Source organism: Ips typographus, linkage group LG12 (genome assembly GCF_016097725.1).
Source record: "Ips typographus isolate SLU linkage group LG12, UJ_Ityp_2.0, whole genome shotgun sequence".
Lineage (NCBI taxonomy): Eukaryota > Metazoa > Arthropoda > Insecta > Coleoptera > Curculionidae > Ips > Ips typographus.
In genome coordinates, this window is record NC_138433.1 from 4,114,901 (window position 1) to 4,186,989 (window position 72,089).

A 72,089-nucleotide genomic window follows, 5' to 3' on the forward strand; every position below is an offset into this window, starting at 1 on the left:
TTTGGATAGTGAGTCATTCATTGCTTTTCTTAAGTGATTAATCTCTCGCCGTGGAAAACCCCAGAGCATGTATTCGGATAACGGAACTACATTTTGGGTGCCAATAATGAATTTAGCACTTTTTGAAAATCAAATTCTCCTAAATTTCAAAATTATTTGGCTAATGAGGTTGTCAGTTGGCATTTTATTCCTCCTCGTGTCCCTAATTTTGGTGATCTGTGGGAGGCGGGGGTTAAAAGCTTCAAATTTCATTTCAAGCATGTTATTAGAACTAATACATTTAGACTATGAAAATTGTATGACAATAGTGACACAAATTGAGGCTATTTTAAATTCGAGACCGATCAGTCCGCTATCATCTGATCCCGAAGATATGCAGCCATTAATTCCTGGGAATTTTTTGGTTGGACGACCACTAACGTCGATACCTGAACCTGATTACTGTGGCATAAGGAACAATCGGATGAGCCAGTATATCGGATATGCAAAATTTTAAGATTATTAGTTGTGGGTTTGACTTTTCCACCAGTTAAATTAATAGAGTTCACTTGAAGAAGGAACATACATAAACAAAAACAAAACTACACTACTATGAACCAGGTATTATCATTTTTGATATCCGACGTTTCATTTTCTAGTTACCATCATCAACTTTAATTTTTATTATGGGCGCCATATTAAATTTTGGCATATTCTAATAGAGCCTAGTTTTCTGATTACGATGATGTACCATAAGTTATGGGGTCCAGTTTTGATCATTAAAGTTAGGGTTAGTAGATGTTTGAAAACCTTTCTGAAAATGTCTGGCAAATGCGTTAGCTTTGTCTTGGTCTGTGTATTGTTCGGTGCCATTTTCGATTATTGTCCCTAGCGGATTTGTTTTCTAGTACCGTGATAGTTTTTTAATTTTCTGCCAGTATGTTTTTCTACTCCTTCGGAAACATTCGGGTTGGTTTTTTATTCGATTATAATGAAATCTTGGGGCTAATGTAGGCACATTGTAAAATTAGGATTGTACAGGGTATCGCAGACAAATGTGGCATGGTAAAGTGGTCTGTTTTTTAAGAGGTACACTCTATATTTTATTTAATTCTTGGATAGAAGTATTGATTATAAAAAAGGGTTGTTAAATGAATGACATAATGTAGCATGCCCGGTTTTCGACAAAATTGCGACTAAAAATAAATGAAAATTTTTACATTCGAAAATGTATGGCAATAAACTAAATAAATGAATAGTTAATATCTTTACTTTTCATGAACTATGTAAAAATGCTTATTGTAATTTTGTTTGCGTCAAAAAACTTTTGGATATGTTTCATCTAGGTAGTTTTAAGAAAAATTGTAGGGGAAATCTACTTTAAATAAAGAGTCTAAGGGAATTATAAAAAAAAAACGCCCTAGACATTAATTCGTAGATGATTGATCTTAATAGGTGTCATTATTGATGAAACCATAGCCCTGTCGGATATTAAATAATAAAAATTGCAAATAAGTTATCAAGTCTATTTCCAAGGTTTTGACTAACATTTCTTTATTGATACCCTTTAAAATCTACCTTTAAAGCCAAAAATTAAGGGTTTTAGTCAAGTTTCATGATTGTTGTCACTGATTTTTACATTTCCACATAAAAAAGTAGTTTTTCAGCGTTGTAATTGCCTTCAAAATGTTGAAAATGGCTCAGAAATCTGTAATTGGTCTATCATCTATTAATGTTCCAGATTTCGGCTATCATTTTCTTGTTGGTAGTTAGTATAGTTTAAAATGTATCTTAAAAGCCAAAAATTAAGCCTTTTAGTCGAGTTTCATGATTGTTGTTTTTGATTTTTACATTTCCAGGTAAAAATGGTTTTGAAGCTTTGAAATTGCCTATAAAATGTTGATAATTGGCTCAAAGGCTTCTATGTTTTTGAAATAAAATTTATATATTGTATTATAGCCAACTTTTACAATTACCACATTCAAAAAAAGATACCGGAAAGTACAGGTGTGAGTTGTGTGGGCATTTAGCCTCCATAAAATGTTAAGTTATATGTATGTACTGGCAAAAGTTCACCTAGCAAGTTTTATATTGCATACCTAACCCTTTAATTAGGAATACCCAATGTTTATACTTAAGTCATGTAGTGCAAGTAAGTCAAGCAACTATTTTTATACAAAATTGTTAGAAATAAAATGCTCGAGTTCAGTTCTATATTATTAAGCTCGCTTTGTAACTCGTCTGAAATAAATCTGGTTTTTAAAAACCATTATATTTGGTTGTAAATATAACTAGCAAAAATAAATGCAATGTTTTATTGCTCTATTTTACCCTGGTATACTTTGCTAAACCGAAATGACACCTGGTTTTAGTATTGAAAGCAGATAAGGTTTCTAGTCTAACCAAAAGCGACTTTTATGACTTTCTATCCTAATAAATTGTTAGGCGCCCTTTGAAGACATCCCAGACAATGTTTTGTCTTGCAGAACTTGGACTGCATATACAAGGTGGCCAAATGAAATAATATCGCTTCAGTCAAAAATGTTATGTGATAAACTCAAAATCATGAAATGAAAAGTCAACATGGGCAGCATTTGCGTAAATTGCAGCACTGTTCGTAGTTTATGATTGAATTGTTTAATTGGTTGAAAAAGCTGCTTTTGCTATGCTTTCTCTTGACTTTGATTTTTAAATCCGTAGGTGCGGAGGATACAAAAATAAATTATGTATATAATGTACGACAAATAAGACTACCATTTTAAACTAAACTGTCTCCTTTAATCCCCCGTTTCCAACTGACCGACCCACAAGTGCTATAAATAACTGATAAACCTAAAACTAATAAATTCCATTGGATTCGGACCCTAACATATTTATGTACATATACTACAATGTAAAACGTCAGCTAAACTGTGAAGTTTGACTTCTACTACATTTCAACTCCCAAAAACCAAAATTATCTGCTATTCAATCGATGACCGTATATCACAGCATATAAATTTATCCAAGTTGTATTTTTGTCAAAGCGGTTCAGAGCCTTCAATACGCTTTTTAAACTGATGCTAAAAAACCTTTTAAATGCTCTTGAAGTCGTCTAAAAAGATTTCAAAAGCTTCCAAAACAGTTTAGAAGCTCCAAAACAGCATCTAGAAGCTTCCAAATGCTCCTGAAGCAGCATAGCATCAAAATATTTCAAAACCGTCTAAAAATAAAAATAAAATAATTAAATTAATAAATTAATAAATTAAATTAAAAAATTGAATTAATTAACTATTTAAATTACTAGACACATAGTGTCTGAGTTCACTTCCATATTATTAAGCTCATTTTGTAACTTGGCCGAAATAAAATTGTGTTTTTTAAAAACCATTATTTTGTTTGCCACTTAAGCATTTTTAGGAGCATATAAAAATGTTATTACACGCCAGCCGGCAAAGACATTTTTCGGACAATTTTGCCCCAATTACCTGTCAAAACGCTAATTTACAACCCTGTCTAGTCTAGTCTATTAAGTTTGTACATATCAAAAATACTGTTTTTTTTGCATTTTTACTTTAAGTTAGGTTATTCAGAAGAATGATGGTAGGGTTTTTTTAATTAATTTCCTTAAGGGTGAAATTTGCTTAAAATGTTTTCCTTTTCTAATGGATTTTTAAGTTCATTCACAAATAATTTTTTATTTTTGTACTAGGTTTGATTGTAATTTAGAAACCCTCTCACCCCCCTTCTGAAAGAAGGTTAGGGAGAGTGTGAGGAGCTCAGTAAATTCCTTGGACATTTTTTTTTATTTATTAATTTCTTTAACGGTGAAATTTGCTTCAAAAGTAAAACCATCTCACCTCTCAATAAAAAACTTTCGAGCGTAAGTCATAAAACTTGATCTAACCAAGGTATCAACGTATGGTATTTCATCATTTAATAACAGACTTAAAATACGGGATGTACGGATAAATATTAAATTATGTGTTTGAAATTAACTATTTGACATTAGCAACGTCTGACGCCGTTTCAGTGAACGCAAAAAATGCCACAGGTTTGTTAATTTAAACAATTTTCTATTTTCAATAATAAAAAAGTTGGCATTGGTGCGCACTTAATTTAGAACACCCTGTATACAGGGTGATTCAGGTTTTAATACACAAATTTTAACCACGTATTCTACGTCCAAAAATAATCCCAGTTTGTTCTATAAACTATATCCCGGAAATGCGTCTTTTAGGAACTACAGGGTGTTGAAGTTTTATAAAAAAAACACAAAGTTAATTTTTTTTTCAAAACTCTTATACATATTTTAATAAAACTTTGTGGTTTTCATAAACAAAAAAAGCCGATTATTCGCCAATTAAAAAATTGTTTTATCTTCACCAGTGGCGCGTGTATTAATAAGTCACCTGATAATTTTTAAGAAAAAAAAGTACGGCACTGCTTGTTATAAAAATATCATTGATTTTTCCATTTTCCGTTGAATGTTTAATTTTGAAGGAAAAAGGTTTCTTAATATTTTTTTTTCCGACCCACCGATTTCGAGTAATCGAAATTCGAACTTATCGAGGCAATAAACTAATTGTAAGCAACAAAGAACTAAACATTTGATAAAAAATTATAATAATTGATCAAAATGGTGTCCTTTGACTTCAATGCATTTTCTGCAACGTTGGACTAAAGTATTAACTGCTCGTAAAATTGGCAACCTTTTTTTTTTTGTTAAAAAACTTCAACACCCTCTCTTTCCCAAAAGTCGCATTTTCTGGATATAGTTTATAGAGCAAACTGGAATTATTTTGGGACGTAGAATACGTGGTTAAAATTCGTGTAATAAAACCTGAATCACCCTGTATATAACTCACGCATTTCCAAAATCACACCTCACCACCTCCACCAACCCCCCACCAAGAGTGGGCCAATGCAGAAGTTTCAGTTTCAGTCAGTCAACGGTCGGAGTCGGACGCTACGTTATTTTCGGGTGACTGTATTTTTTTTGTTTTTTCTCTTTGGAAAAATTAATATGGATTGCACTCAGAGTAAATATTTGAACGCTCGGTATAATCCGTACAACAGACCGGTGTACAGTGTGAACTATCCACCACAACCCACACCCTCACCCAGTCCCAAACAGTCCGAGAAGTGTGGTTTGGTGTACAAGAGTGCTTCCCTCCTCATCGAGCACAACAATTTGGGTGACCCCCAGTATTATTATGAAACACCCATGAATGAGGAGGAGGTGAGTCAGAGTGAGATACTGGATTTGGATAGTCAGAAAATGGTCAGTCAAACGTGGGAGAAGGAAAAGGAGGGACATACCGTGCAGGGGATGATTAGTTTGGGGAATAATCAACCAACAGGTTACCAAGGGGAGTTTGTGGTTGAGGGTGGTTCTAGCGAGGGTGTTTCAGAGTGTTTTAGTGGTTATGAGGCTCCACCACTAGCTCCTGCTCCCACCAAGAGTACCAACTGGAAGAGTAACGAAGCACGCAGACCGAAAACCTACAATTGCACCGCGTGCAACAAGTGGTTCACCAGTTCCGGACATTTAAAGAGACACTACAACACCACGTTGCACAAGAAAGCGGTTAAATCTAGTGGGCTGCCTGATCCAGCTATCATGCCCATCAGCGCCCATCACCATCCAGCTAGGAATTCCTCGGCTAGTAAGGATAATAGTCAGGAGGATTCGAGGAGCAGCGACAGCGTGGTGGATGTGGTGCCTATCTTGGCGGAGCAGTACCCAAACGAGTTGGCCTCCCACGTTACGCAGGATACGTTTACCCCCAGCAGTACTACGGGTGATTTTGATGTGAGCCAGCCTTTGCCCAGTTTTGCGCAGGTTCTGGCGGAACTACATGGGTATGCGAACGTGGCTGGTATGGGACAGTACTACTGTCCTCTTCAGGAATACCCTCATCCTGTAATATTGGAGAATTACACCACCAATTTGACAACTGAATTTGGAGGACTAACCACCTTAGGAATTAATGAGGTGGAGGTGTTGTTGACCAATTTGGAGGAGGAACAAAAGGAGAATCCTCCCCCTCGTCCTTCGGAGGAGCGGAAAATCAAATGTTACGACTGTGATAAGGTGTTCAATCGTCCCTGTTATCTCACTCAACACAACAACACCTTCCATAGTGGTGATAAACCGTTCAAGTGTTCACGGTGCGGTAAACGGTTTCCTGATGATGAAACCTACAAACGACATACGAAAAAACACGCGGGCGAGAAACCGCACAAGTGCGATATGTGCCCAAAAACGTTTAATTACAAAGCGGATTTGAGAAGGCACTTGTGCTGTCACACGGGCAGGAAACCGTACGCGTGCGAGATATGCGGCAAAGGCTTTATCAGGAAGGATCACATGATCAAGCACGTGGACACGCATACCAGGAAGAGGGAGAAAATGGCCGCCATCCGTAGCTAAAGCGCCCGCGCGCACTGTTGTTTCTTGAGCCACTCGATATATATAAATTTTTTAAAATAAAATATATATAAATAAAGTTTTAGATTTTACATTCACTTTTTCGATTAATTTTAATTTATTTATGTAAAAGGTTATGTTTCGTAAACAAAGAAGATTAAATGAGTCGACTTGTAACTTAAGCTTCCCTAAGTTTGATAAAACACTCCGGCTTGTTCGCTAATCGGAGTAATGTGGTATGGCTGATGAGCACGCGTCGTCGTGTGGGCGATTATGGACCACATTATCGTTATCAACCAGAGAAGTCGAATGACACCTGTTTTCATCTGAAATAAATGGTTTCAATAAGTCTTTGTGATAAGAGACTATTTTATTTTAACAGACACGGAATTATTGGCATTGACTTTCATTATTTTATATGGACCTTTGTAATTCGGGGATAATTTTTTACTCATTCCTGGTTTTGAAGATTTATCAAGTACATACACTTCGTCTCCTACGGAAAAGTCAAAATTGTTTATTTTTTTATCGTAATTAGTCTTGGACTTTTCTTTAGATTTTTCAATGTTCTCTGGGGCAATTTGATATGATCTATTTAATTTCAATTGCAGCTGTTTATGATATGAATCATACGTGTAAAGGAACTCGGGATTTTGCGTGACTTTATTGGGAATTAGAGCTTTGTGTCCGAACACCAACTCGTAAGGTGTAAATTGAGTAGTTGTATGGATAAGTGTGTTGTACGAGAACATAGCTGTGTGGACAAATAAATCCCAATTGTCTTGAGTTTGATTAACAAAATGTTTTAGATAATCTTTTAAGGTAGAATGTGAACGTTCTAACGCTCCATTACTTTGAGGTCTATAAAGAGAGGTAGTTATATGTTTTATTTTGAAGAGCTTATTTACTTCTTTTAGTAGATTAGATGTAAAATCAGTACCATTATCGGTAACAATAGATTTGGCATTCCAAAAATTAGCATAAATTCACAAAATTTATCAGCTATGGTTTGAGCTTCATGGTTAGGTATAGCATACGCATAAGAAAATTTAGATAGATCATCCTGTAAGGTTAAAATAAACCGATTTCCAAACTCAGTAAGTGGCAATGGACCTACAATGTCTAAAAATAACTTTTCAAAGGGTTGTTTTGAGGTAGAAGTAATTTGCATAGGAGCTTTAATTGGATGGCGATTGACTTTATTTTCTTGGCATTTTTGACAAGTTTTGATAAAATTTCTTATATCTTTTATCATACTTTGCCATTTAAAACTTTCTTTTATTCTTTTATAAGTTTTACTAAAACCTGGATGACCCGAAATTGATGTACTATGATTTTCTTTAATTATCTTACTTATTTCCTCTTTAGTGTGTGGTTTAATTTTTTCAGAATCTTCTATAATGAATTTAAGAGCATTTTCGAAAAGATAGAATATCATTTCATTAATTATATCTTTTTTTTAATGAGGGATTATAATGTTGCGGATTTTTTAAATACAGAGGTGTATTAGTAGTTTTAAATGCAACATTTGTTTTAAAACTTTGAAGAGCATAAAAAATATCTTTGGAAGAAGGTTTATCAAAATAATTTAGATGTGTTATTAAAATGTATGTAGTAGAATTATTATTTTTTAATGTTATAATGTCATACAATTTTATATTGTCAACATTAATTTTATTTAGATCGTATATTTGATTTAGAGTCTCGTAGAAAGAGTTAGATTCATCGAAATCTTTTGAAAAAAAAAGTATATTTGGAAAATGTTCGAAAATATTTTCTTTTAATATAGGATACTCAATTAAATCTTGATTTTCATAGTGAAATTTAATAAAATTGTCAAATGTCTTTTTACATTTATCAATATGTAATACAGGGTTTCTCGATAGTGCGTCTGCAACTGAATTGAGACGACCTGGTTTATAAGTAATTTGATAGTCATATTCCTCGAGCTTTAGTCTCCAGCGGACTAACCGTGATGAAGGATCTTTACAATTAAATAACCATATAAGAGGACGACAATCTGTAACAATTTTAAATTTTCTTCCATAAAGAGATGGTCGAAAATGTTTGACAGACCAAACTATTGACAATAGTTCTTTTTCTGTAGCAGAGTAGGACTGTTCAGCTTTATTTAAGGTACGACTTGCATATGCCACCGGTAAATCTTTATTATTCACTTCTTGTGATAAAACTGATCCTATAGCGTAATCTGAAGCATCTGTTGTAAGAATAAATTCTTTACTAAAATCTGGAAATTGCAAAAGTAAATCGGTGGTTAAAATATGTTCAAACTGATCAAATGATTTTTGTTGTTCTGGACCCCAACTAAAATTTGAGTCTTTTTTTTAATAACAAAGTCATGGGTTTTGCAATAGCTGCAAAATTAGGAATAAAACGTCTATAGTATCCCGTTAGACCTAAAAATTGTTTTATATTTTTTGATGATTTTGGAATTGGGAAATTAATAATACTTTCAATTTTTGCAGAATCCGGCTCAACTCCATTTTGTGACAATTTTTGACCCAAGTAAACTATTTCTTTTTTCATAAATTCGCATTTATCAGGCTGCAATTTAAGATTGTTATTTGATAATCTTTGGAACACTATATTTAATTTTTCTTCATGGTCAGATATGTTTGAGCCTACGATTACTAAATCATCTAAATAGACAAAACATTGATTTCCTTGTAAACCAGTTAAAATATTATTCATTAATCTCTGAAATATAGCTGGTCCACATTTTAGACCAAAAGGCATTCTAAGGAATTCATAGTGGGCATTTGGTGTACAAAAACCGTTTTTGGGATATCGTCTTTATCCATTTTTATTTGGTGGAAACCAGAACTCAAATCTAATGAAGTGAAATATTGAGAATGTCCTAACTGATTTAAAAAACAGTTTAAATTTTCGCATTTTTGTTCGTGTTTTACGACGAAAGGGCTCAAGTTAGAGATTCGAAAAAAATACAGGAAACTAGTCCGTGATAGGTACTACAACTTTTATTATCACGATTTTTCAATCAAATCAACCGTACAGGCGCAAAAAAATCAAAACTGTTTTCCCATGTTAATCTCCTATGTCCAGGGTGCTCTTGGACACCTGGTATGTAATTTAATGGCGACCCGCTCACCTAGGCGGCGCGAAGCAAAGAGGCGCGTCAGTTGATGCGCGGATGGTCGTGAGAGCAAGTAGGAGCCGTTTCTCCCGACGCTTCGCATAAGTGGGCGGGTAACAGGCGAAGAAAAGATTCAAATTTTAATTACTCCGTGTCTGAAGGTCAGTTTTATGTAATATTTGGCAGAAGTACATTGTGTTTAGCCGTGCTACACCAAAATAGTATATGTAAGTATGCATGTTATTAAATAAAAATAATAATGCAGGATAATTATTTATTTATTCTGAATATACACTTTGAATATACGTTATGTATTTAGATTACTACATAGATAAACCGGACAAAGCAACATAACCTAAACTTTATATATATGTGTGCATGTTTGTTTTGATTATATGTATTATTAAAATCTAACAAAAAAAATTTGTCAGTATTTAAATGAACTATTTTTTAGAGAGTACGAGAAATGAACGAAGAAGAACATATTATGTTCAAAGTTATCCTTTTTTATATGACTTGGAAAATGCAAAGTACAGCAACCAGCTTATCCGGGAAAATGCGTGGGAAGAAATAGGAATTAAAATGAAATGCAAGGGTAAGATAATTTGTGCTATACAAAATATCCCATTACATAGCAATATTTTTATTACTTCAACTGATAATGTTTCAATAATAATATTGGGGTTAACTTTGTTTACCATTTAATTATCCCTATTTTGACTTGTCAACCCCTGGCGAACAATTGCTAGCTGCCAGTCTACTGAACCAAACTGACTGTTGAAATAATTTTTAAATGTTTCTCTCACTAAAAATGCGGTCCCTGAAAATGAACCACCTACATGAGTTATGTCGGTTATGGCACTGTTTCCTGAAAGTTCCTCTTCACACGTTTCTGCAAACAAAACTTCCGAATCGCTTCTTAAAATATTATGAAAGCAACAAGTTGCCAAGACTACTGTATCAAGATGTTCAGGTGTTATCTCTAATCTTCTTTGGTAAATTCGAAATTTTTTAGGGAGAATGCCAAAACCATTTTCGCTAACGTTTCTGGCCCTGCTTAGTCTATAATTATAGACCTTTTTGTTTTCATTGCCACGTAGTTGTTCACCAGGATACGGTCTCATTAAATGTTTGTTTAGAGGAAAAGCCTCGTCTCCGACTAGGACGACTAGGTGTGGCATGAGTATTGCAGTTCCCGGCAACGGTTTGTTAGCAGGAAAATCGTGATCATCTTTTTCATCAAAAATTTTTCCCAAATGAACAGCGCGACAAAATACCTCCATCGCTGTTTTTTCCATAAGCGCCGACATCAATAAGCGTAAGTTTATAGTTAGCATCAAATACGGCAAGAAGAACAATACAGCATGTTTTTTTATAATTAAAAAACAGCGATTAGCTTTTTTTGGTTTTTGAAAGACCACATACTTTCCATCGATTGCGCCAATACAATTTGGAAAATTCCATTTCTGGCTAAATTCTTCATGTTTTTGCTCCCACATCTTTCTATCTGGCTCTGGCATTACGATTGGCTGAAGAACGTTCCAAATTGCCTCTAAACAATTCTTCGCACAGTGGTTTCTCCAAGACGATAACTGAAAGCTATAGTTCCAAAATTGTCACCCGTCGCTAAAAATCTGGAAAAAAAAGAAATTAATAGTAATAATTTCTTTCAGGTAGTGACTGCAAGAATAAGTAGAAATCACTTCGTGATTGCTATAGAAAAGCGTTAAAAGTGAGACTTACAAAGTCTGGGCAGTCAGCAATGAATAAAAAACCCTGGAAATTCGAAAAACAAATGGAGTTCTTAAAACCGTATGTGGAATATGGGAGAGACGGCAGAAGCAATGTTCGTTCACCACAATCCCCTGGCAGTGTTGTCAGTGACGATGAAGGAAACAATACTGAGATACCGCAAGCCTCTTCCAGGGAGTCAACCCCAGTTGAGACACCACTAGCTTCCCCTATAACACCAACCGCTACCGAATCCTCGACAGGAACCAAAAAAAGAAAAGCTTCAACCGCTCAACGACCCGCTTTGGCAGCATTTGAGGAGTATATGAACTATAAGAAATCCAAAGACAACAAGACATCTGATCACTTAACTAAATATTTCGCAAGCGTTGAGGAAACTGTGCGAACTTTCCGAATAGACCTGCAAATTAAAATAAAATCTGAATTTTCGTCAATTTTACACAAAGCCGAATATGAAGCTATATCATATTCTAATAAATTAAAAGACTCGCAACCGTTTACTTCGAATACTTCGATTCACCACACTACAAACTTCAATAATCAAATGGCAGTAGCAGGTAACAGAGTTCAACAATCTCCTAACCTGTGTTCATCCGAAGCATCCTCTTTACGCTTCCAAAATCTGGGAACACACCAATCGACTTTGCAGACATTGGGACATGGAAGTCCTGGGACATGGAATTCACAACAAAGTTTTTTGGAAACATCGAGAGATGGAACACATAATATATCTGTGCAACAATTATCATATCATACTCTGGAAGAGGGAGTTCAGTACAATTACTTACTTCATTCACAATGACGCAGACAGGAAATGCTACAAAACATGTCCGAATGTTCTGAAGAAGACGGGTCTCGGTCAACTACGTGAACGGTTTTGGAATGGAATATGTATGAATGTATATTTGAATCACTTATAACATAAACATAAAAATAACTCACTAGGAACAAAAATCTGTTTGTTTTATTAACCCTTTCCTAAATATTTATACAGTGCGGCTCCTTAATGAAGCCCCCCCTTTATTTCTTAAGCCGCTCAACATATAAATTTAAAACTTTTTATACTTCAATGACAATATAAATACTACTTGTTGACCTAAGTTGCATACTACTTACATTAAAGATGGCGGCTGGACGTCATTTTGAAAAAAAAAACAAATAACGAAGGCAGCTGTGTGATACATCATTTGAAAGCTCTTATTTAATAGAGTATTGTCTGAAAATTTCAGATCATTTGTGGCAACAATAAAAAAATGGCGGCGTGTCAAAGTTGCAATATTTGAAAATTTGTTAAAAGTGTAAAAACCAACATTTCTTACCTTTTTATTGCAAAAGATATTGGAAGTGCTCTTCATTTACTTCTAAACAATAAAGTAACCTATTTGAAAATTCTTCACGGACATTCTGAAAAGAATTTCTTAATATGCTACAAATTTGACACGCCACAAATGATTTGAGACAATTGAGACAATACTACTCTATTCAATAAGAGCTTTCAAATGATGTATCACACAGCCCCCTTTGTTATTTGATTTTTCTTTCCAAAATGGCGTCCAGCCGCCATTTAATGTAAGAAGTATGAAATTTACGTCAACAAGTAGTACTTATATTGTCATTGAAGTATGCCAAATTTTAAATCTATATGTTGAACGGTTTAAGAAATAAAGGGGAGCCTCATGAAAGAGCCGCATTATATAGAGAGATAGAGCGTACTTAGTATCTGCACTAATAATGTATAATAACACTAATAATAATAATAGGTTATTTATATTATTTAAATTACTTATTTATCATTGCGTTTTTGTCAAAAACTGATAACTAAAAAGATACACATATGCTCATCTAAATATAAACGTGCAAAAATATTCTAAAGTATCTTACCTTAAACAAACAGCAAGTCTCTCTTCAATAGACACCGCCCTTCGAAATCTAGTGTTGTTATGTTCTATTGAATTCTTTAATAAACTAAGAAGCTCAAAGAACTTTTCCTCAGACATACGAAAATATTTAAAAAATCTCTTTTTATCTTGTCTCAGGTCCGAAAACAAATGATGAAATTCACCATAAGTCAGTCTTTTTTGATTAATATTATTAACCCAGCATTTTTTTGGGTTAATTCTTCTTGTTCCATACTGCCAATCAAGCTCAGTACCGCAAGGTCTTCTTCTGACGATGAACTGCTCATGTTTTCAAGTCTACACTGAACAATGTACTACGACGTGTTCGATTTCGAGACGCGACGCGCCGCTTCGCCCAAGTGGGCGGACACCGGCTAAATGACTCTTCGCTTCCGTTCGCGACGCTTCGTCTAAGTGGGCGAGCACCTTTAATGTTCGACGCAAATCGCGAAGCGTCATTCTAGAACGTGGTTTGCGAATATAAAAGAAGCGGTGTCGACGGCGGGAGTAGTGAATTTGGGAACGCGGTAAAGTTTAAATAGTGGAATAATTGTGTTTAGTAGCTGAATTAATTATTGTACGGAGTGTTTTGAAGTGTAAATAAATTTATTAATTGTTGAGTTAAATTGACTTTGTGTAAACCCACGGGAAAATCGTAACACTATATTGTATCCTTTAGTAGGTAACACAGACTCTTACATAAAAAACTCTCCTCATTTTCTTGAAAAACTCAAACATATCGACATTAATCCAAATCATATTCTGGTAAGTTTTGATGTTGTAAGTTTATTCACGAACGTCCCAGTTGACAAAACTCTTTCAATTGTTAGATCTAAATTGCAAAATGATTCAAGTTTTGGAGAACGTACAAGCTTAAGCGTAAACACTATTTTAGAACTTTTAACAATTTGTGTTAAAACAACATTCTTCCAATATGGAGATGATTATTACCAACAAAATTCTGGAATGGCAATGGGTTTTCCATTGTCTCCAATATTAAGTAATATTTTTATGGAACAGTTCGAAGAAAATAACATTAATAATTTTAATTATAAACCAACAATCTGGTGGTGATATATTGATGATGTTTTCTCAATATATCCATTCGGTAATGATCATCTCAAACAATTTCTAACTCACATAAACTCAATAGAACCCACAATCAAATTTACAACAGAAACTGAACAAAATAACGAACTTCCATTCTTAGACATTGTTGAATCCTTCTTCCCTTGGGTAAAACTACCCAGTTTTTAAATAAAACCCCGTTGGTTATTTCGGTTTGGTTTTATTAGTGGACTGTATGAACTGACAAAACAAAAATGCGAAAAGAACGGAGAGCGCAACGACCAATTCGGATTACTACTACTTTCCGACTGATCGATTTTTCCAGGGTTTTAAGAAACGCATGAGTGCGACGCAGAGACCCTGATATGACGGAGAAAAAATATCGTCTAGCCGTGGCATCGATCGTTGACCGGTTCGGTCCTCAAAAAAATGCATTACTTTACATCCACCCCCTCTTGAAATCTCCGTCTTTCAAAAATTCAAAACTCATAATCTACTTAAACATAATAATTAATATCCTAAAGTTATAACTACAGGGTATCTAAAGGTAATACACATAACCTTGAAATACCTCCTTTATAAGTACCACTGCTGGTCCTAATAGTAACTACTACTCTACATCTATGATCACGGCCCGGATGCACGTCAACAACGCGACCCAATTGCCACTTCAATGGAGGCAAATTCTCGTCCTTCACTATTACCATATCAACCACTTTAACAGACGCCTTTTCACCACGCCATTTGGTTCTCTGTTGGAGTTGGGAAAGATATTCCTTAGTCCACCTCTTCCAGAAGCTCTGAATTAGCTGCGTTAACAAGTGATACCGCTGAAGCCGTGAAATCCTTTGATTATTAAGATCTTCTTGAGGTAGAGACCGTAGGGACGTTCCGATCAAAAAATGTCCAGGGGTTAATATTTCAAGATCATCAGGTGACTCGGACAAAGGTGTAATCGGGCGTGAATTCAGACAAGATTCCACTTGAGTTATTACCGTGTATAGTTCCTCAAAGGTAAGATGCTGGTCCCCCACAACCCTTTTTAAATGATATTTGACCATTCTTACCCCTGATTCCCAAAGCCCGCCAAAATGTGGTGAGCGAGGTGGTATGAAATGCCATTTAATACCACACTGTGAAAAGTATTCAGAGAAAAGGTGTTGGTTTTTCTTATTTTTTAAGAAATTGTACATATCTTGAAGTTCCTTGTCAGCAAAAGATTTTACCACTGATTCAATTAGCTTTGAAAGCAACAAAGCTCCGCATAGTTCCAACCTGGGCAGGCTGACCGTTTTCAAGGGAGCCACCTTTGATTTTGAACAAACCAAATTGCTTTTACAATTTCCTTCTAGGTCATAAGACCTAACGTAAACGCACGCCCCATAAGCCTTCAAGGATGCGTCACAAAATCCATGCAATTGAATCTCCTCACGATTTTCACATAGCACATACCTAGGAATTTTCAACAAACTTAATTTCTGTAGTTCGTCCTCCAGTCGATACCACTGACCCGCTATACCTTCCGGAACCTCATCGTCCCATCCTAGTTTCTTCGTCCAAAGATCTTGAAGAAGTATCTTTGACCCGATTATAATAGGAGCGATAAGTCCTAATGGGTCGAAGACTCGACACACTAATGATAAAATTTGACGTTTACTCATACATCTATTCATTTCAGCTTCTCCACTATAGCCGAATTGCAAAACGTCTGCCCGGGAATTCCAAAGTATTCCCAAAGTTTTAGTTGAACTGTCACCGCTAGAAATATAATGCTCAATCTCTTCAGCTTCCTTATCTCCTTCAATGACTGTTGGAACATTCGACCCCCATTTTCTTAAAACAAATCCCAACTCATTTAATAAGCGACTAATTTCAACCTTTAATTCCTTGGCCCTCCTTTCATCCTCCGCACCAGTCAAAAGGTCGTCCATGTAGAAATCCTTCAATATTATCTCGTGACTTCCCTCGACTACCTCCTCCTGCAACACTGCCGCCTGTTGAAGACCCTTTACCTCTAAATAACTAGAACACGACATTCCGTACGTCACTGTATTTAAACAGTAATGTTCTATAGGCTGGTCCTTATCAAAACGCCATAATATACGCTGAAAATCCCTATCCTTCTCTGCCACCCAAATCTGCCGGAACATCTTTTCTACGTCTGCTGTTATCACCACCTTGTGCATTCGAAACCTTAAAAGTATAGCAAAAATGTCATCTTGCAACCTAGGCCCAACCAATAAATTATTATTTAGCGAAACTCCATTGGAGGAACGCGAACTAGCATCAAACAACCCTCAATTTGGTGGTGAGCGACGTTGTCTTCAGAACTGCATGATGGGGTAAATAATATATGTTCGGCCCTACAATATCAAAATTTCCTTCAAGCTTTGTCATATGCCCTAACCCGATGTATTCCTGAATAAACTTATGATACAATTCCTTATACGGTGTATCCCTTTCCATTCTCCTCTCTACAGAATGAAACCTTTTCAACGCATTATCTACTGAATTACCTAATCCAACTGCATTCTGACGGAATGGTAACCTGACCACTAATTTTTCATCCGTGTGCCTAGCAGTTGTTTTCGTGAAGAAGCTTTCACACTCTTCTTCCTCCTTTGACCTTGGCTGATCCCTACTTATTTCTTCCATAACCCAAAATTTTTCCAGTTGGTCTTGCACGGCTTGTTTCGAAACGAGATGACATGAGCTCGAATTACCAGAATCACCATTTTTATAATCAAAATTAAGAGGCCCTGCTACAATATATCCTAACTTTGTTTCCTGCATTATTAGACCATTTTCACGTAACTTAAATTTGTTGGTTCCTAAAATGTCCCAAAATACGGGAGCTCCTAAAAGAAGGTCTATTTTTCCAGGACAATTGAAATTAGTGTATGCCAACTGAAATCCCTGGGGTAAGTCTATATTAACTAATTGAACCTTGGTCAGTGGAATGTCATTGGAAATTTTGTCGATCACTAAAAGTCCTATGTCTGCACTATACTCTGACACCTTTGAAATAATCCTACCCTTTGTCATCTGTGAAATATTTGTAGCCCCTGTTCCTATACCCAAAATAGAAATATTTGTTCTTCTCATAGTGAGCCCTAATTTATTCCTAAATTCCTTGGTAATAAACGATGATTGCGATCCACCATCTAACAAAGCCCTACCTTCATGAAAATGTCCCTCTGCATCCTTTATTTTAACTAAAGCCGTTGACAGTAGAACTTCCTGATATTTTGCTTTACTATTAACTGTTTGAATACCTTCACTATTTCTACTATGCCCATTAAAGCTAAAACTCCGATTGTTATTGTCCTCATTTTTCCTACCTCCTTGACTTGCCTCTACTTCTCTTGAATTTTCCTGCCTTTCTACATGCAATAGCCTATGATGTTTACCTTTGCAGTACGAGCAACCTGAAAATGTGCAAGCTTGTACTCTATGCCCGGTCCGCAGGCAGTTCCAGCACAGCGTGTTGTTATTTACAACTAATCTTTTATCTTGTAATGACATGTCTTGAAATTGTTTACATCTCTGAATATAATGCTCAGACGATTTGCAAACCACGCAGCGAAAATTCTGAAAGGCGCCATAACTATTTAATGTGTCTCCTTTTAACCTTGGTGCTCTCTCATTAATTTTTCCGAATTTATTTTCCGAGTTTTGCACAACCTTATTGGTAGTTTCTATAATTGAACATTTATTTGTCAGAAATTTTAAAAATACATTTATTGTTGGAAAATCGTCCGCGGAAAAATCTGTAGCATTCTGCTTTTGCCATTCTTTTCTAGTCAATGGATCAAGTTTTCTTTCAAAAATATAGATCAGCAAAACATCCCAACTATCCACTCCTAACCCTAGCGTTTTCAAAGCCCTCAAATCTCTTTTGATTTCGTCAACGAATTTACGAAGCTCCGGAGCTGATTCTCTCGCCATTGGTGGAAAGTTATACATTGAATCTAGATGGCTTAAAGCTATTATCTTTTTGTTTTCATACCGCTCCTTTAATAAACTCCAGGCTTCCTGATAATTCGTGGACGAAACCTCTAAAGAATGAATCACATCGGCCGCGTTACCTTTCAGTACACTTTTCAAATAATAAAACTTTTCAACATCCGACAAATTTGTATTACTATCTACAACCGCATGGAATGTATCATGAAATTCAAGCCACTGCCTGTAGGAACCATTAAACAACGGAATTTCCATAGGCGGAAGCTTAACTTCCGTTTTTACCCTTACATTGCTTGATTGAGTGCTGGAGGATGATGTAGCTGCATTATTAATCGGCATTAAACTATTTAGTTTTCCAACAACTTCGAAAAATAGTTTAGTAAAAGCATTTCTTTCTTCATCTTGTTCTTCACCATTTTCCAACTCCTCAATAGCATACTGAACACTTTCAAATTCATCCCAATATTCATTGACTCTTGATAGCCGCGCTGCAAGTTCGTTAACCTTTGATTCATCAAAACTATTGATAAAAGTATTTTGTCTTGTAATATTTCCCTTAATAATGCCCCGTTTACGCTTTAAACTAGTTAAATCCGACATTGTAACTACAATTAATAATCAAATGTACCCTTTTTTTGTATTGTATAAGTGAACCTTAAACGTATTACCCCAACTCAAGTGAAACCTTTTACATTTAATACCTTGATGACCTTTGTAAACCTAATAATGTCCCACAAAATGAATTGTTAATCGTACTTACCCTACGGCTTGTACTCTACCTCAATACGCACACTTTTTCTCCTTCCTTCTATCAGCTTCCATAGAGGCCCTGCCTTGAATCCTTATCGTAGTAGCACCTATTCGCCTTCCTGTGTCTTTTCGCTTCTGCCCTAACGGTGTTACTTCCCAATAAAGTCACCGCTAATCCAAAGTCTGGATAAATTGATTAGAACTTCTAATCATCCGGCTCGAAGGACCAAAATGTTGAATCCTTCTTCCCTTGGGTAAAACTACCCAGTTTTTAAATAAAACCCCGTTGGTTAATTTGGTTTAGTTTTATTAGTGGACTGTATAAACTGACAAAACAAAAATGCGAAAAAAACGGAGAGCGGAACGACCAATTCGGCTTACTACTACTTTCCGACTGCCCGATTTTTCCAGGGTTTTAAGAAACGCATGAGTGCGACGCAGACACCCTGATATGACGGAGAAAAAATATCGTCTAGCCGTGGCATCGATCGTTGACCGGTTCGGTCCTCAAAAAAATGCATTACTTTACAGTCAGTCTGCTAGAAATCTGTACAATTTATTGTACATCGTAATGAGACGATCCTATAAACGGAATTAAGGTAAACGATTAAAGCAACTAATACGCAAATTTCCAGGATAACGTATAACCGGTTGCTGTCAGGAATAGGAATCTCCGTTGCCTGAAAATGTTGACAAGTTTAGCTACTTCATATGGACCTTTTTATATCCGAGTTTAAAGAAGGTTAGTATCGATTTGCTTCAAAGACCCAATTTTCAAAACTTAATAAACGTATGTATAAGGTTTAGCATACACACAATCATTTCAGCCTGCTACTAATTTCGTATTCAACGAGTATTTTTGGTTTGTTTGTTAAGAAAAATTTATGCAGCGCCCTAACATCGATCACAGCAAATAGTATTGCGGTGTGGCACTAAAACAAATATCTCTCAACATGTACAGACCTTTCTGTATCAGAAACTTCTCAACTGAGAAGGGAAAAATCAGAAACAACTACTTTGAGACTACCTACTACGTTGGTAGGAGCTAATACTCCTACCAACATTGAATTACACTGTTTTTCCTGTTGAATTCTTGAGTATTTAAATTACTCCTTTATAATAGATACCAATATTTTTTCATTGGCAATTCAATAATTATTTTATTTAATTACGAATCGTGAGCTGGACATCTTCGTATAGATGCACCAAAAATAGTTCAACTGCATGTAAGTCGAAACTTTAGTACTCATAAAACTCATTACAATGGGTCGGTTAAAGAAACAAACTCTATGTGCCACTTACATAAGAAGGTATTACGCTCAGTTAGCGTTTTTCACCTTAATTATTTAACGTAATAAAATTTAGCTGAAATAAATTAAAAGTAAAGTCACATTATCATGATGTGTGGGTCTTATCGTCTCATTCGAGTAGTATGTGTGTTGAATGTGTTAAATATCACTTCAGAAATACTTTATTACAAATGTATCATTTATCATTCGTATTAAAAAAAAAACTTGGGTCACTTTTAAAATCAGTTGTCATTTTTTCCATAGTAAAATCAAATTTAATTATGCTTAGCCAATACAATATTCCGACTTGTTATTCCATGTAGGTAAATTATCATGTGCATTTAAACAAAATAAATATTATAACATTAAAATGTATCAATCAGCAGTTTCTTTATCGACACTTTCGCGGCGATGCGACGAGACGAGTGCAATAAAGCAAGTCTGTCACACCGGCACGCGGCATCAAATAGAACTAATTAGTCTGCTTTACTTTATTTTCCACTAATGTCGCGATTTTTGTAAGCAACCAAATAATAACCTTCGATTTTTAATGTACTGTTTGTTTTGAACGGTGGAAACATATCGAAATCCTCTTTTAATTTCTTCACTGTGCTTTTTTTTAAAAAAGCGGAGACTTACACATAGTAAGTAAAAAATGATTTGTCGACAATTAGAAGTTTCATTTACCGCATCGGCACATTTTTTGTCGTTATCGGGAATGCTTGACTTCGACATCGAAATACCACAATCCGTTGTTTTACAGTGTGGATTTAACTTTTAACTTCCGATTTAGAAGACATGTAAAAATTAATTTAATAGCATGCTACAGTATGTAAAATTCAATTTTTTTTTCCAAACTATTTGATTTTTTAGCTTAACTTTTATACAAACTTCTACTAAATAGAAATGCTAAAAGCACACATTTTGCTTTGAATATTGTAATCCACAAAATTCGTATACTGGGAATGTTACATTTTTTAATTTGACTTGGTCAGCTGTGTCTCTACTTTGGTGTGAAGTTTTAGAGTTGATTTAAACATCGCAACTTTTCTTCGATAATCAATATTATCGATTTCATTTATGTTACTTCTCTGTAAATTAGGATGTAACATTTTCGATTGAATAGGAAAATCGGACTGAAACTTACCATTTTTTGATCCGCCTTTTTCTGAAATGCAAAACATTGAATCCTTTGTTATATTTGTATTGATTGATTCATTAACGTCGAATTTACCTATAACAGAATGCTTTAAAATACCAATGTGGACCATGTGGTCTCCTAAAATACCTGCCCAAACATTAAGTTTTTCTGGATATTGGGTATGGGTTTCCCTAAACCAATGTGTATTCGTGTCTGACCAATACCTACAGTTATGCCTGTTCACTTTTCCATTCAAAAAAAACATACACTCATCACAGAAGCAAATATTGTACAACAAGTTTACGTTGTTTGTCAGATTAGTAGACATAATTTCACAAAATTGTAGTCTTCTATCATAGTCATCTTCGTTTAATTCCTGAACCAATTTTACCTTGTATGGATGAAAATTGTGTTTTTTTTAAATTCTCCATACACTGCTTGTCGAAACATCCGATGCATGGGAAATTTGATTTAAAGACTGATTATTATCCATTGCAACGTGTCCCAAAACAGCAACTTCAATTGGTTCATTAATAATTTGTCTTTCAGGTTAATGTTTTTTGTTTGTCACTGAACCAGTTTCCATGAATTTTTGCATCGTCTTTAAGACATACTGATGACCAATTAATTTATCTGGATGGATTGCATTGAAAGCGCGCGCGGCAGCTCGTGCACAGTCGTTATGTTTGAATTAAAAACGTACAATTTCTATTCTTTCGGCAGTCGTGTAAACCATATTGACAATGTTCCTTCAAAACGAACTTACAAGTTGACCGACTGGCAAAAACATGGAATGGAAAACAAGTATTCGGTAGTGTTATCAGCAGTTTGACCAAAATAACAAAAAAATGTTTTTATTTTTATCTTTTATAATAACAATGGCCATTTTTCTTAATTATTCTCATATGCTATCATGTATATCATATGGTCTCAATTCAAAGCAAATGTACAAATAAAATAGTGCAATTAATTCCTTATTAAATACCCTTTCCAACGATGCACAGAGGGGCAAGATTCTAAATTTGTGGCAGAAATGTTTATTACCAGAATTCTAATAAATTAAAGGTTTGGCATTAAAAATAATATTTAATTTATTAAATTTGACATAATTATAACATAAAACTGGGTAAAACTCTATGATTATTATAATTTTTTCTGCATCATTAAAATATTCAGAAAAAAAACAAATGTGAGTTTGTTTCCTGGACTTGATTTTAAAGAAAATACCTATATTTTTATTGAGTATCTTGATTCAGAGAGTTTTTTTTCTTAAATTCGGCATTAGTTAGAATTTCTTTTATTGGTCAAATAAATTTCTACTCAAAAAATATATTTATTCTAATCGATTTTGAGAAATAATATAATAATAGTTTATTTTTTATTTTGCTTGTTTTAGAGGTACACATACATAACAATACATGATCACATCCTTAAATTGTGAAATTACCTCTGCTGCTGAAATAACCTCGGCCTCGGCCTCGCCTCGCCTCGTTTCTTCAAGTAAAATGATTAACAGAGGAAAATAGGAAAATTTTTAGGTAACTAAATTATATAAAAACAACTAAAAAATAAAATAATTTAATTAACAAAAGTCGAACAGCAAAAAGTAGAGAAATAATGTGAACATTTCATAAACAATATGTTGACATTTTTATGTATCACAAAGTCCTATTCAAAACAAAACTTAACACAGTTCCACATCAGAAGCACTGCCCTCATCACTAGAGTTCATTTGATCAGTTTCCGATTCATCTTCTTCTGGGGAAAGTAAGTCCAGAACTTCCTTCTCAAATGACTTGCTTTTCTTCTTGGGTAATTTTCGTATACTAGAAATTGCCGGATCCGATGTTACCAAAAGTCTTTTAAACACATCTTCAAGTGTTTGCTGCCTAGAGCATTTACGAGCATAACCTTCCCTGTATTGCTTGATGCTTTTATTTAGCGCCTCTTGGGCTTCCTCGGATAAATGTCCGATAGGGAGGCAAAACGACTTAATAATATCTGGTCCATGTACAAGAATTTTGTGGAGAGTTGCGGGCATGTTGTACCATGGGTATCTTTCGACTAATAATCTAGCTGTTTGCAGGCTAAATATTTTAAACCTATCTATATTTATTTTAAAGCCAGATGAAATGGTCTGCAGAATAATTTTTAGTCTTGTGATATCTGCATCAATACGAGTAATTTCAGAGGATATAAATACATTTTCAAAAAATCGCCTGGCAGTATTTCCATCGTTTGAGCTACCGAATCCAGGTTTTGGGCGATCAACAATCAAACCCATTCGCGTTTTAAACTGCTCCTGAATTTTTCTTTTGGTTTCAGCAACTACCTTCTTATGGTCCACACCTCTTGCTTGCCATTTTTTAATTGGCATTTTATAGGACAAATGTAGCAAATACTCAAAAAACCGAATCCAGGCATGCAAACTAGAAAGACCGAATGACAAAGTTGATGGCTTAATTTCTCTTTTCAGAACTAGATCAATGTTGTTAAAAGATGTTGATGTTGCTCTACAAATATAACATTTTTGTGTAGACGTTGTCGACGATGCCGCATTGCAAATTTTTCCGTCAATCATGGTAAATAATAAACTATGAGATATATTGAGAAGCTTTCCTCCTAAGTTTATATTTGTAGCCTGAAGCTCTTTTATCTGATTTTCTATATATGTTTTTTCTCTAACGATGATGACAGGAGTTTCGTGGATAAATTGTATCCTAATTGGCCGGCAAAATCGTGGTGAGCTGGTTCTTGGGTTCTGCCAAATAACTATATGTTTTTCAGGGGTTTCATATATTAATCGAAGAGGTACAAAGGATGTTATAAATATAGAGGCATCATCAAACTCTTCATCGTAGTTATATTTTTGTTTATATTGGCTTTGACCAGAAGTTCCGTCACATCCCCACTTAGAAATCAATGTTAATCGAATGTCGTCATTTTCAGTAACTGAAGTGCCTGTAGCTTTACCTCGGCCACTTTGCCGTTTATTTGCATATGCTCTTTTGACGGATAACAACGTTTTTTAGCCTCCTGAATTTTCTTGTAAGACGGAAATTTCTTTTTATCTGCTTCTCTAATAATATTGTATTGATGTCTAGTCAATTTAGCTTCTATTAATACGGATAAAGCTTTATCTTCAGACAGATACAGTGATTCCCCTTCTCGTCTTTTGAATGCTTGTCTATATTTCGACGCTCGAGTAGGTGTACTAAACTTTACTTCTTTTACTATGGCTGCAGCGTCGACACTTCCCTCAGCTCTAAGGCTCATTTGAGCGGCATATGTCAGTTCAGCTGAACTCATTGTAGAACCAATTAATTTAGTTTTGTTTCTTTTGGTTCTCTCGCTACTGTGTAAAAAATCGTTTGTAGGTCTTCCAATTCTTGGCTTGCATTTGTTGGAGGATTGTAAGAACATAGGAAATGTTATAGTACCTTCCAGCCATTTTGAATTTTCAGTAATAAATCGATCCTTTTTATACTGAGCAGCTTTTATCTTTGCCATAAATTCTGACATGAAACGAGAAGTCTTTTGCTTTATTACCTTAAGTAATGTCTGAGGACAACTGGTAATATTTTTCGCATATAAGATTACGCGTTGAGTCCTGTCATCAATATTTAACAATATTTTTTTGTCGGGTAAGACATTAATACGTCAAAAAGTTTTCTTTTAGATAATTGGATAGGGTCAACTGACCAGTAAATGAACGATTAAGGCTACTTCTTCTTTTACATTTATTGAAAATTATGAATAAGGTTGAAATGTACTTACATTTTTTTACATATTAATTTGTTTGTTTATTCTCCTAAGTATTATGGAAACAGTACTATATGGAGGATAACTGGTTTTAATATTATTTAGTATTTGTGTAACAATGTCACAATTCCTAGTAAATGAACAGATCAACCTAATCATTGAACAACAAAACTCCAATAAATGAACATTTTATTTTATTACACAAAAATACAATTTTTTTAAAAACATATATTTACTTAGAAGCTAGTAATACTTTATAAAAAACTTCACATTTCCACAGAAAATAAACCATTTGAAATATGTTTTGGTTCAGGAATTTTTTTTAACACTTGTTTACTCTGGTACCAGATTTTATCAGGTACTTTTGGCCATTGCCATTTGTTTGTAATTTTTTTTCCATTACGCTTATTTTATACTCATCTTCAGTTATACTCATCACTTTTCCAGGGTATACTTTGTTTCCATATCTAACCGCCACATAGTCATTGATAATAAATATTTTGGTTGCAGCCGACTTCTGCTTCTTAGATTTCCGATTAATATCGCCATTGTCGCTATTTTGAAGTCCTTGATTCAATTGTCCTATTATTCCTTGTTCGCCCAAAGTTGTTGTTTCACACTTATTTATTTCAGAAAGTTGTCTTGTTTCTCTTCTTTTTTTTGTTTGCAGCGTTGTAGACTCATTTTTTGAAATGTTTTCCATTTTACGTTTTCGACTATTTTTTGCGTTTTTAATATTACCACTTTTTTCTTTTTGGTTTTTCTTTTCCTCTCTTTCAACTTTCCTCTTTTTTACTTCTTCACATTTTAAATTTTTCTTCATTTCTTGTTCCTTATGATACTGGGCCCATTTATCGGAAGTTATGGCAAATGGCATTATCACACGACTGTTAACTTTGTTCTTTGGTTTGTTTTCTTGTTGTGGCCAATATAGATGTTCATTCCAGAGGTTATTAAGTACAGTTTCTTGAGCATTTCCTATAACATTATTTGAAATTATATTAACCTTACATTTAGTATCACATTTTGTGTCAGTCTTATCAAATGCCTCTTCAGGTACAGTGCGAACATTATCGATTGTATCAAATATCTTATTCTGAACATCATCTAGAAATTCCCTGCAGACATTAGTACTATCACAGTTTTGAGTATTTACATCATTGTTGACTTTTAGTTTTTTATTAACAGCATCTAGATCAGGCTCGATTGAGGCTCTGTTGGGGTTAAGTCCTATGACATCCGTGCAGATGTTTTAAAGTAGAACATCTTCTTCTATAGTACCATAAGTATTATTTAGAGGGCTTATTGGAACTGGTGTATATACAATTCCATTTATTTCTAAAGGTAGGTCATTTATAAATGACTCATTTAAAGGATCTTTGTATAAGTTGGGTAAATATGTATCTCGATTCGATTCATCAGTGATGGGGGCTTGTTCTTGTCCTGCCTTTTGTTTACAAAGTCTCCAAAATAAGTATATGTCTTCTTGTTCACAATCATTAAGTCTATTTTCATACTCGTTAATTTTATCTTTCTCTAAAAACTCTTCCAACACTTTAAGGCAAGAGTCATAATCTTGATTTGTAGCTTTATTTTCAAGCCCAAAGATTTCTTTGCGCCTTGTAGATATACACTTGGTGTAATCTACCGCATCCGGGTTGAGTGGAAACAAACCACAAATCTTAAATCCATTTGTAATTGTGGTGACCTTACAAGCATTATCAAATGCTTTTTTAAAAAGCAAACTAAAATTATGACGTGTAATATGCGTATTTGAACTCTGTTTGTGTTCTCGACACACTTTTTTCCATTCTGCCTTAAGGGGTCGAAAAATACTGACGTCGCAGGATTGCAAGATATGAGTTGAGTTAGGGTATAAACAATAGAGAATTATTCCCTTCTCTATACAGAACTCGTGCAGCTCCATGTTGTAGTGAGACTTATGTTCGTCTATGAATAAAATAACCGGAAAAAACAATTCTCACTCTTAACAGCCAAGGAAAAATACATATATAAATATACATTTGCAATATACTCGAAAAATGTTGCTGAGGTCATCCATCCCGAGTCGGATCTGCCAATAGCCCATTCTGCTGGAACGGACAACGACAGCTCTTTTGGTATTCTTTTATATGGAAAGACGATCATTGGCGGAACGGCAACGCCTGCTACACTATAATTACATAGCACGGTTATAGATTCCTTTTCGTTCCCAGATGCTATTTCGTAAAGGTTTTTAAAACTGCTCCTCGGGCCCAAAACTAATCCTGATTTCATACATGTTCGCATGCCAGTCTCATCTGCATTATATATTCTGTTTGGATCGGTCATCATGTCCATTATATTTTTATCGTCAATAAACTTTTTTAGCTCGGAAAACCATTGGCTAATTGCAGTTTCTGTTACTGAAGCCCGGCTCTTAGAAATTATTTCCGTGTTTCGCTTTGATATTTCAGGATGCCGTTGTAAAAATAGTTTCAACCATTTATCTCCTGGTCTGTCATCAAGAAATGGGTTTGGTCTAGACGCAATCTTTAAAACCTTTTGAACTGAGTCTTTTACTTCATTCGGGTGCATAGGAAATCCTAACTTGGCTTTATCCAAAATCCATTTCTTGATTCGTTCTTCCTCCGAATAAGTTAAAATTGGCGAAGGGCCCATTTTTCGTGCGTTAGGAACTTTACCAGTTATTTTGTTATGAAGTGTTGATTTCGGGATTAAATACTTTGAAGACGCTTTGTTTAAGGTGATGCTTCCAGAGTTAATTTCAGCAAGTGCATTGGCTAAGTCTTCCTCAGAGTATTTAAAACGTAAATATTTGGCTGCCATCTGAAAAGATGTGAGTGAAATTAGTAATCAAATATTAAATAGGTTCCCACTTTTCATTATTGAAGCGAAAAACCAACACACCTAATGAATGAACACCACTTAATGAACAGGTTATTATGGCGTTCAATAACTGGATTTTACATGACTAGACTAAAAGTATCTAAATAAGGAACTTGCCTACGAATATTAGCTTACTATAAGGCTCATTTTACAATGTTTCTGAAAATTGCGCCAAAACCCAGTAAATGAACACAATGTTCATTCTTTAGCTTTTGATGATTTCGTCGGTCTATTAATTGTACATAGAAATTATTAAAATAAATGTATGCAATATTAATTTCCCTGGATGAAAAGATACTTGCTAAATGTATATAGAGTGTTAACAAAGCTACAGCAGATGGTTTTATTGAATTTTAAAGTTTTAAAATAAGTTTTGGTTAGCACATGTTTTTTACTCACCGCTAACAAATATGGCGTCCACAGGAATCACGCAGTGCCACCACCTCGTCGCTCGAGATTTTACATATCACTGTTGCACTCAGTGTTGCCAGATACTTATTTCACCGAACAGTAGAACGGCGTAAAAAAAAACAGTAGATTGATGTATATGAACAGTAGATTATTTATTAAATACTCAGTTTTAAAAATAACACAAAAATATATCAACAAAAAATAAATTCTCACATTTATGCTAAACTTAATGTAAAATTAAAACGTAGGAAGTAAAAAATACTTAACCAAAAAATTATTCTAATTCTGATTCCGAGTCCGTCAGCTCGGATTCTTTTTTGTACATTTTCGAGTTGTGCCACTTGATTAAATCTTTACTGTCGAAATTGAAACACGAGTTTTTATTTGACCTCGACAAAAAACTTTTACTATGCAGCAACCCTATAATGCTACTTGTGGATAACTTATTCCGTAAGTCAGTTTTTAATAAGTTGACTTGCGAAAAAAGTCTCTCAACATTAGCAGAAGAGTGAGGTAAGCACAATAAATTTAATACAAAATTTGAAAGATTTAAAAACATAGGAGAGTTGTCTCCAAAGCACTTATTCTTAACAGTAACCCAAAAGTGTTCTATACTGGCTGAATGATCTAAACCGATCGTTGTATTACGTAGTAAACGCCATTCATTATCTAGTGTCTGTATTTCCGAGTCCCTAATTATATTCGGAAAGTGCTGTGCTAAGGGAACAATACTAGGGGTATTACCAGCTATTACATTAATCGGATCTATAATCGCTAAGTTTTTGAAAATATCGTTACTAAAATCAAATCTTAAATTAATTTGAACGCAACTTTCGACAAAAAAATCCAAACAACGTGTACGCAGAATGTGTTTTTGCTCACTGGTTAAATTTTTCTCAGATAAAGCCACTTTAGCGCCCAAATAAACGTCTGTTAACTGGTGATAATTATGTGGATTTTTAAAATTTATTTTTTCTATCGGTGTCGTAAGAATTACCTCTCTTTTTATGAAGCACTCTAATAATGTTTTATAAATACTAGATAAATTTGCATGCATTTTGTGTATTTTTGGATTAGAAGATTGCATTTCTTTGTTCATATTATTGAAGAACGGTAATACAAACTCCAGAAATTCTAGAAAACATTTTGTTAGTGGATCTTTCAATCGAGTTAAAATTGCTTCTGCCGTCAGAAGTCGCTCGGTAAACAACGTATCTGTGAAAAATAAAATTAAAGAATCATATTGCTCTAATAATCTTACCACAGCACTTTCCAAAGATAACCAACTAGTTTGTGAAGGATGAAGTAATTTATGAATTTTTGTATTTGTGAAGTTCTGAAACTCTTTCAGAGATTCAATTCGTTTAGGACTGTTGGAGAAAAAGTTGTATGTGTCCCTAACTATATCTTCAACCCCTCTAGGTAATTTTTCACATGCAGCCGAGGCACATAGATGAAAACTATGACAGATGCAACGCATTAAGAATATGTTCGGCACTTCTTCTTTAAATCGGCTCATCACAGAATTGTACTTGCCTGTCATCACACTTGCACCATCTGAGGCAAAGCCAATTAGATTTTCTTTATATGGTATTTTTTTGTTCAGAAAATAGCTAATAATATTTCCATAAATATCTTGTGCCCTAGCGTCCTTCATAGGTATTAGTGTTAGAAAGGTGTCGCAAATCCTAAAATTGTTATTACTTAAAAGTAATCTAAAAATCTGATAAAACAGTTACCTTTTACTTTCATCATCGAAATACCTACAAACTATCGCCAAATGCTTTGTACATGACCAGTGGCGGCTCGTAGTAAATTTGAAGGGTAGTGCACAAAACAAGGGTCAATTAGCGCCGCAGGCGAAAAATTTTTTGAGACCACGCCCAAAATTCCTACAATTTTAAAATATGTAATTGTTTTCAAATATTGCACACTAACGTTAGGAAATACTGGAAGCATTTTAAAAAGTCGCGAAGAAAAATAACACGTGACTGATAAGAAAAACCCCGAGTGCACGATCTAATTGTGCACACGGGCCAGCTTAAAACATCGACTGACTCTAGACAGTCGCGGGGTACAGAGGGGGCGGACGGCGGAAGTTCGACCAATCAGATTTACTATACCCATGAGCTGTGCACTTGATTTTACCACGGCACACGGTGCACGGTGGCGGCGGTGATCCGTAATTCGTCCAGATTTCGTTTATTTATTAATAAAAGCTTATTTATTTCCAAGATTAATACTTGGTATTAATAGAAAATTATTTCAATCATTATAAGATTTATAATAAAAACATGCATTTTTGGACTCAAAATTTGGGAGTGCACGTGCACATGTGCACTTATTGAGGAGCCGCCACTGTACATGACCTATCTGTCGACTCATCAATGATTATTGAAAACTTTTTGGTTTGTAAAATACTCCTAACGTCCAACTCATTCTGTTTACCAATTACGTTTTTAACAATTGTTGAGCATTTGGTACGGCCACACTGAATTTGCTTGGCAATCTCTGAGTCGGGGCAAATGATCTATTGCATTATATGATATGTTATGTTCAGCAACATAGGCGGCCAAATGTATATCGGCTTTCTTAACTGCTTCTTCAAGCGAACTTGTCTTTTTAAAACTACTCATGGAAGTTAACGTGGGCTGTTTCTTGGCAGATTTTGATAATTTTAAGTGAACAGCACTTTCTTTATGTCGCAACAAGATTTGTTTGCCAGTGGAACCGATATTAATAGCTTTATTGCAGACAGTGCAAAATGCCCCCGTGTTGTTTTTCCTTGTCTTAGCCAACCTGCCAATTCTACATCTTTTTCCCAATCGCGTCTGTATTTCTGATAATACTTTGCTCTTTTTGCAGGGGTTTTGCTAGTAGACGGCCCTTCCCCACCTGACAAACCATCCTCGGAACTAGAAATATTTTACAATTTAAGTAGGGACTAACATTAAAATTTACAAAAGTTAAGTACCTGCTCATCTTCGGCTGGGCTATTTCTAAAACAAATCGTTAGACGTTTTTAACAAAACCAAGCTTAGTCACTAAACGTTCGGTACGTGTAAAATGATGTAAACAGTAAAAAAATACAGGATACACAATCAACTACGGGGACCAGATTGCCTATTAACGTCATTGTTTTATCGAGTATACATCATAGATGGCAGTGGTGGTCAATGGCCTAAAAAATTTGTAAACATCGCCGCCGGTTGGTAATAATTATTATATTATTACTTATTAGCTATTCTTTGGACTTTTGATGGTAAAATCGTAGTAGAGAGGGAAGAATACCACTTTTTTCCGCATGTTGTACTCAGTAATTTTTTCAGTAGATTTTATCATGGAAACAGTAGAACAGAAGGTTGAAGGTTAAAACAGTAAATCTACTGTTAAAACAGTAGGTCTGGCAACACTGGTTGCACTTGTTTGAAATTCCAATAAATGAACGGCGTAGTTGATATGCGCAGTTAGCATTAGAGAAAGAGAGGAATATAATATTTTGTAAGGAGTTCTTGTTTTTGGCTAAAATGTGGGATTTTGTTCATTTACTAGGTGAAGTTCACTGACTGGTCAGTTGACCCTATGTGTATGATGAATGTACGTTTTTCAAAAAAAAAACTTAAATTGTCGTTGCTTCGCTTCGCAAGAACATTTTATTATTTTTGTCTTTTTTGAAAAATAAAGGTCCCTACCTTGAATGGTTAATGTTTGGTGTGACATTGTGGGCGATAATATTGGTCTTTTTTATTGATGGAAATATTAACGCGACAAAATACGCTACTTCTTAAGAGAGAACGAAGAAAATAAAGAAATAAATTTAAATCGACGAATGACAATGTGTTGGTATTAACATGGCGGCTGTCCAACTCATTCTTTTTTTCTTACGGTGGATTGGCGTGATGGTACTGTTAACTGGCCAGTATGCCAGATTTGAGCACCAGATTTCTTTCTTTAGGGACGCTTATAACAAATTGTTTATGCAGAAGTGGCAAGAACAGCAGAAAACTCGAAAGGAATGATAGGTAAGAGAATAATAATAACGTAACATTTATTTGATTTCGTTCTCAAATAAATCTCCTGCTTTAGCCAAGCAGTAGCCTAACCTGTCATAAAATTCCTGACGCACGTTAATGAAAGTTTGATTAGAAATAGAACCTAGTATTTCAACTATTTTCTGTCGCAATTGGCCTAAATCCTCAGCCCTCATATGACGATGACCGTAAAGTTTTTGGGTTACATGCCCCCAAAGAAAGAAGTCATTTGGGGCGAGGTCGGGCGATCGAGGAGGCCAATTGACAGTACCATTTCTGCAAATCAGACGATTTGGAAATGTTTGGTGCAAAAATGCTTGTACCTACTAACCGTCTTGCTGGAACCAGATTTCCTGCAAGTTAATGTTCAGATTATGTACAGCTGGTAGCACGTTCTCTCTTAAAAGGTTTAAATACTTATTGGCATTTAAGTTTCCATCAATAAAAAAAGATCCTATAATATGATTGTTTAAAATGCCAGCCCAAACATTGACCTTTTGCGGATATTGAGTCCGAATAGGTACGCTTATATGCCTATTTTCCCTTGAATAAGCCACAGTAACGGACGGATTGTGATGACCATGCAAGGAAAAAGAGGACTCATCGGTAAATAAAATATTAGCTATGAAAGTGTTGTCTTGGTTAGACCTTTCAATAATGTCTTCACAAAACAACATTCGTTTTTCGCAGTCTTCCGGAAATATTTCTTGTGTTGTGCGTAACTTATAGCACCGGTACTTGTTCCGTTTTAAAATATTTCGCACAGTAGTTCGTGCAATGACAAGCTCCGCAGTAATAGCAGTACTATTACATGGGAAGTTGACTTCTGCCAAACTGTAAACTGCCGTTTCGCGCTGCTCTTGATTTTCATTTCGAGGATGACGGATACCTTCGGGAGGCTGCGGAAAATCGTGATCTCTACATTTGGTACAGTTTTGCGTACACCCAGTATTTTCAAATCTATAGACCATATCTTTAATTGTCGTACTCGCTGGCACAGGTCGATTTTCAAACATAAATATGAATCTTCCGATAATTTCCTCCACTGTACCACCAGAATAGTACCATTTAATAATTTGTACTCGTTCTCTCTCTCAAAAAATGTTGCCAAAAATGTAATTTTAAAAGCATTTTAAGCCTTACCTTTATCTGGGGCGCAAACCGTTAATTAGGTAATTTATTTCACTTATCTAATTAATAAATATTCACTAATGTAAAAAGTACAGTGTGACCCATTTAGAATGGAAACACCCCTATAAAATTTTAGGTTATTAACCGATTTAAATGATTTTTTTTTTGAAATAATTAGGAATGAAATGTCTATTACGGGAGAAAATTTTAAATATTTATTTCAGTTTTCAGGTCATATTACGATACTTTTTCTTGATAGAAAATGGAGAATGTTTATTAGCGATTTTTTTATTGAAAAAATTACTACGCCACTGAATCTATAGTGCTTTCAAATAGCTGTGACCAAATTTTTTTATTTATTTTTTTTTTTATTTTTTTTTTTTTTTAGAAATTAATCAATTAATAATTAATAATAAACAAGTAAATAGTAAAATAGTAACACCATTTCTATGGCAACAGTTGATGCAGGGTGTTCTTTTGTGACCGTTAGCTTAGAGGATTTTTGAATTTTAATTTGTCATAACTTTGTTATTAATGAATGGATTTTCATGAAATTTTGGTCACAGCTATTTGAAAGCACTATAGATCCAGTGGCGTAGTAATTTTTTCAATAAAAAAATCGCTAATAAAAATTCTCCATTTTCTATCAAGAAAAAGTATCGTCATATGACCTGAAAACTGAAATAAATATTTAAAATTTTCTCCCGTAATAGACATTTCATTCCTAATTATTTCAAAAAAAAAATCATTGAAATCGGTTAATAACCTAAAATTTTATAGGGGTGTTTCCATTCTAAATGGGTCACACTGTATAATAATAGTGTAATAGGTAGTGTATAAGGACGTAATAAAACAGAACAAGAAACTTCAATTTGCAAATACTAAATGTTTATTTGAAAAACAAAGGATAAACGGCATGTCATTTGAAAATAAGCCCGCGTTGATTTTTGAGTTGGGCCGAATACTTTTGACAGGCTGCGTTCAGAATTTTTGATTATCCATAATTGTTTTATAATGACTATGATTTCGAGTTTGCGTACTAAAGAACTAATAGAATACTATTAAGATAAGTGGTCTAAATGATAATGTATTAATAATTCAATTAATTGTACCAAACTAGCCTAGTCTAGATTTTTGAAATTTTGAGAGAATCCTGCTACAAAATAAAATTTAAAATTTTGTGGCCTTTTTAAAAAAACCAACACTTTTACAAACAATTTTAATAAATTTATTTACATACATACTATTTAAAAGAACAGATTTTTACTTAAAGACAGTTCAATAATGTTAAATTAAATATTTAGTAGCATTCCATAACTTTCTTACATCAGTAACATCAATAGAAGGAAATTAAGAAAAATATTAAGTAACATTTATTTTTATAAAACTGCCCTTTGATTCTCCTCTTGTATGTTATAAACATGGTGGGTTTTACATTATACTGTAGATTGTCAACACAAGTTCCTTTAGTTATACTAAACAGCATGTTTTTAAACAAAATAGAAGTGTATGTTTCCATTCATTAGAAGGTCAAAAATATTCTCGATGAAACCAATTTAATTTTTAAGTAGGTTATAACAAAAAAAAATGTTGGCATTTGTGTACATTGTCTATCTTGACTACTTTATTTTAACTTGTTCTGATATAATGAGATATGCTATGTTACTCCTACAGCTTAAAACTCAAGTTAATACTTTGACCAAAATATGCCTAAAGGTAAAACCCCTAGACCATATTATTATTTGATAACACCTATTTGCTATGTAAAATATTAACTATGTATTTTATTCATAATCATAAGGAATCAACTAAACTCTAAGAATAGAGGTGCAGACAAACATGTTCAATAAAAACACAAAAGCATGTCATTAGTATTACATACATACATTATTACTGACCAATTGCTACTTGTGTGGAGCAGCATGTGTGGACATGGTTTGCTACAAATATCATGCTCATAAAATAGCAATACGTATTTAGATTTTTTAGTATACCTACTATCTGGAGCATAGGTGAAGGGGGGCATGCTTTTGGCACATCTGAAGATCGGTTGCTTATGAGCAAGCCATAAAGTACATAGTGTCTACTTAAAGCAGGCATGCCTATTGCTAGGAAATGTGAACAGCTGAAGGGTACAATGATTCTTGGCATATGCTAAGAAGCAGGCCTTTTTATGAGCATGTGTGTCTGCACCTTCACTTTGGTTACAGTGGCAGATAGATACGTTGATTGAAAACTTTTTGTTATTGTATTTCCTATGATAAAACACACTATTATACTTACAAATAACCATATTACATTATTTTATGAACTGATATAATCATAGACTTGATATAATAGTTATTAAGTACAGGGTGATTGATTGAATTTTGACCACCCCCTTAACTTCCTTAAATTTGATTTTAGCAAAAAACGTTAAATACAAAACTAGTAGACATTTAGATCTACTTTATTCTTAGATAAACAGTTATTATACAGGGTGTCCTAAATTTGAGTAACGAAACAAACTTATGTTTTTTTAAATACAATGATCAACTTTTTAATCGATATTTGAATTCTACGTCAAATTCTAGGCCTAACTGATGTAAAATGTCTATATCGATATTCAACTGTTTCCGCAGCAGCGTCCTTGATTGATTGAATTCTGGACACCCCCTTAACTTCCTTATTTTTGATTTTAGTAAAAAAACTTGTTGTATCAATTTAGATGTAGATATTTAATTCTACTTTATTCTTAGATAAGCAGTTATTATACAGGGTGTCCCAAATTTGAGTAACTAAATTAACCCTTAATCACATAGTCGAGTCAACATTGTTAAAGTAACAGATGCTGCTTCGGAAACAGTTGAATATCGATACAGACATTTTACATCAGTTAGGTCTAGAATTTGACGTAGAATTCAAATATCACATAAAAAGTTGGTCATTGTATTTAAAAAAAACATAAGTTTGGTTCGTTACTCAAATTTGGGACACCCTGTATATTAACTGTTCATCTAAGAATAAAGTAGACCTAAATATCTACTAGTTTTGTATTTAACGTTTTTTGCTAAAATCAAAATTATGGAAGTTAAGGGGGTGGTCAAAATTCAATCAATCACCTTGTACAGGGTGAATCATCAACTAGAAGATATTTAGGTCTACTTTATTTTTAGATAAACAGTTATTCTACAGGGTGTCCCAAATTTGAGTAACAAACCAAACTTATGTTTTTTTAAATAGAATGACCAACTTTTTATCCGATATTTGAATTCTACGTCAAATTCTAGGCCTAATTGATGTAAAATGTCTGTATCGATATTCAACTGTTCCCGCAGCAGCGTCCTTGATTGATTGAATTTTGACCACCCTCTTAACTTCTTTAATTTTGATTTTAGCAAAAAACGTTAAATACAAAACTAGTAGATATTTAGGTCTACTTTACTCTTAGATAAAGAGTTATTATACAGGGTGTCCCAAATTTAAGTAGCAAACCAAACATGATTTTTTTAAATACAATGACCAACTTTTTAATCGATATTTTAATTCAACGTCAAATTTTAAGCCTAATTGATGTAAAATGTCTGTATCGATATTCAAATGTTTCCGCAGCAGCGTCCTTGATTGATTGAATTTTAACCACCCCCTTAACTTCCGTATTTTTGATTTTAGTAAAAAAACTAGTTGTAGCAACAGTTATAGATATTTGGGTCTACTTTTACTCTTAGATAAACAGTTATTATACAGGTTGCCCCAAATTTGAGTAACTAAATTAACTCTTAATCACATAGTCGAGGAAACATTGTTAAAGTAACAGATGCTGCGGAAACAGTTGAATATCGATACAGAAATTTTACATCAATTCCTAAAATTTGACGTAGAATGCAAATATCGGATAAAAAGTTGGTCATTGTGTTTAAAAAAACATAAGTTTGGTTCGTTACTAAAATTTAGGACACCCTGTATAATAACTGTTTATCTAAGAATAAAGTAGACCTAAATATCTACTAGTTTTGTAATTAACGTTTTTTGCTAAAATCAAAATTAAGAAAGTTAAGAGGGTGGTCAAAATTCAACCAATCAAGGACGCTGGTGGGGAAACAGTTGAATATCGATACAGACATTTTACATCAATTAGGCCTAGAATTTGACGTAGAATTCAAATATCGGATAAAAAGAGGGTCATCGTATTTAAAAAAACATAAGTTTGGTTTGTTACTCAAATTAGGGACACCCTGTGTAATAACTGTTTATCTAAAAATAAAGTAGACCTAAATATCTACTAGTTTTGTATTTAACATTTTTTGCTAAAATCAAAATTATGGAAGTTAAGGGGGTGGTCAAAATTCAATCAATCACCCTGTACATCCTTGGTTGCATTCCTTAGCAATACAGATAGTGGGAGAATGAATTCTGTGTTACAACCCTGTGTGCATGATCTGAAACTACAACTGTAAATTAAAAAGCACAGTCATTAGCCAACTTTACACTTCATTTTACAGCAACCAAGTTGGGGGATGAACTTGCTTGTCACACAAAAAATTGCTCAGCAACCATAAAATTGTTTACAATTTAATTAAAATGGAGCACTGATCTAAGTATTATATCTTTTGGCAAATTGATTGAACACAACCTGAACACTGGATCAGATAGCTTGTATATTGTCTAGTGAACTGAAGCTTTTAGATGTTTCACACCTTATTATATCATTGTCATTCAACTAAGTAACTTTGCTAATAACAACAGAATACTGTACACCCCATTTGTTAGCTGGTTCCTTAAATGTGGCTTTGTTGGTAACTGGACTCTAGACTCAATAAAAGTTGCGATGTTGTATGGCTAAGGTAGGAAATCGGCTTTACTACCTAAAAATAACTTTTTAATAACACTACACTAGGGGAGTCTCCTGCTATTCTCTCACTGACGAATTGTCTGGGGGGAGTTTCCTACCTTAAATTGAGAAGGCCACCAACTAGAGGAACTCTTACTATTGTGTAAATAGTGTTATTTGTTCATGTTTTCCTAAAATCTTACAATAATTGGACTAATAGGAGTCCATTCTGGTATTAATATGCCTGTCACTGTAAATGATTTCTTGTTTACTTTTAATTTGACAATTGAGGTTAGATTTTAATCGCAGATGACAGATGAAATATAGGGAGGTGTGGTAGCGCTATAGCAATTCGACTGCTAAATGAAAAATAAATAATTTCATTCAAATTGTTAAACAAATAGACAGAAATCGGACTAAATACAGCTCGCTGACCGATGACAGATTATCCAAATGAATGGAAATAAATTAGGAACAATCCAACAACAAAATTGGTTTTGTCGACGGTATTAGATACTTATAGCGTTTTCGGCTTACGGCTTTTAGATTGATCTGCGATCGCTCGACAAGCGATTTGTGACGTCAGAGATTTGATTTCGGTCAACCGCGCTGCAATCTGGAGTGATTTATTTCAGAGTCAATGCAGCAACGCGAACATGGGAAACATGCGATCGAGATCTGTCATGTGTCACTTTGCGCGGTAAATATTCAGAAAATAAATATTCAAAACTTTTTAGTGTTTTTTTGTAGAAATTTCAGCTCTGTTTTATTCAGCTATAATGGAAAAACAAGAAACACTCTATGTAAATAGAATTATTTTAGGGGCTGACGGCCAACCTATCTCCCAAGACAATAATCTTTTATGTGAAGTGACGGAGAATGGTAGGAATCTTTTACTTATTTGAATAATGTTATAACATATTCTTGCTACTTTTGTATTACTCAATTTTTAAATCTCATTTTATTGTAGGCATTGATAAAATACTGTACATAGACCAATCATTATTGGAAGATAACAATAAGTTATCTTTATCTTTAAGTGAAGCAAATTTTTGTCCATCCAATAGTAGCATGAAAGAAACAAGTCAGAAAACGACGGATCTATTGTACCAACAAAAAGATGTAAAATTCGAATGGGGGGATAGCGAAACAAAGTTACTATTGGATTTATATCATGAATACTTACCTTTAGTTGGACCTCTAAAAAAATTTAGAAACAAAAAAACTATGTGGCAAAAGATTAGTGATGAAATAAAATTACACATGAATCTGGTAAGAACTCCTGGTCAGTGTGAGACCAGGTACAAAACAATAATAAAAAGAAAAGTGAATGCTATTGGAAATAACAGAACTTCTGGAGAAGTTAGAGTTGAAGTCCCTTTTGCTACTGAAATAGAAAAAATTCAGTCAATTGATGATAGCATCCAACCAGAGATTTTAATTAGTGGTAATAAAGAAGAATTATTAAAAAATATCTCTAGTAATCCTACAATAAAAGTTAATAAAAGAAAATCTTCCACAAATGAAAAAGAAATGATTAAATTCTTGAAGGAACTACATGATGAAAAGGAACAAAATAAAGAAAGGAGACATCAAGAGAAGTTAAAGCTTATTAAAGAACTTTTTGGGTCTGAGAAAAAGGACTAAGTACTAAGCTGACTTTTCAAAAGAGAATGTATTACCTGTTTTTTTAACATTTCTAGTCCTGCATTTTTTTAAGACTGTAGTATGTAGAGTTTAATTTTTTATAAGAATATTTGTTTATGTTTGGTTTTGTAGTTTTTACGTTTTGAGTTTATAAAATTTTATTTTTGATATATTTTTAATACTCACCTGTTTTATAATAAAAAGTAAAATAATCATAGTTTTTGTTTTTAAAAGGAATAAAAAATGAAACCCATTAAATATAATTCATCTATATATTCATTGAAATGTAAAGGAATTATTCCCTATTTGAGAGTAACACAGCAATATTATCCCTTTTAATCATTCCCTGCTCTCTATTGCCATGAACTTCAGGTGCATAATTTTCTTGACCTATATCTTCAGAACATGGCTCCTCTTGAAACAAATCACCATTATCTATACAGGCATTGTGTAAGACACAACAGGCAATTATAAATGAAGCCAATTTTCTGACAGAGTGATATTCCAGTTTCATCAACTGTCGAAACCGCCCTTTCAACATACCGAATGCGTTTTCAATTCTCACTCTTGTAGCTGAGAATTTGTAATTATAGGTTTTCTGACTTGGGGTTAAGTTCCCATAGTCCCTATAAGGAGTCAGAAGATTTTCCGATAATGGATAGGCACTATCGCCCAAAACATGGAATTGAGGACCTAAACTATTCACTTTGGAAGAAATAAATGAGAGTCTAAAAATCCTCGCATCATGAATTTTTGATGGAACACCGGTAAATACGTCTAGAAAACGACGTCGGCTATCACAAATTCCCTGTAGAGTCATGGACTGCATGTCATGCCTGTTGGTGTAAGTTGACCTCAGTTTGTTGGCTGGGGTCCTTATATTGATGTAAGTTCCATCAATGCAGCCTACTACTCCAGGAAATCCAGATATCTGATTTGAAGTCATAGAAGAGGTTAGTTAGAACCACAGTACAGCTATACTGTGTTAGAACTCTATTACTGTTGCGTACTGAAACGCTAGTTTTCTTGAATTACACTTTATTGAAAGACAAACTGACATTAACTGGTCAAAAAATGGTGCAATAGCACGACAATGTGCGGAGCGCAAAGAAAGGCGACCGCTCACAACGCTGTCTTTCTAAAAGCACACACACGTTTCGTCTCGGGTCTCGACGACGCAGCCGCTTCTTTGTCTCCGGCATCTGTTTTGGCATGGTTGCCAAGTTTCTCCGGTACATCGCCGCCCACCTTGAAAGCCTCCAGTCTTTCAACATCTGACGGCTGACTTTCCTCAGGTAAAACACAGAGCTTGGTAGCTGGCCTCTTGAAAAGTCCATTGGAAGTCCTAATGACGGCAGCTCTTACGACGTCGTCCGCTCCATAGCACAGTTTTACCACTCGTCCGAGCTTCCATTTCAACGGAGGGGTATTATCTTCCTTCACGAGGACCAGCTTGTCTAACTTAAGTAGTTGTGGCATTGATGTTTTCCACTTGCATCTAGTCTGGAGCTCACCCACATATTCTTTCATCCAGCGCTTCCAGAAATGTTGAGCTATTTGCTGACAATGTTGGTAATGTGATAGGCGGTTTTTCTTCACATAAGTGAGGTCATCTTCGGGCATACTTAACAACGGTTCTCCAATCAAAAAGTGCGCTGGAGTTAGGGGTTGCATATCGGAAGGATCACAGGATAGAGGGGAAAGAGGTCTGGAATTGAGACAGGCCTCCACCTGACATAGTACTGTGGTTAATTGCTCAAACGTAAGTGGAGTTTCCCCTATGACTCTTTTTAAGTGATGTTTCACGGATTTTACCCCCGCTTCCCAAAGTCCGCCGAAGTGCGGTGCACGGGGAGGAATAAAATTCCAATCCACAAATTGATTATTTAGTTCCAATATAAAATCACGAGAATTATTTTTTAAAAAACGTGCAAGTTCCGACTTTGCACCCTGAAAGGTTGTTCCATTATCGGAATAAATCGATTTAGAAAGTCCACGCCTAGAGAAGAATCTCCGCAATGCAGCTAAGAATGCCTCCGTCGTAAGATCAGACACCAATTCGAGGTGGATGGCCTTAGTGACGAAACAAATGAATAGGCAAATATAGCATTTAGTCAACTTGAAATTTCTAGTTTTTCGGTCCTTGATTAGAAATGGACCAGCATAATCACATCCTGAAATTAAAAATGGCCTCGAAGGGGTTAATCGAGTTTCGGGCAAGTCAGCCATCAAATATTTCTGACCTTGGGCAGCAAATCTAAAACATTTTAGGCAATCGTGTACAGTTTTTCGCGCTAGGTTTCGCCCAGATATTGGCCAAAACCTTTCTCTGATCGAGGACAGCAATAAATTGGGCGGAGCATGTAGGAGCCTGAGGTGTTCATACTTAAAAAGAAGCTTAGTAAAATTGTGTTTAGCCGGCAAAATTATTGGATGAATTTTGTCGAACCGATAATTGGATCGACCAAGCCGTCCACCTACTCTTATAACCCGTCCATCAAAAAAGGGGTTTAAGGGTAAAAGTTTGCTTTTCGGATGCAATGCCCTATCTGAACCAAGACAATCATATTCATTGCAAAATGATGTTCTTTGTACTATAGACACTAAACGTTCTAAAGATTGTCTGAGTTCAAGAGATTGTAAATGCCCGACTCGTCGGTTTGATTTAAATTCACGTCTCAAACTTGAATTGTGAATAAATCGTAACATAAATGCTGTTACCCTAAGTAGTTTAGAAAACGAAGAGAATCTTTCAAATAAATTAAAATCTGTATCACAGGTCACAGCTAACGATGAAATGGTAATTGCTTTGGCCTTTTTATCAGGAAGTTCGTCAAGTAAGACTGTGTCATATCTTGGCCAACACTGCTCACGTTGAGCAAGCCATGAAGGGCCAAACCACCACAGATCATGTTCCAAAAGAGCTTTCGGACTCATACCTCTGGAAATCGCATCTGCAGGATTTTGGGAGGTGTGCACATAATTCCATTCCTTAGGGTCAGTTAATTCTTGAATTCTGGATACTCGATTAGAAACGGACGTCTTCCAATTGTTCGAAGGAGATCTAATCCATGACAATACAATTTTTGAATCACTATAATAGTAAGTTTTATTAGGCACTAGATTAAGTGCAATCCTAGACTTATCGGCAATCTCTGCAAGCAATACCGCTGCGCACAACTCGAGCCGTGGTATAGTTTGCGTCTTCAAAGGAGCAACTCTACTTTTAGAGCATAAAAGTCTGCTAGAAATCTTATCATCCTTGTCTATAGTTCTCAAATATAAACAAGCGCCGTATCCAAGCTCGGAAGCGTCTGCAAACCCATGGAACTCCGTGTAAACCTTTTGTTTGCATGTAGCTTGCCTAGTAATTGACAAATTATTAATATTATTTAAATCTTGACGAAAAGTAAGCCATTGAGTGTGCAAATCCAATGGAATAGACTCGTCCCACTGAACTCCTCTCTGCCACAGTCTTTGTAAAATCATCTTCGGAATTATTATTGCTGGACTTAAAAGTCCCAATGGGTCAAACAATTGAGCGGTAGCCGATAAAATGGTTCGTTTTGTGACTCGCTCAGAATTGTATGAACCGACTTTAAAGCTAAATTCATCACTTTCTGATAACCAACGCAGACCCAAAGTCGCGGCCGAATGGTTATCTCCTGTGTTGATGTTAAAGTTGGCTTGAGTTTCAGAAGTATTCTCTAATATTCGTCTATCGTTCGAGTTCCATTTTCGAAGCTCAAAACCACCTTTCTTCAAGATGTTGATTACATCATTCTTCATCTCCAAGACCTCGTCAACACTATTTCCACCAAATAATAAGTCGTCGACGTAAAAGTTTTTCAAAATCAGTTCACTCGTTTTTGGATGTGTATCTTTGCATTCAAATGCAAGTTGCGAAAGGCATCTTATCGCTAGGAAAGCAGCTGCTGCTGTCCCATAAGTGACAGTGTGTAGTTTATAAGCTTGAATTAAATCTGAAGGATGATCACGCCATAATATCTTTTGCAACCTTTGTTGAGACTCATCGACTAGCACCTGCCGATACATTTTGGCAATATCGGCAGTGGCAACAATATCATGCAGTCTGAACCGCAATATAATGGAGAATATATCGTCCTGTATGGTTGGCCCTACCATCATGATGTCATTCAGTGATTTACCAGTAGAACTTTTGGCGGAGGCATCGAACACAACTCTCAATCGAGTGGTTGTGCTGGATTCCTTATAAACATCATGATGGGGCAAGTAATAATCACCCTGTTCATCACTGTCAGCTAATGACATGTGACCTAGCTGCAAATATTCGTCAATAAATGACTTATATTCATTATATAAATCAACATTTTTATGCAGTTTTCTTTCTATACTATAGAAACGTTTCAAAGCTTTATCTTTAGTGTACCCTAAACAGTCCAATGATTCCTTGAAAGGCAGCTGTACGATAAATCGCCCTTCAATAGAACGTTTGGTGGTAGAAACAAAATGATTTTCACATAATTGTTCTTCAGTTGATAAGGTTTTTGTTCTGGGGTAATCTTCTATCTCCCAAAATTTTGATAAAGAATTATCCAAATCTGACAATGATAAATTACACAAAAGTGAATGAGATCGTAAAGGCAAAGGTCCAGATATCACCCATCCAAAATGAGTTTTCTGTAGAGTTGGCAAGTCATTTCCCAATTTAATTTGACCTGCGCAAAGAAGATCCCAGAAAATTTGGGCGCCAATCAAAATTTGAATATTACCTGATTCGTTAAAATTAGGATCAGCAAGAAAGCAATTTTTAGGAATATTCAGCTTGCTGGCATCAAAAGAAACATGAGGTATGTTATTAGTAATGCGTTTTATTACTAAGCAAGGAATATTAATCTTGAACGCGTTTAGTCTTGATTCCATTTGTACCGACGCTCTATGAATTATTCTAGAAGTGACCTGACCTATACCATTTATTGTTATATTGGTACTATGTTTTAAAAGTTTTAATGTATCACAAAGGTCTTCTGTAATGAAGTTGGATTCTGACCCACTGTCCAACAATGCTCTGCATTCATGAATTTGACCATTGACATCTGATACTTGAACCAATACAGTGGATAATAGTGTATTGACATGATCATCTCTGCGTGAATGTAAAGAGTTATTAGAAACATTAGCATTTTCAGAGCTTGGGCATTCCTGGGGATCAGAAACCACTTCGTTTCTAGTATTTGAGAAATGCAATAAGGTATTATGTCGCCTTTGACATTTAGAACAAGGTTGGCATTTACAATCCTTAAGGTGATGTCCCCTACGCAAGCAATTTAAACACAATTTTAGTTTAATGACTTCTGCTGATCTATCTTTGGGGTTAAGTTTTAAAAAATCTTTACAATTATATATTAGGTGATCATTTTTGCAAAAGCTACACTTCAATGCTTGACCTGTCGCAGTATACGAACCTCTTGGTCGCCCACGACTTGTTGGCTTAGACGTTTCAGACATACCCAAGGCTTCAAGCAAACGACACTTTTCTTGAAGAAAATCTAGAAACTGCTTAAATGTGGGAAGCTCATTACTGCTATTCGCCGTTTCCCAATCACGCCTGGATGCTGCATCCAACTTATTACTAATTATATATATTAACAGCGTATCCCAATGGATCACAGGTTGACCTAGAGATTGAAGTGCACGAGTATGTTGTATAACTCCGTCTAATAACTGACGTATGCCTACCTGAGACTCCTCATGCAGACTTTGTAGGTTAAATATAGAACGTACATGATTGCTTACCAATAACGCTTTATTTTCATATCTAGTTTTAAGTAAATCCCAGGCCATTTCATAATTGGCAGCTGACATACCTAAACTTTGCACAACTTGCAAAGCATCTCCCTTTAAAGAAAGTCTTAAATAATGTAATTTCTGAATTTTATCTAAGTTAGAATTTTGGTTAATGATAGAATCAAAACTATCTCGGAAAAACAACCAATCATTATAATTTCCATTAAAACTGGGTAAGCTTAAAGGAGGAAGCTTCAGTGAAACACTTTCATTAGAACCAGTAGATTGTTCAACTGAAGCATTACCTGCATTTACAGGATTATTAATAATATTTGTATTTACTATGTTACTTTCCAAAATGCTATTTGCCGTACCTAGAGCATAATAGTATGTACTTTCAAATGTTTCCGTTTCCGAGTCCATTTCCGACTCGAATTCTTCACTTGAATCAACAAGCATGCAAATTTTAACTTGAATTTCTTCGAATTTTTGTAACAAATCATTAATTTGAGACATTCGAACCCGCAATTGCGCTAAATCACTACTTTCATCAGACATTTGATTGTCCACAAACTTTTGAAAACGAGTCAAAGACGATTTAATTTGTTTTTTCTGAGCTTTTAATGCCTTTAACTCGGCCATTGCAAAGAAAACCTGGATTACCTGCCAGAACTAAATAAACAACCACAAAATTTTTTGGCTTAGCTTTTACTAAACACCACAGTACCAAATCAAGCACAGGTACCGTCACAAATTGGAATAATATAAGGAAAAGTGGTAAAAAGGAACGCACTCACCGAACTGCCTCATAAACTCCGGCCGAAACTCCGTATAGTAGGCTGTCTGCGCGCCTGACGTCGGTCGACCTCGACTTGAAATTACGCCGGCGCCGTGCTGATTTACCGCTCTGCCTGCGCCTTGACTAGTTTTCAGCTCTTAAAATCCACTTCTTTCTGGTTATTTGGCTACGAAGGACCATATGTTGCGTACTGAAACGCTAGTTTTCTTGAATTACACTTTATTGAAAGACAAACTGACATTAACTGGTCAAAAAATGGTGCAATAGCACGACAATGTGCGGAGCGCAAAGAAAGGCGACCGCTCACAACGCTGTCTTTCTAAAAGCACACACACGTTTCGTCTCGGGTCTCGACGACGCAGCCGCTTCTTTGTCTCCGGCATCTGTTTTGGCATGGTTGCCAAGTTTCTCCGGTACAATTACAATATTATAAATATAAGAATGATATACCTGTTCAAATTCTGTGGCTACTTGGTTCTTTTCTTCTTCCGTTTCAGGAAAACGTATAATATTGGGTGCAATTGAAAGCAGAAAATTAATCACCCGCCTTGTGATCACATGTAAAGTTGATAAACTAATATTGAACCGATCTCCAACACTTCTTAAAACAGTTTTATTCCCAGCAATCCTTCAAAGAGTTTGAATTGTTAGTTATTTTATACAGTACAACATATAACATAAGGAACTAACCACAAGAATGAGAGAATATGAGTTTCTGCACTGTGCACTTTTGAACCATGCCTTCCCTTTGGAAAAAACCTGCTTCTCTTAAATAACCTCACAAGCTTTTTGTATGTGGCTCTCGTTATACGAAAATGCTCTTTAAACTGAAAGAATCAACAGTTATTTTAACGCATAGATATTATTAAAGTGCAACTTACTTGATCATCTGAGTATTTCTCAACTACATCTTTCACGTAGTTGCGTATCTTCATTTTTTGGGTAACTTTACCATAGCACACAACCTTTGAAATGAATTCTTCTTCATCAGAACTTTCTGAGGAAGACAATAATTCTAATATCTGCAGGATTTGCTGAGACCGATTCATATTCAAAAACACCAAACGCGACATACAACCAAAACAGAAATGAAAATGTTAGGTTATATTTCTTATGGTGGCTCGTCGCTCCGTCAAATAATTCGGAGCTGCCGAGAGCGATCGCAATTCGATTTTCGAGCGGGTTTAGTCCAAGCCGAACGTACAGCTCGCAAACGGATTGATCGACATATCCAAGTCGAACACAGCGATCGCGAGTAGAGCGATCTCCGATTGCCCGAGAGCAACAAGCCGAAAACGCTATTAGGCGTTTGGCAACTCGCTCAAATTTTGGCCTACTTGATATTTTTCCTGCACATGCATTTATCTATGTTTCTCTGTCCGTTACACGGTTTTCCTATGGTCGGTTTTGGATTTACCATACGTGTATAAGCCATAATCTACATGTTAAAAAAAAAGAAACAACTCGAAATTCGTGGATACCTAAAGTTAACAAGACCCAAACCATGGACAACGGCTGTTCCCTCTGGCTCCCCTTCAACCTTCCACCTGGGTTTTAATTGCATATTGTACACCCGAGCACCCACTGTGACGTCATACAGCGTATCGCTTTATCCCAAACTCGGCTGAATATCTTCGATCTGTCATTTCTGTTGTGTTGCGAGTGTTTACAATGCCTGTCTCATTTTAACTCATTCTGATAAAAAAAGACGCCCTATGCTACTACAACGTAAAACTCAGGTTAGTACTGCCGTCAAAATACGCCTTAAACTTCCGACTTGTCAGCTGTCAGCTTGTCACTATGCATTGCTAGCTTTTTGTCGTGTTGTCAAAAAAATTGCCATGCATGCAGCATGCAGCTTAAAATAATTGTACTTTATTTTAATTTATATTACAATTATCTAATAATTGACGAAGATTATACACTAAAATCAAATGTAGAAATGTAGAGTTTTTGATATGCATAAGCACAATGGATACAACGGCTGCTTGCCCAGGTAAGAGAACACTGATTACAGTGGCAAATTGATACATAACCTGTATAACCAACATGGCTGCATTACTACAAATTTAACAAATCTTACAGAATCTTATCCCGTATATGCTGAATACTTTCCCATTTTTCATCTGGATGAGAAAGCACAACTTCTTTGAAGAAATTGTCCTATTTGAGGCCCATATTACCCACCAAGAAGTGCAACATATCAATAAAGTTGAAGAGCCAAATCATGTGCAATTTTTGCAACTACATTACAATGGTGGATAAAAAAGTAAGTTTTAAGGTGAGTTAACTGATTTTACTTAAATTAAAGGTGGGTTTATGCAGACGTTAAATTAAAGCAAGTTAGAATTATACTAAATGAAAGTAAGGTTTGTAGTTACATTCAATTTTCAGCATGAAATTAACAGCTAAGAAAAATATGGTTCTGGTGCAATTTAGAGGCCACCTTATTTTTAGTTCTTTTTTGATGAAATCCATGTCAGATTGTTTATTTAACTTACTTTTACCAAAATAAGGGTGGATGAATCACTTTCACACAGGAAAAACTCCTATGGCATTCTCCATACTAAACATAAATGACTTGTTTTTGATCGGTACCAGCACCACCCGCCTGATTGTTGAACATTTTGTTTGGTGCCTAACAACCCTAGCAATGTTGTCAAACAGAACTGTTTTTCTGTTCAAAATTAGTAAAGTCATTCTAAAAATTGATTTTTAATTTGTTAAAATGGAAGTTTCCATATTTTTTCTCTTTTTGAGATCTTAATAATTATTGCTACATATATGAATCAGCCACTCTGGTTAGCACTAGGTTACCATGCATCTTTTTCAATACATTTACAAAAAATAAACATTGCCCCTTGTACTAATCTGACACTAAGGTTAACATTGTCAACTGTAATTATAGATAGTAAAGTGTCACTTTGCATGTAAAAATTAAAAATACTTATTTAATTTACAAATTTTCAAGTTATTTAACTATTAAACCCTTCATGTACTTTTTGTAACCTGACCACTTTCAAAGGCATTTTTTTACTATTCCTTTCCCAACAAACAGCTCCAACCACCCGTTTTTGGGTAGAACTAAGTTAAATAAACAATATGACATCAATTTCATCAAAAAAAAAAAAAAAAAACAAAAATATGGTTGCACCTATATCGCACCAGACCCAAAAATATACAGGGTGTTACAAATTCAAGGTGTTAGCATTGCTATCTCAGAAACTATAGTTGCTAGAGCTTTGGTTAAAGGAGGCAAAATTTTTTTATTACTTCCGGAGATATCTGATGAAAACCAAAAAAGTCAAATTTCTATTTTATTTTTTTACTACTTTATTATTGATTATTTTGGAAAATCAATGGCACCTTCTGGAGGCACTTTTTTATGCTCTTCAAGAAAACAGCTTTAGTTTTCAGCTCCGACGTTTCGTTTTTTAGATACCATCATCAACTTCGATTTTTCAAATACGGACCTGAACTTTTTATTTCATTTTTTAGGAGCTACAGACCTCCCAAAACTAATGATGTGCCACACTTGTCAAAAAATTATACCTAGTGTACTTAGGTACTTGTTTTTTTTTTTAATGCATTTGTAGTTTATATGTTGTCATAATGAGTAGACAATTTAGATTGATATGATTTAAGATTTAGGTTTTGCTCTTTTTAACACTACAAATAAAGTTTAAGCTGTTTCCTCAAAACTCAACCTCGAATTCAAACATGCGAGTATCTGAAAAATAAATAATTCACCAAAAAACCAACCAGCAATGAACCTAATTATTAAATTATATCAAACTAAATTATCTACTTATTATGACAACATATCAATTTCAATTGCTTAATTTATTTAAAAAACTTTAAGTACCAAGTACGTAATACACTAGATATACTTTTTTGACAAGTGTGACACATCATTTTTTTCAGAAGGTCGGTAGCTACTAAAAAACGAAATAAAAAGTTTAGGTCCTTATTTGAAAAATTGAAGTTGATGATGGTATCTAAAAAACGAAACGTCGGAGCTGAAAACTAAAGCTGTTTTCTTGAAGAGCATAAAAAAGTGCCTCCACAAGGTGCTATTGATTTTACAAAATAATCGCTAATAAAGTGGTAAAAAAATAAAATAGAAATTTGACTTCTCCGGAAGTAATGAAAATGTTTTGACTTTTTTTTACCAAATTATTTAGCAATAAAATGCGCAACTTTGCCTCCATTTAACCAAAGCTCTATCAACTATAGTTTCTGAGATAGCAACGCTAATGCCTCAAATTTGTAACACCCTGTATGCATGTGCCTCACCAAGTTATTTTGTTTATCGGCATTGTCAAATTGGGTTTTTTGTACTTATGTTATTAAAATAAATTGCTTCCTGTATTTGATCAGAACAATTTCTAACAAAGTTGTCCTCCTTACTGTCTAAGATCTCATCATAATTTTTTGTTTGATGAGATTTATATTATCTTGTAATCATATCATTTGGGAGTTGATTGATAGGTGCAGGGTGATTGATTCAATTTTGACCACCAACTTTCATAATTTTGATTTTAGCAAAAAACGTTAAATGCAAAACTAGTAGATATTTAGGTCTACTTTATTCTTAGATAAACAGTTATTATACAGGGTGTCCCAAATTTGAGTAACAAACCAAACAAACTTATGTTTTTTTAAATACAGTGACCAACTTTTTATACGCTATTTGAATTCTACGTCAAATTCTAGGCCTAATGGATGTAGAATGTCTGTATCCATATTCAACTGTTTCCACAGCAGCATCCTTGATTGATTCAATTTTGACCTCCTCCTTAACTTCCTTATTTTTGATTTCAGCAAAAAACGTTAAATACAAAACTAGTAGATATTTAGGTCTACTTTATTCTTAGAGAACCAGTTATTATACAGGGTGTCCCAAATTTGAGAACCAAACCAAATTTATGTTTTTTTTAAATACAATGACCAACTTTTTATCTTCTTCTTAGTTCTAGGCCTAACTGATGTAAAATGTCTGTATCTATATTCAACTGTTTCCGAAGCAGCATCTGTTACTTTAACAATGTTGCCTCGACTATGTGATTAAGGGTTTATTTAGTTACTCAAATTTGGGACACCCTGTATAATAACTGTTTATCTAAGAATAAAGTAGACTTAAATATCTACATCTAAATTGATACAACATGTTTTTTTACTAAAATCAAAAATAACGAAGTTAAGGAGGAGGTCAGAATTCAATCAATCAAGGACACTGCTGCGGAAACAGTTGAATATCGATACAGACATTTTACATCAGTAACGCCTATTTGACGCAGAATTTAAATATCGGATAAAAAGTTGATCATTGTATTTAAAAAAAACATAAGTTTACTTCGTTACGCAAATTGGGACACCCTGTATAATAACTGTTTATCTAAGAATAAAGTAGATCTAAATGTCTACTAGTTTCGTAATTAACGTTTTTCCCTAAAACCAAAATTAAGGAAGTAAGGGGGTGGTCAAAATTCAATCAATCAAGGACGCCGCTGCGGAAACAGTTCAATATCGATACAGACATTTTACATCAATTAGGCCTAGAACTTGATGTAGAATTTAAATATCGATTAAAAAGTCGGTCATTGCATTTAAAAAAAGACATAAGTTCGTTTGTTACTCAAATTTGGGACACCCTGTATATTAACTGTTCATCTAAGAATAAAGTAGACCTAAATATCTACTAGTTTTGTATTTAACGTTTTTTGCTAAAATCAAAATTAAGGAAGTTAAGGGGGTGGTCAAAATTCAATCAATCACCCTGTACATTGGTATAAACAACTTTTGATGTACTAATTTGTTTTCACAGGTTTTTTTTTACCTTGTGCTTAATTGTTTGATTACAGTTTTTGTTTTGTGTTTTGTTATTTGCTCAATTCACTTATGTCAGTTTCTCCAACTTTGGCTAAGTAGATTATAAGGACATCTTAGATAAGTTTACTTTAGACTGTTGTTGCATAGTTGTTTTGCATCGGATCTGTCACATTCAAACTTGAACTTAGCTGGTTGTACCGGGTGACCCAATGAGACTGTTTCTCGACCATATCTCGGGAACCGTTCGTTGTATAACTTTGGTTTAAAAAAAATTATTGGGTAAATCGGCCATGAAGAATCGCTGGAAAATATTTTCAAAATCTAAAAATAACCACCAGACAGCATAACTGCCATTTCAATTTTAAAATCGCATTTTCTCTAAATTTCTCATAATAAACTAAAAAGTTTTTTCATATTTTGAAAGAGAACCAGTTTCTCTATAATTTTGGTTAAATAAAATGTTCAGTTACTTCAAAAACAAAGATGGTGTGGGGTGTTTAATTGTTTTTGCAATAACCTGCTTTAACTTTTTAACGGTTTGACCGATTTTAACAAATTTGGTATCGTCGAAAAGAGCATTCTTTGGGCAATAAGAATCAACCAAAATATAGTTATTTTAGTTGAACCTTTCTCCGCCAGGGGGCTAGTTATGACACCATGACCCAAATACAAAAAAAAAATCAGAAAAGTCAAATGAAATGATATGACTTTTTCTTTATGAAAAAGTAGCCAAATAACATCCAAATAGGCTAGGGAAAACCGTTTTTCAAAATCTCGATCCTAACCTCAAATATTGGAAAAATTAGATTAATGGATCTTTGAAGGCCAACAATCGCGCGGTAAATGTTCTAAAACTACTAAATATTTAGCTACAAAATGAATAAGATGTTAAAGAGGCAATTGTGAGTTTAAATATAATTCATTTAGGCATTATTTAAAAAAATATATATCATCAGAACATTCATGTTGCTCCAAAGGGACTAAACGCATCCTCAACTTATTAAGTCACTTTAATATTACTCTTGAAATTCTTACTTACCTTTAGTTTAGCAAAGAAGCCTAAAAACCCAAATAAATATACTATAACCAAATTACACATATTTTGGAACCATTAACAAAGATTTTTTGTCAAATTTGATGCCCCAAATCTAACATTTTGCGTAAAATTTTAAACTGTTTTTTTGCGATTTTTTATCTCTGGGGAAGGATTAAGGATATAGTCTTTGCAACAAGGCCAACTTCCCGCGAGGATATGATTGCAAGAATTCGAAATGCCATCTTGAACATCCCAAGAGCTGAAATTGAAGCGTCTTCAGATGTGCATTCAAAATAACGGAGGCCATTTTGAACACCTGGGTCGCCATTAGATCTCTTTCTTTTTCCTCTCATGGGTTTTATTAAAAAACGAAAAAAAAACAGTTTAAAATTTTACGCAAAATGATTTGGGGCATCAAATTTGACAAAAAGACTTTGCTAATGATTCCAAAGTATGTGAAATTTGGATATAGTTATTTATTTGGGTTTTTAGGCTTCTTTTTTAAACTAAAAGTAAGTAAGAATTCCAAGAGTAATATTAAAGTGACTTAATAAGTTCAGGATGCGTTTAGTCCCTTTGGAGCAACATGAATGTTCTGATGATATATATTTTTTTAAATAATGCCTAAATAAATTCTATTTAGACTCACAACTGCCTCTTTAACATCTTATTCATTTTGTAGCTAAATATTTAATAGTTTAAAACATTTACCACGCGATCCTTGGCTTTCAAAGATTCATTAATCTAATTTTTCCAATATTTGAGGTTAGGATCGAGATTTTGAAAAACGGTTTTCCCTGGCCTATTTGGATGTTATTAGGCTATATCTATATTTGGACATATCATTTCATTTGATTGTTCTGATTTTGTTTAGTATATGGGTCATGGTGTCAAAACTAGCCCTCTGGCGGAGAAAGGTTCAACTAAAATAACTATATTTTGGTTGACTTATTGCCCAAAGGATTCTTACGGTCTGGGCCTACTATGCTCGATACTTTTTAACGAGCGCTCGCTTCGGGATGAAACCGATGCGCCGCAATATCTGGCCGGGCGCGTATTAAAGTAGGCCACAGTTAGGAAGCGCTACCTGGAAGATTCTTGAATGGTCAAGGCAACCCGCGAAGCGTTTCGCGGTCCTTCTAGAACGTGGTTTGCGAATATAAAAGACGCGGTGTCAACCGCAGTAGTAGTGAATTTGGGAACGCGGTTAAGTTTAAATAGTGGAATAATTGTGGAATTGTAGTAGTGTTTTTAGTAGCTGTGTTAATTATTGTACGGAGTGTTTTGAAGTGTAATAAATTTATTAATTGTTGAGTTAAATTGACTTTGTGTGAACCCACGGGAAAATCGTAACAAATGCTCTTTTCAACGATACGAAATTTGTTAAAATCGGTCAAACCGTTAAAAAGTTAAAGCAGGTTATTGCAAAATCAATTGAACACCCCACACCATCTTTGTTTTTCAGATAACTGAAAATTTTATTTAACGAAAATTATAGATAAACTGGTTCTCTTTCAAAATGTGAAAAAAACTTTTTAGTTCATTATGGGAAATTTAGAGAAAATGCGATTTTAAAATTTAAGATGGCAGTTACGCCCTCTGGTGGTTGTTTTTAGAACTAGAAAATATTTTCCAGCGATTCTTCATGGCCCAATAATTTTTACGACGAATGGCTCCCGAGATATGGCCGAGAAACAGTCTTATTGGGTCAACCGGTACATACTTAAATTTGTCTTGGAAGTGTGGGGGAAACAGGCATTAGGCCCACAGAGCCCTTTGTCGGAAAAATCTGACAAAGGAAGAAAACATTAATCAAGATAAGATGTAATTGACATTTGTCATTTGTCCAAATCCTATTCAGGCTATGTGCTATAAGCAAATAATAATAATAAGTAATATTAAGTTAAGAAAGTTAAAAGTTGACCAACTTCTTAATTTAACTTATCTAAACTTAATAGAAAATTCAGTTGCATAAATGCATGTTGCAATTACACATGTTGATGTTTCTTAGTACTAAATTAGTTTAGCTTAATTCTATTTTAATGTCCTGCATAAATTCACCTTTTACAGCATTGCTGTTTTCATTATTGTTTTACATTTAACACAGTAATCGTCATTATACACTTTAGTAAACCGAATTGCTCAACATTGAATTAATATGTATTATACAGGGTGTTTTTTAATGATTGCAAAAAATTATTTAAAAATCTATTCTACATCGAAAAATAATGACAGTTTATTTATACAGGGTGTTACAAATTTGATGCATTAGCATTGTTATCTCAGAAACTATAGTTGATAGAGCTTTAATTAAATTGAGGCAAAGTTGCGCATTTTATTGCTAAATAATTTGGTGAAAAAATTTAAAAATTTTTTATTACTTTGGGAGATATCCGACAAAAATCGAAAAAGTTTTGGGAAATCAATGCACCTTCTGGAGGCACTTTTTTATGCTCCTCAAGAAAATAGTTTTAGTTTTCAGCTCCGACGTTTCGTTTTTTAGATACCATCATCAACTTATTTTAATTAAATTAATTTAATTTTTCAAATACGGACCTAAACTTTTTATTTTGTTTTTTAGTAGCTACAGACCTTCCGAAACCAATGATATATCACGTCAAAAAAATATATCTAATGTATTACGTACTTGGTACTTTAAGTATTTTAAATAAATTAAGCAATTGAAATTGATATGTTGTCATAATGAGTAAATAATTTACTTTGATAAAATTCAAAATTAGGTTCATTGCTCCTTTGAAAAAAAGAGAGTTTCTTATAGTACTTTTCAATTCATTAATTTAAAAAAATATGTTTTTGGTTAATTATGTATTTTTCAGACACTCACGTGTTTGATTTCGAGGTTGAGTTTTGATGAAACAGCTTAAACTTTATTTTTAGTGTTAGAGCAAAACCTAATTCTTAAATCATGTCAAACTAAATTATCTACTCATTATGACAACATATGAATTCCAAAGGCATATTTAAAAAAAAAATAGGTACTTAAGTACAGCAGATATAATTTTTTGACAAGTGTGGCACATCATTAGTTTCAAGAGGTCTGTAGCTACTAAAAAACGAAATAAAAAGTTCAGGTCCGTATTGAAAAATTTAAGTTGATGATGGTATCTAAAAATCGAAACGTCGGAGCTGAAAACTAACTATTTTCTTAAAGAGCCTAAAAAAGTGCCTCCTGAAGGTGCCATTGATTTTCCAAAATAATCAATAATAAAGTAGTAAAAAAATAAAATAGGAATTTGACTTTCGCTTTTTGTCGAATATCTCCGGAAGTAATGAAAATTTTTTTTAACCAAATTGTTTAGCATTAAAATGCGCAACTTTGCCTTCATTTAACTAAAGCTCTATCAACTATAGTTCCTGAGATAGCAATGTTTTTGCATCAAATTTGTAACTGTACAAACCATATTTCAAAAATGCTTTGTTATGAAATTAATGAAATACTTGAGTGTTAGTTCTGTGTTATTGTTTGGGGTTTAAGGCCTTCTTTGTCCTTCCACAAACTTTTTAATGGTGCCACAATGATTTTTTTATGAAATATTTCTGTTAATTTAGAAACTTTTTTGCTTCTTTAGTTTTTTCTGTACCTGTCACAGTTTTCGAGAAAATAACAAATTTACAATTTTAAAAATCTCAATTTCATAATGCACATTGATAGAGAAATTGGTATGTTTTTTCTGAAAATAAAAATTAAATCTGCTTGAAAACAGTTACCGATACTGAAGAAATAAATAATTTTCTTCCAAACACCCTGTATTTCTTTAACAAAGCATTTTTGAAATATGATATATACAGGGTAATTCAAATTCGGCCCTCACCATTGGGATCTCAGAAACCATAAGAGATACGAGAAAGTTTAAATTTGGGTAAAGTTGCGCAATTTAAAGCTCAACCAAATACCGTTTTAAAAATTTCGATTTTCCGAGTGCTTCCGAAGATATCCGAAAAAAACTGAAAATTTGATTTTTTGTTTTTATTTATTTCTAACCTTATTTGAAGAGATATCCCAAAACTAAAAGCATCTTTTCATTGCCACTTTTTCCTAGCTATTCGATGATGGATTCAAATTTGCCACACGACGTTTCGTTTTCTGTCAGTCATCATCAACTTTCTTTTTTCTTATGGGCGCCATATTGGATTTTTAGCCCACCAAATAGTACGTTTCATTCTGATTTTAGTGATGTATAATAACTTATGATTTGCTTCCTAAATAACAAAATAATTCAATAAAAACTATTTTTACTTTAGTTATTGGCTTTGAGTTAATGGGCCGTTTTAAAAAATGTCATTGTTTGACAGTACTTGTCAAACACGATAATTCGGACGATCATTAGAGAGTCAATCATAGTTAAAAATGTATCTAGAAAAGAAACCCCCGCAGAAAATGTTATTATTATACAAGCATTGCTGAACTATTTAGGTTAATCAGAAAAAGAGATTTGTTAGCATTATCTCTAACTTAAAAGGCTTATTTATGTTTCCAAGAGAAAGATCATCATTTTAGAAACTTAATTTTTTGCCAAATTTCAATTTTTATAATGTTAAGTGCTAGTTTATAGTTATTTATTTTGGAAGTGACAAACCATTTTTTATTCATTCATATTTATTCGAGTGAATAAACCGGTTTGTCACGTGTCTTATACAGTATTTTATTAAATTTCGACTTCTTATATTAAAAAAAAACTAAAATTACAGTTCTATTAAATTTGCACCGCGCCCCGTAGATGTAACATTGATGTTTGTTTGTTTACATCTGTAAATAGGCGAATGTCATTCAGACTGATTTAATAGCTATTTATACAGCAAGTGACTTAAACCATTTTTTATTCACGAAAAGAACAACTAGGTCCACAAGCGTAGCGAGTGGCCTAAGCTCTTCGAGTGAATAAACCGGTTTAAGTCACGTGTACACTTTTGTGACTAAGTATGTTCAGGCCAATTGCGTGTGACAAGTACTACCAAGTAATCTTCATAAAACGTCTCATTAACTCAAAGCTAACTAAGGTAAAATCTCTAAAAGCTCTAATGATCGTCCGAATTATCGTGTTTGACAAGTAGGTACTGTCAAATAATGACATTTTATGAAACGGCCCATTAACTCAAAGCCAATAACTAAAGTAAAAATAGTTTTTATTGAATTATTTTGTTATTTGTGAAGCAAATCATAAGTTATTATACATCACTAAAATCAGAATAAAACGTACTATTTGGTGGGCTAAAAATCCAATATGGCGCCCATAAGAAAAAAGAAAGTTGATGATGGCTGCCAAAGAACGAAACGTCGTGTGGCAAATTTGAATCCATCATCGAATAGCTGAGAAAAAGTGGCAATGAAAAGGTGCTTTTAGTTTTGGAATATCTCTTCAAATAAGATTAGAAATAAATAAAAACAAAAAATCAAATTTTCAGTTTTTTTCGGATATCTTCGGAAGTACTCGGAAAATCAAAAATTTTAAAACAGCATTTGGTTGAGCTTTACATTGCGCAACTTTGCCCCAATTTAAACTTTCTCGTATCTCCTATAGTTTCCGAGATCCCAATGGTGAGGGTCGAATTTGAATTACCCTGTATAGTGAAGAAGTCGGAACACAGTATAGTTCTTATTTTGCCCCCCACACGAGTCGCAAAATATTTCTAAATGTTGAACTTCTTCGTTGAGATAGTTGAATACAAAGTGATGAAGCAAGGAACTGACCGAATCACTTCCCTTATTTCCAACAGTTTCTGGAAATGTATAAAATATTGCTTGAGAAGTCGAAAGTAGTAGCCATGTTTTCATCTGATTTTCTGGCTCACTAATATAATTACCAAACCATGTATGGGCTGGACCTTCCAAAAAATTAGCTAAATAAGATATTTTGTGATTTTCTGACCAGCTATTTACAATCGCTGCTTTTTCGTATTTATTCACAAAAATAATGGGAGAGTCAATAGAAGGGTTAAATGTAGGTGGACATGTAAACTTTGGGGTGGCTGGAGTTTTTGGCTCAGCCAAAGCTGCCTGTAGGGTCATGTTAGCCATTACTGAAGTATCGTTAGGGCGTATCACACGGTTTCTCTCCCGAATTACAGGGGGTGGGCAAGGATTATTACAACCTTGTAATAAGTCTGTGGGGCGGGATGAGGTAAGCTTTGGTGGCACTACCACTTCTAAGGGACTTTCTTGCCAAGGACCTTCTGTTTCTCGCGGTTTAGGCGGAGTTCTACTCAATGAAGCTCTTGGTTTGAAATAAACTTCCGTGGATTGGGGCTTAGAAGTTGAAGCCGAGGCTTGGGGAGTTTGAGCTTGAACGCTCACGACAGTTTTGTCAAGAGTATTTTCTTCGTCCTCACTGCTTGTCAAACAAACAACTGAACTGGGTTTGTCAAGCTTTTGTTTTTGTGAAGAAGTTGCCGTTTGTGTCGAAGCAGGAGAACACACAGTCGAACTATGATGCGCTCGGGTTTGAAATCTTTTAATTCTTTTATCACTTTTTCTGGGTTTCGACCTTTAGCGATAGCTTCACGTAACACGAATTTTTCTTTTTCCGACAAACTTTGAGCCCTACTGCGAGTTTGACTCGATCTTTGTCACTCGATTCACTCATGGACAATTTTTATTATGCCAATGACTATTTAAACTCATGTATGTGTTATGTTTATTTATTTATTTACGTATTTTATCTATTTTTTTTAATTTTTTTTTAATATTATTAAATTTATTTTTTAAACAAGTTGATTATTCCTAGCAATTTCTTTGCGATTTTGCTTATTCATCAAACTAATAATTTTTTTAACGCTAAAATACACAAGCATTAATACCCCCATGCACAAAAAAATAATAATTAAAATTTCCTTAGCTGACCATGAATTATCTTTTCCCGAATTATTTGATAATCCTTTACTGTTTCCTGCTTGAGGGATAATAATTTCTTCCTCTTTTGAAGATGTACCACCCATATTAAACCAAAATTTTATCAAATGAGCGCTTCAATAGCAAAGGTAACCCCCAAAATATCACTAAATACATTAACGTTACTATCCCTAGCCAAAAGATAATAATACCTAAAATTTCTTTTATAGCCCACACATTATTTTCCTCAATCTGTATCATACCCCAAAAGATAAAATAAAAATAAAAAACTCAACTATTGTTTTTCATCCATCTCAAAACAGACCGGCGTCTCCACCAAATGTCACCTTTAATTTATGAGCCCTTCTGTGTTTATCAATTAAACTGACTCACGACGTTAAACGTCGCGCCGGGATCTCAGTTTTAAGGATGGAATCAAACACTGAGTTTTCTATTAAACACCTAAGTCTATTGTCACGATCTAGTTTTTAGTCGTAACGCGGGGACGTGTAGGCTGGGGTCGTAGTCAAGTTAAACTCAAAGATTGGATAACAAAAACAACGTTTATTCATAGAGAAAGATTAAATGAATACTGAATTTATAAGACGCATTGTCAGACATAAGTTGGTTTAATAGAGTTTGTACTTACATGATAATTACTTCACAAACCATTTTGGACGAGGGTAAGTGTCAGGGTAGAGTTCCCTCAACTTTCGCGACCGAACCGTTTAGTTTTCGCGGATAATTTCTGACTAACCCTCCTTCCCAATTTCTCGGCTATTTATTGTAAGGTATTGCGATCCCTTAGTCAGTTAAATTCCTTAATTGCTTGTCTAAGCACTTGGATCATTGTCCGAACAATTGATGACTTATTGCTGACTGGTGATTGCAACACCTTAGCTAGCTTCCGTTCTAAAAAGGTTCGATTGCTTATTTTGCAACTCAAGTGGTCGACGACTTGTTTCGGTCAGTGGCCGATTATTTGCTGAATAAGTAATTAACGAAAATCTACTTGTGACACATTCCCCCGGCCGACAAAAGGTAGTCCCTAGCTTTTCACAATATTAAAATTAAAAATAAATCATAAAATGTAGTATCTATGGACATAAGTTCCGATAGGTTGATAAAAAAATAAAATAAATAAATTCCGTTATTTTCGTTAGTATCCCGTTCATACCCCAAAAGAAAAATTATAAAAGAAAACATATAACAATAAAAATAAATGTTTTTGTTATTTTCTTACCTCTAGAGTTTGTAAAAAAAAAAACTTAATGTCTCTATGCTTTAACACTGAGGCGGGAGACTTTTCACTCGCGATTCACTAATATTCCGCGCACTATTGTTTGTTTGGGGATTCTATTTTCTTTTCGCGGCACTTCACTGCACTAAACATGGCTTCTGAAGACAATTTGGACGGTGTCTGCAGCCTGGAACTACATATCTGTTTACGTTGGATGTGCAGGTGGAACAATTCCCAGAACTATATTTTGACGGTTGCCTGGAACCGATGATGGTAGGATGGTACTGGCCGAGGACAAAAATATCACTAGAGCAACATATTTTCTGCCTTTCTGCTCTGCTTCTCGGTCTTTTGGCTAAGATCAAAATGTAGGCCCTTGTGCTGGACCTTTTCGCTAAGATCAAAGTGTAGCTCCCGACAAAACTTGACGGGGGCCGATTTGGGATCATCCCCCGCGGCAGGTCACCACGGCCCAGTGTGTCTATTCCTACCGCGGCCACGGTCACAAACCGACTCAACTGTGGTCGCGGTCTGACGTCCCGTGGCTGGTTTTTCATCGTCAGCGTTTCCAGTCTCCTTAGAGAAATGCCCGGACCTTTAACTTTTGCTGATTCTAGTTTCCATTTCCAGTGGCGTGTATTAGTTTTTACCGTCTGATCCAAAGCCTTGATCGCTCTTCATTTTGTAGTGGTTTCCTTCTGGCTTCTTCGCGTAGTAACTCCCGTCAGTGTTAAACGCAATAAAAAAAAACGTATTACTACCTACTGCTAATTAAATCTTAATGTCTAACATTCCCGTTATAATCATAAAATCCGTCGTAAAATATATAGGCATATTGATAATAGCCTTAGTTAAGTTATGCACTAAAAAAAAAATAAATCCCTTTGTTTTTCTTAAATATGATATAAACCTATATTATAAATTGTCCATTTGCCTACCACTGGTTTTATTTTGATACATTGTAAAGCCTTACTGTAATTCTTCGAAAACTTGCAATATGCTGATCAAGCTCTGCTTGCTCATATCATTTCATGTGAAAACAGTTAACGTCCTAATATTGAAACTTTGTAATCTTTTTCTTACGTGCCCCGTTTGACTTTTATAAAGTCTTCAAGTTACATTTTGCAATCGTTTATTTATTACATTTAGCAACTCATATCATTTTTGAATTTGTAAACCCGTGGAATTTAACGCCCCATATTTCGACTACGGTACTTAATTACCGCATATGCTCGTAGTGTATTTTTTTGCCCCAATATACTTTTTCTTTCATTTGCCCCTTATTATTTTTATATAATTATTTTGTTTCTTTACATACCATTATGTAATTATTAATCTTCGCGCGCGCTTTTTATTAATTATTCTCGTATGCTGGATTGTGCAAGTTAGAAATGAAATAACGATGATATTTATTCATCAGCAGTTTTTTGTGAACGTTCGTACCGCGATGACTTAAATAACAAAGTGATTGTCATCCGCTTTCAGCATAGGAGAAGAATTAATTTTAGATACATGTATCATTTTTTCCTTTTTCCCTTACTAAGGAAAATCACTTGCGTACTTTAGTACACTCTATTTGGGCTAATACTGTTTCGCCTTGGGACAGTGAGCGTAATTCTTTATTTTCTTTTAATTCGAGCGTAAAAGTTTTTGATTCTGTAGAGCTTTTATTTTCGCCCATCTTAGTCATTTCAATTCTTTCTTTTTCTTTTATAGGCGATTTCGGATTTCCACGGCGTCTGCTTTTCCTGCAGTTTACTACGTATTTTATGAGTTTATGTGCTATAATAATTACGAAAAGAATGAGGCACGCACAAGTAGTATAAAAGAATACATCATGTACATATTCAGAGGATGTTTCCTCTTTTTGGTCTACTCTCGCGGCAGTTACTAAGGTTGACGCTATTACTACCTTATTTTACCTTGGTGGCTGATCGTTTAGCCTCGTGTTACATGTACCCCTCGACGTACCCTCGTCCGAGCCGAACTTAGTCTGACAGTTTATTTAAGATAAAAATAATTTAGTTATACTAAAAAGTTGATCAAATCTATTCATTCATTGAAATGTGAGTGTAATGTGCTTTGAGGAAACGTAAAAATACAAGAAATAATCGATTTAAAGTGAATAATAAATACAACCAATAAGAAAACTTCCAAAGTAACGCATAACCGATTGCTGTCAGTATTAGGAATTTTCGATACATGAAAGTTTAGACAAATGTAGTTGCTTTTCAATTTTCATCTGATTAAAAGAGACAAGAAACGAGCTTTTTGTAAACATGTTTGTATTAGTCTTTCTTTTTCTTGTTTTCAACTTTAACATTGGGTTTGTTCTTATAAAATTCTTTTACGGCCCTTATTTACACATACAGCAAACAGAATTGCTATGTGCCATTTAAAATAAATGTACTTCTACCAATACAGACATTTCTGTATTATTTAAACACGCTGCGACATCATCAAAATAATTATACATCATCCCGTTGCACGGGGTAAATTCATCCCAATCTAGGGGTACTTTCATCCCATTTTAGGGGTAATGTGCACTCAACACTCATAAGTACACAACGTAATAGCTGAAGTCGCTATAAGAACACAAATCATTGTTGTGCCTGTTTACATCACCGCAACATATTAAGAACCCTTTATTTCGTTTTAACAGGTCGCTTGTAAGAACAAACCCTATGTGTCACTTTTATTATACAAAACTAAGCTACGTTATCAGGTGTTTATACGAGTTCGATTATTTCTTTTGTTTCATACTCGCTAGTTTTCTTAACAAACAAACAAAAAAAATTGAACACATTTTTGGTTTTAATTTTTATAACCTCGATTTATATAAGTTCGATTCTTCTTATTTCAAAGATCTTATTTGAGTCACTAGCCCTTTTGACAAAAAAAAACATTTTTTTTTTTTCAAATTACAAAATTAATTTCAACTCAAACAAAGATTGGATACCAACACCTAAAAAAATTCTTCTAATGTAGAATAACGACGAACAGAAATTAACCCCAGAAGCTAACACCGCTTTCCTCCACCCGTGTTTCTTCTTCAACCCAGGAATTGTCTCGCCTCCTATACCATGTCCTTGTTCCTGCTTCCTCGCATGATTTCATATCTGCGGTAATTTCATCGCGAAGTCTTCGGAGCGATAATTGGAGTTGGAGAGGATCCGTGCTGTAGTTTGAAACAGTCTTCCCTGTTTGTAAATAGCTAAGAAAGACCTCACTGAACTTGCGCTTTCTGATCCCATTGAAGCTAGGTCTAGTTGTTGCACAAGGTTCCATATTTCCCATGTTTTTGGTCAGCAACGGTTGTGCCATTTTGGATACCATTGTAAAGAATTTGGGGGTAAAAGTAACTTTAGGTGATGCCTTTTTGTGAACACAGCAGAGAGTTGCTTTCTTTGTTTCCAAGCACCCCAATTTGTTATTGCACTCAACACTCCTAGATCGTCCATGTATGTGCCAAACATTGAATGGAAAACGACCTCAGCTGTGTCACTCTCAGATCCACCACTTCGCATGGTAAATTTCACCTTGTTTGCCATTACTGCATCTGTATAGTATTGAAGCATGTTGGAATTAGCGAAGTTCCATTGGAAATCTGCCGGTTTTGCACTTGCTGCAAGTACATACAATCAAACCCAAGCATGTTATTATAAATGGGAATATGAATCAAAATAACTAAATTTAGGTGTAATTTACTTACCTAGTTTCCCTGTACACTCTGTAATTAAAAACTAATTGGATTCAGTCCAAATACCACAAAAAACAGATTTTTAATAAAGATTACTTTAAAACACTGCACACACAGTAAAAAAAACTAAAAAAACAAGTGAAGTTGGCTAGTGTGAAATGGTCTGACATGAAAGGAATTCTCTGATTGGTCGAATTCAACATTTTCAACCAATGGGCGTCGAGAATTGTTTCCACCATATTTAAAAATGTAAAATACAGGAAATGTTTTCATGATGTTGTTTCCAGGATTTTTTTAGTAATAAACATAATAAAACCAGACAAAACAAGCCAGCAGAGCGTTAAAAACAGCCAAAAGTCAGTTTAAGTAATAAATATAAGGTTTCACAATCTTGGAAAATAAATTTTCTGCGTAGATTTAGCTGTGGTCAGCACTAACAAATCAGCTAATTCCTTCATAAGTCCCATTACTCTTCCCGGGGAATCTGAGTCCTTTAGAGCCGTTGCAATTTCACCATACATGGGGAGCATACGTAGTGAGTTTTTGACTGCTTCCACTAATTTCTGAGGATAGCTCTTCTCATTGATTAGCATCACACATTGAGTCATTGGCCCCAGGCTCTTCAATAATCCACTCTTCCTTTCTGGTGGCAAAGTGATTCCTTGTAGTAAGGGAATGTGTTGGTTAGTCAATCCGTAGTATGCTAAACCCACATTTCTGTCGTTTGGAGTCAGCTCAATTCTACCAGATGTATTGGTTCTAGCTCTCTTAATTTTGGTAGCTATGTCTCCTCTAACTTGGAACTTAGTAACTCCAGTTCTTACCTCGTCAAAGAAACCTTTGAAGGCAGTCAACAGGTTCACTATAGGAGTAGCCATCATCCAGTCTAGATGAAGATTTAGAGCTTTGAATTCAGTCGCAATTGCAGCTATGTTGATATCTGTTTCACCTATTTTGGCAGTATAAGCCCTGTACTTGTCGTTTCCGAAATCAGCACTGTTTTGGGTCCACCTCAGTAAAGTGTACACAGTGAAAAGCACCCCTGAAATCTGATCTGAGATATCAAGATCTATCACATCATTTTGGTAAATTTTTTCGAAACCTTTGGCATTTGTAGGCAATTTCGAAACAATTAGATCGTATAACTGGAATATTATGCCAATCTGTTCATTTTTCTTTGTGATTTCGTTTCTATCAACCTCCATTTCGTCAGCCATTTTTCAAAATGTTTAAGGAATCCTCTTAAAAAACTTCTTATTATTTCTCACAATTTTTTTATAAAAAGATACTATCTGTTTTTGCTATAGTGGTATAGTATAAGTATATAATGGTAATGGTATATATAGGTAAGTTGTCACGATCTAATTTTTAGTCGTAACGCGGGGACGTGCAGGCTGGGGTCGTAGTCAAGTTAAACTCAAAGATTGGATAACAAAAACAACAACGTTTATTCATAGAGAAAGATTAAACGAATACTGAATTTATAAGAAGATAATAAAATAAATAAAAAGCATTGTCAGACATAAGTTGGTTCAATTCAATTCGGAGTCGTCATTTGCAGGATCGATTCGATGAAAATTTCGGTTTTGATGTCCGGTCCAACCGTCATCAGATTCTTCCTGAGAGAAAAAAGGATCTGGCTCGTAAATAAGCGATACTGAAGTGTCTAACTCTTTATCGGAAGTCAATTGGTTACCGATACGACTTGGCCTCAAATCGTCCACGTGAATGATCTAAATCGAACCCTCGAGTTCTATCTCGTAAGTTGAATCCGATAACTGTTTAATCACTAAGCCTGGACCTCTCCATACAGGTGCAAATACACCTGGAGCTCTGGCTCGTACGTTTACTTGATCCCCCACTTGAAAAATTACTTTAGGCTTCTCGTCTTGTCTAGGAAACATTTTCTTTTGATACTGGCATTGTCTTGAAAATACAATTTTGTTTTTACGTTTCCTGTCCTTTGGTGATAATAGTTTTTTCTGTTTACTCTACTGAGACTGCCATTCTCCTGGAAGAGGCAGCTCATACCCTAGTACTATAGCCGAAGGGGTCTCTCCTGTGGCTGCATTTCGCCTTCCACGCAGTACTTGCAAAGCCAAAGGGAGTTTCTTCTCCCAGTTCGCTTCAGGGCTGTCCAGAAGGAGTACTCGAAGGACTTTCTTTAACTCCTGCACTCGCCTCTCCACTGGATTGGCCCTTTGATGATAAATCGCACTGTAAAGATGTGTTACTCTGTATTTATTGCAGGATCTGCTTAAACATTTACTGGTGAAAACTCTCCCATTATCAGATATCAAAAAATGCGCAACTCCATATCTGGAGTATATCTCTCTTTCTAATACGTTTACGACGTCAGATGCAGTTACTCTTTTGAAAGTGAAAGCTTCTAACCATCGCGAGAATACGTCTTCCACGAGTATTATATACTTATTTTTAGTCCCGGACGCTTCCGGGTATGGACCAAGCACATCTACAGAAATCATTTCCCAAGGAAACTTAGGTATTCGTGGTTTCTGGGGAGCTGCATCTTGACGCTGGACTGTTTTTGCCAAACCGCAAACAATGCAATTTGCAATATATCGTCCGACATCTCGAAACATGTATCCCCAAAAATAATGTTTAGATATTCGTCTGCTAGTTTCGGCGGTCCCAGGATGAGCAAAATACTCAGTGTCATGATACGCCTCTATGACCTGAGTAACTAATTTTCTGGGTACGACCAAGCGATCACCTTCTGAATGTCGCCTCCATAAAAGCCCGTTGTCCACAGCAAATTTTCGCAATAGTTGTTCCTGTTCTGGTGTCAAAATGTCATTGGTTTCCTTAAGAGCAGATATGGTGGCTATCATTTCCACCATATAATTAACATTTGCCTGTTCTCGAGCCACTTTATCGAACAGTGCGTCAGCATCTAGATTAGCCAATTCAGTTTCAATAGTGACGCCATTATCCATCAAGTTCTGATCGGGATTTTCTCCTCCTGGTGGAACGAGTCGGTCATTGGCAGGTTCGCCTTGATAATCAATGTCGTCAGGTCGACGACTAAGAAGATCAGGTAAATAGTTTTCTGAACCCCGAACATGCTCTAGTGTGAAGCTATATTCTTGTAACTGGAGCGCCCAACGAGTCAATTTGGCTTTAGTGTCTTTAAATTTTTCCAGCCATGTAAGACATTTACTATCTGTTCGGACTATAAAAGGTGAATCCTCCAAGTAATGCCGAAAGTGATTAATAGCCCAAACAAGCGCCAAGCATTCTTGCTCGTTTACGTGCAAACGACGCTCGTTGGGTTTAAATTTGGCACTAGCAAAGGATATAATATTTTTCCTGCCTGCTTCCGGTTCCTGAAACAGGACTGCCGCCATACCTTCCTGACTGGCGTCCGTCTGTAATATGAATTGTTTACTAAAGTCAGGCCTATTAAGTGATTGGGCTTTCGCTACTGCTTGCTTGGTCATTTCAAAAGCTGCGTCCTCTGCCTCTGTCCATACTAATTTTGTTGATTTTCCTTTAAGCATTTCTGTTAGTGGAGCAGTTATATCAGAATATCTCGGTATGTGTTCCCGCAGCCACCCACAGGTCCCCAAAAAAGCTTGTAACTGTTTTCGGTTCTTTGGTATTCGAAAATCTGCAATCTGCTTTAAGTGTTTCTGTTGAGGTACCACGGAGTCACCCTCTATACGAAAGCCTAAATAATCTAGATTGTCCATCCCGATGTGACACTTCTCTGCAGAAGCCCGCAGTCCATGCAACCGTAATCGCTCTAAAATTAGTCTCAGATGATATAAGGGTTCCTTTTTGGAATTACTATAAATGATAACATCATCCAAGTAAACTTGAGTAAAGCGATTCACATATCCCACAAGTACTTCACCAGCCATCAACCTTTGAAATGTGGCTGGAGCATTCTTTAGACCGAATGGCATCACAGTAAATTGATATGCTGTTCCATCTGGCGTAGTGAATGCTGTTTTGTGCTTATCAGTAGGCTCCAAAGGATCTTGCCAATAACCACTTTTGAGATCCAGAACAGTAAATATACGAGCCTCCGAGATATTTTTTAGAGCGTCCGAAATGCGTGGTAACCCAGAGGATTCATCCAAGGTTATTTTATTCAACTCTCTATAGTCCACACAAAACCTTGGCTTTTTCCCCGTGCGCATCACTAGAACTGGCGGAGATGCATATTGTGAAATAGACGGTTCTATTACCCCAGCTTTGAGCATCTCGTCAATTTGTTTATAAAGAATTTCTTTTTTCATTGGCGCCATATGATAACATCTTTTGTTAATAACTATATTATTTTTTAAATGAATGTGATGAGTAGTCGTTCTGGTGGTTGGTTGATTTAAACCTACCAAAAATACATCTTCAAATTCTTTGACAAGAGTACTGAATTCCGGATCTACAATTTCTGGTAACTTGATTGAATCTTTTTGTACTAATTGATTTTTTCTCCAGAACACAGTAGCACGTGTTTCTTTGCCAAAATCCATGCATTCCCTTTCAAAATCTAATACCACATTATGTTCCGAAAAGAAAGGCATTCCTAAAATAATTTGATGTCCAAGTCCGCTTACAACCTGAAATGTTTCTTTAAAGTTTACATTCTTAATGTAAAACACCACATCCGTGGAGCCTTCAGTATATACAGATTGATTTTTGATTGCTAATCTTAATAAAATATTTTCTTCAAGATGTGCTTGTTGATTGACAAGTTTTTTGTCAATTAAATTAATGTCCGACCCGGGATCCAACAGAGCCAAAACCACACGATTATCGATTGTCACTGGTATGGTGGGTCGAGTATACTTCGGAGTCTGACGTAGTGTAGCGTTTAATTGGTATTCCGGGCCGGATCCATTCGTAGTACTCCCGCCCTGTGGTAGTTTTCTGAAGAGGGTTCTAGTTCGTCCAAACCTGCGCTACCAGCTTCTGAATGTCTTGGCCAGTTTTGACGGGGCATCTCTTCTATCGCTGCTACGTGTTGTTGTCTCCCAGATTGAATAGCACGAGGGCAGAAACGAGCAGTGTGATTTCCTTGGCAAATATAACAACGCACTGAAGAATAATTTTCCCGGTCATTGCGTTGAGGATTAGAGACTCGCTGCTGAATAACTCGTTGATTTTCTCTCGGTAAATCTTTTTTAATTTTAGGTTTTTCTGCGAGTAACGAGAGCTCTAATAAATCAGTTTCCACTTGGACAGCAGCAATCTCCAATTGCTCCAGTGAAGTAAACTGAATGCCTCTCAGACGAGATCTAATTTCGGGTCTTAGATTTGGCAAAATGATACTTGTAAGTGTTTCTTCGTCCTGAGGGCAGTGTCGTTCCAATCTAGCAGCTATACCTCTTTTTCTGGCTACGAATTCATCTGTACTTTCTTTTTCTCCTTGTCTTTGGCTATATAATGCAGTAGTTAATTCAATTCGTACGCTCTGTCCGTCAAAATATGCTAAAAATTTTCTCTTTAATTCCTTTGACCCTACTCTATACAGTTTAAATCTAGCTGCCCACTTTGCAGCTCGTCCTTTCAGACGGTCCATGATAAGTTGTGCTCTCTCATGGGAATCATTGATTCCAGCTTTATCAAAATATTGTTGCATTTCGACCAAAAATAAATTAGGATTCTCATGAACCGCCCCTTCAAAACTAGCTCGCAAAGTGGTTTCCCTACCAGACCTAAAAGTCTTTAAATTTAAATTTAATTCTTTTATAGCTCCTGCTAAAAGTGTGTTTGTGTCAACCTCTCTCACTATGTCCCTATTATTACTATCTCTACCCAAGTCGTCGTTGGTACGCCAAACTGAATCATTATGAGTTTCATTATTAAAGTGACCTTCCTTGTCCTGACGTGGAGAGAAATGGGTTGGATTTATTAATTTGCATTATAATGTCCACCTCACTTTCCTGAACGGATTCCTGACTGCCATCCCGGTTCTCTCCAACAGTAGTAAGGCCCGTTTGTTTTGAACATTTTTACCTCACAAAAAAATCACTCCTAGTGTCGAACCACAAAATAAAATAACAAATGAATTTAGAATTTAAATTCAGCAAAACAAGAAATACCATACAGGGATGCCAAAACGTTGTGTTATTAGGACAACGAATAAACCTAAACTAACCTATTATATAATTACCTTCTCTCACAAAACCTGTAAAAAAAATACCAGGAGTGATTTGTGTGATAAAAAGATATCAATATCTTTTCAATACAATATCATGTCTTATAACAAAATTATTTTTAGCATCATTTTTAACTCTTATTTATGTGTTAGTATGGACGATCCATTTTCCATTCCTAAAAAATAAAAAATGGAACGTATGAAATTTATTTCCCTAATGCTGTAAAGCAAGGATTTTCGTGTATGCACTGCGCGAACAAAATTAGTCATGTAAACAACTTGAACGGTTGTTTACTGTTATCATTATTTGTTATGTTAGTCGTTCGTCATCAACCAACAAGGTTGTCGGAGCGTCGTGTCAGGAATATTTGCCTCCTTAGCGAAACATTTTTTATCGTACCTTATTAGTTCATAGCACTAAAAAATAATTGGATTAATTTCATAACTAGATTATTCTCAGAAATGATAGTTGTGTGCAACATCTGGTGACATCTGTACTCAACTCTATGAGTTAGAAAGTACAGATGGCGTTCCAAAATCTAGGAACAGCACCATTAATGCCGCATCATTCGGTAAACACCGATCTGATTGGTTGAAAATGGTGAGGTTTTGTTTTTTTTTTTTTTTTTTTTTTTTTTTTAGATTATTCTCGTTATTTGGGTTTAACATGACACCATTATACATTCCA

General features: G+C 34.9%; 3 protein-coding genes, 3 long non-coding RNA genes and 1 pseudogene across 6 annotated transcripts; 3 read left to right on the plus strand and 4 right to left on the minus strand.

Moving 5' to 3' along the window:
* The first annotated feature begins 4,839 nt into the window (after positions 1-4,839).
* On the plus strand, positions 4,840-6,394 carry LOC145736740 (uncharacterized). Its single transcript, XM_081991153.1, has one exon. It carries the CDS (start codon positions 4,883-4,885, stop codon positions 6,392-6,394), a length of 1,512 nt encoding a protein of 503 aa, XP_081847279.1. The 5' UTR covers positions 4,840-4,882.
* Positions 6,395-26,384: 19,990 nt separating this feature from the next.
* On the minus strand, positions 26,385-29,311 carry LOC145736741 (uncharacterized; annotated as a pseudogene).
* A 5,154-nt stretch (positions 29,312-34,465) lies between these two features.
* LOC145736482 (uncharacterized) lies at positions 34,466-38,834 on the minus strand. Its single transcript, XR_014179971.1, has 2 exons — positions 38,524-38,834; positions 34,466-38,438 (listed from the first exon to the last, which is right to left on the minus strand). It is a non-coding gene; the product is annotated as an uncharacterized LOC145736482 (long non-coding RNA).
* Positions 38,835-38,964: 130 nt separating this feature from the next.
* On the plus strand, positions 38,965-40,264 carry LOC145736316 (uncharacterized). Its single transcript, XM_081990657.1, has 3 exons — positions 38,965-39,104; positions 39,155-39,286; positions 39,375-40,264. Exons 2-3 carry the CDS (start codon positions 39,184-39,186, stop codon positions 40,049-40,051), a joined length of 780 nt encoding a protein of 259 aa, XP_081846783.1. The 5' UTR covers positions 38,965-39,104; positions 39,155-39,183; the 3' UTR covers positions 40,052-40,264.
* Positions 40,265-41,173: 909 nt separating this feature from the next.
* LOC145736742 (uncharacterized) lies at positions 41,174-44,344 on the minus strand. The gene has a single exon (XM_081991154.1). It carries the CDS (start codon positions 44,342-44,344, stop codon positions 41,174-41,176), a length of 3,171 nt encoding a protein of 1,056 aa, XP_081847280.1.
* A 2,703-nt stretch (positions 44,345-47,047) lies between these two features.
* LOC145736599 (uncharacterized) lies at positions 47,048-47,717 on the minus strand. Its single transcript, XR_014180037.1, has 3 exons — positions 47,501-47,717; positions 47,310-47,446; positions 47,048-47,247 (listed from the first exon to the last, which is right to left on the minus strand). It is a non-coding gene; the product is annotated as an uncharacterized LOC145736599 (long non-coding RNA).
* A 569-nt stretch (positions 47,718-48,286) lies between these two features.
* LOC145736601 (uncharacterized) lies at positions 48,287-48,900 on the plus strand. The gene is made up of 2 exons (XR_014180038.1): positions 48,287-48,615; positions 48,705-48,900. It is a non-coding gene; the product is annotated as an uncharacterized LOC145736601 (long non-coding RNA).
* The last annotated feature ends 23,189 nt before the right edge of the window (positions 48,901-72,089 follow it).

What these genes read in the sequence shown, in the direction of transcription:
- LOC145736742 (XM_081991154.1), bottom strand. Translation starts at nt 44,344, where the DNA reads ATGTCATTAGCTGACAGTGATGAACAGGGTGATTATTACTTGCCCCAT.
- LOC145736316 (XM_081990657.1), top strand. Translation starts at nt 39,184, where the DNA reads ATGGAAAAACAAGAAACACTCTATGTAAATAGAATTATTTTAGGGGCT. An exon ending in ATGTGAAGTGACGGAGAATG is followed by an intron (nt 39,287 to 39,374) that starts GTAGGAATCTTT and finishes ATTTTATTGTAG; the next exon opens with GCATTGATAAAATACTGTAC.
- LOC145736740 (XM_081991153.1), top strand. Translation starts at nt 4,883, where the DNA reads ATGCAGAAGTTTCAGTTTCAGTCAGTCAACGGTCGGAGTCGGACGCTA.